The 72,089-nt window shown below is 43.1% G+C and overlaps 1 protein-coding gene across 3 annotated transcripts; it reads right to left on the minus strand.

Annotated features, from left to right (window-relative positions):
* Positions 1-13,555: 13,555 nt before the first annotated feature.
* Positions 13,556-28,924, minus strand: LMO4 (LIM domain only 4). Of its 3 annotated transcripts, XR_009755065.1 has the most exons (6): positions 28,334-28,924; positions 24,986-25,227; positions 19,472-19,568; positions 18,264-18,452; positions 14,239-14,339; positions 13,556-14,201 (listed from the first exon to the last, which is right to left on the minus strand). XR_009755065.1 is itself a non-coding variant. In XM_061550606.1 (5 exons), exons 2-5 carry the CDS (start codon positions 25,204-25,206, stop codon positions 14,331-14,333), a joined length of 516 nt encoding a protein of 171 aa, XP_061406590.1. In that variant the 5' UTR covers positions 25,207-25,224; positions 28,334-28,924; the 3' UTR covers positions 13,556-14,330. The 3 variants fall into 3 exon arrangements, 2 of the variants coding, with proteins under 2 accessions (XP_061406590.1, XP_061406589.1); XM_061550606.1 differs by having other exon boundaries at positions 13,556-14,339; positions 24,986-25,224; XM_061550605.1 differs by having other exon boundaries at positions 13,556-14,339.
* Positions 28,925-72,089: the final 43,165 nt, after the last annotated feature.

Genomic DNA, 72,089 nt, shown 5'->3' on the forward strand with positions numbered 1-72,089 from the left:
CGATTAATCGGTGGGATTAGCTATCAAAATATATTTACTCATAGCAGACTGGGTTTGCTGTGTCAGGTTGTGCCTGCAGCATTGTGCTATTTATGTATAGAATGGAATGTTGTTTCAGGTTATAACTCAAAAACCGAAAGCAAATTTTCGAATGAACAATTAACCAAGAAAAACCACCACCCCCCTCTCAAAAAAAATCCCGTTCCAAAATGCAAGATTGTTTTTTGAGAGTACATAACCTGATGTGGAAATGGGGGGGGGGGGCATTAAATGGGATGATTGTTTGACTTTAAATGCTCACGAGAGACACCTCCTGAAGGATGGACGAATGGCAATAACTTTTAAATCTTCTTGGTTCTTTCGGTAGTCACGTAGAAGGGAAGTAATAAAATAATAAAAATAAAACATAATAAAAATTACCGAAAGAACCAAAAAGATGAATCCCTGCAGTCACGAAAGCTTTAAATCGAAAAATAACTTTTAAATCATCATTCTCTCACTGCCACCCGCGAACCTCCTTCCCTCGTTCCAGTTACCCTCCATCCCTTTACCTTGTTCGTTCATCTTCCCTCGTCTGCCCCTCCCTGTATGTATACAAATCAATTTCCCCCGCTCTCGGTCCTCAAATCAGAGTGGGGCAATGAGCCCAATTGTTTTGCCCCTCCTCTTACACACAGGAGCACGAAGTTCTAGGCCAGGGGTCGGGAACCTTTTTGACTGGGAGAGCCATAAAAGCCAAATATTTATAAATATATTGCATTGAGAGCCATATAGTATTTTTAACGTATAATAAATTAAATATGTATTACTTTTAATGCGACTTCTGGTGCTGCATGGTTTTGCTGATGGCCTTGTAGTCTGGTTCGTACGTGGTGAGGTTGAGCTTCATGCAGGCGTTGAGGCCCCGTGACCCGTGAAATTTATCTTCAAAACTAATTTCTGTTTACTTTAAAATGACACAGTATTATTAAGCAATATCACAAGTATTTTAAAATCAGTTCCAAACTGATTTTTGTATTTTTTTTTCAACTCAAAATTGTCTGGGAGCCATATGCCGTCACCAGAAGAGCCATATATGGCTCGCGAGCAATAGGTTCCCGACCGCTGTTCTAGGCCCTAGAACTGAAAGGCAACAGCAGAAGTCACACTGATTTGCAGTAAGTATTCATTATTATGTTTTTGTTTTGGTGTGAAAATCATGTTTTGCTGGTTTTGTTCTTTGAACACAGTGATGTTGATGCACGGTTCATTTTGTGCACCAGTAAAACATATACCTATGTTTTGAATTTGAAAAAATCATATTTTATTTTTCCAATTAAGAAGGGTTCGGTGAATGCGCATATGAAACTGGTGGTATTCAGTACCTCCAACAAGGTGAAGAACCACTGTTCTAGGGCGTCGTCCACGTGGCGTATATCTCTGTTCCCACACATATTCTTTGGTTGTTTCGGTAAAGTTACATAGGTAGAAAATACAATAATTATGTTATTTAATATAATTATATTATGTATAATTATATTAAATAATCAATTACTAGTTATGTATATTAAATAATTATATTATTTGACATAATTATCAATAATATAATGATAAATAATATAATTGCTTTTTTATCTACGTGACTTTACCGATATAATTAATATAATTATAATTTATAATAATATTATTAAGCATTCTATATGTATTTATTTTCATTTTCTATCTATGTGACTTTACCGAAAGAACCAAAGAATATGAATTCCTGCAGTCACGAAAGTTTTAAGTCAAAATGTTCCCACACACCCTCACCCATCTCTATTTTCACTGCAATTTATGTTCTCTACTGGGCCCGTGCTGAGCTTTAACAACGACAACAAAATACAAAATCATCATACCGCTTTTTATTGAAAGGCGCTTACTTGTTTTCCATGATTCTGCTTTTAAATTGAAAATGAAAGTAGCACAATGATGACACACACGATCGCCGTCTCTTTACAACGCTATTACGTTTTTACTCTTGTCATAAGTTAACGATTTGGTTTACGTCCAGGCCGGTTGCCTGTCCGCCGCATTTTGTAGCCTCGCCACTTGTTGTTTACAAGCCAAGCCGCGTAGATGAAACCGCCTGTACGTTCCAACCATGCTGCCCCCCTCACTCACCCAGTAACCTCACAAACCTCGCTGTAGCATTGCAACGTGGACCACAGTTTATGGTTGGCAAATTAGAGCTTTTTGTTTTATTACCCGTCTAATTATTTTCCATATTTAAGCACGTAAATATATTAGTTGTGTTGAAAAGTGCTATCTTAGTAGGTTTTGGGTCGTAAAATATATTCTTCGGAACGCATCTTCGGAAACACGTTTCAATATACTATTTTTCACTTTGGGTTCAGCTTTGTAAGAATACAACCCAAACGTATATCAAGGTACGATCATACATGGCAACATCTTCTATCGTGCCCACACGTCCCTACAATAGTGCCATCATTATTATTTAAAACCGCAGTGGGAAGCACATTGAGGTTGAATTGGAACAAATTGCTTCCAGAGAATTTTTTCAAAAATATCGTGTTTTCATTGGAAAACAATTCCACCTCTCCCCCACCCCAGAGACAAAAACAAAGATCCCCCCCCCTATAGCCTTAACATACATTTTAAGGCAAGTGCTGTTTGCGAGCACCTATGAAGGCTGGAACGGCACACAAGGGGGATGAATGGCCAATACCACCTGGCCACCTTTTCTCTCTCGAGCAGTGACGTTCACACATCGCACCGGGTGCTCATCTGAGGCTGAGTCGACCTAGGGGAGACCCATAACTGGTTCATATAATCATCACTGGTGAGCGGTTGTTTTGTAAATGGTAGAGTGGATATGTGCCGGGAATGATGAGCTCCAGTTATTTGAATTATTGGGTCAAACGTATTTTTTTGTCAGAATGGGTGACCTTGTTCACATCAGCTACATGTCACAAGTTGTCTAATGACTTCTCATTTATTTAAATTGGTGGAGCTGTCTAAGAGGAGCTCTCTCTCTCGAGAGAGAGAGAGAGGCATATATACGTGCAGATTAGCCACTTATTTTGTAGATGTGGTAAATTGATTGCAAACCCAGTTTGGCGATACAATCCCTACACACCACCAGCTGTTGAGGTTAAACAAACACATACCATGCAACTATTACACGTTCAGTACAACTAATGTGAACATTTCATTTTTCATTCAAACGTCGTTGAAATAAAATACAACGTACCAATGTGGTGAACCGAGTTACAGCGGTAAGCATTATAACAAATACTATCTCAATTCAATGGTACCCATTGTGGAATGAGCTCCAGTTTCAGTTCCCTGTCTTATCAACTAACCACAGCAAAACATTTCGATTTAAAGCTGGGATTCATATTCTTGGTTCTTTCGGTAAAGTCACGTAGAAAGGAAATAATAAAATTATAAAAATATAAGACAAAAAAAATTCTCACGACGTTTCGACTGCAACACAAGCAATCATCATCAGGTGTGGATTTCACACCTGATGATTTCACACCTGATGATGATGATTGCTTATGTTGCAGTCGAAACGTCGTGACAATTTTTATTGTTTTATATTTTTATTATTTTATTATTTCCCTTCTACTGTGACTTTACCGAAAGAACCAATAATATAACCACAGCAACTTAAAAAGAAAATAATTGGCCAAAAGCTATTTGATACCAAAATGATTGGGGATAAGGGTCATTTTTGTGAGACCTGGCTGCATGCCTCGAAGGCCCATTTTTACTAAGTCCTACTGCCAGAACTCAAATGTAGTTGTCCAAACCTTAAAAGCCTGCCTAACAAGCCCATGATATGTGTCGTTACGGAGCTTCATTAAAACACCGGAAAAGGCACATCCTTTTTCTTCTTTGGTTCTTTCGGTTAAGTCACGTCTAAAGATAAAATAATAAATTAAATAATAGCATATTACGACGTTTCGATTGCAACACAAGCAATCATCATCAGGCATAAAAGAAATAGCAACAAAAATCTAACTGTCTATAGTTTTATAGTTAGATTTTTGTTGCTATTTCTTTTATGCCTGATGATGATTGCTTGTGTTGCAATCGAAACGTCGTAATATGCTATTATTTAATTTATTATTTTATCTTTAGACGTGACTTAACCGAAAGAACCAAAGAATAATTCCTGCAGTCACAAAAGCTCCAAAATTAATCCTTTTTCTTTCTCGCTCGTAGTGCTCATAAAGTCATGGCAGAGAATGCCAATGATGATGGTTCCAATGAACAAGTCGGAAGATGTAACTTAAATGAACAGTTGAATATCATACCTCCCAACACCACCTGCAATATTTTAGGAATCCTAAACAGACATAATACAACGCCCAACTGTAAGCCATTTATTTTCTGGCTCGTGAAAACTGGGAAGGTATTTTTTTTAAATTATATATTCTATACAAAATGTACTCGTAAAAAAAACTTCTAAATACAGTAACAATAAATGTCGTGATGGTACTTTGTACGTGTGCTGCACTCATTTGGATCGCATTGTAGCAGCTTGCATACTGGAGCTATAATCACAAGTGACCCAGATTCATTCTCCCTCACACTCGTTTAAAACCACTTCAATTGGCATCTAATTGGCTTATCCAGTAATTGGCTTCTATATCCTCTTGATGGCCTCCTCCAGGTCAACGTGGCCTCAAATCAGATGAGTACCTGGTGTGGCATTGGCATTTGGGGGAAAAGCCTGCCTAGTGAAAGATATTCACAGTCATTTAGGTAACATTTCAAAACGTGCAGTGGTTATAGTAGCACCATGAAATGTCATTTAAACCATTTGCAAGAATTTCACAATCCTATGGCTTGGCTGGGTTGCACATTATGAATAAACCGGATGAAAACGTAAGTAAATTAAATGAAGAATCCTGCCTAATACAGCACCGTACCATGCGATTAACCTCACCACCTACTTCCCTCTAAACACAGGAATGAAATTAAATTATGACAGAAAAGCTCTGAACTTGTTTTTCCTGCAGCTTTTCCGTGACCTTTTCAGTAACATGGATTGTTAGCAAGTTCTCAAGTTCACCAATTAGCCTTGGTCTATCTGTGTTGCACCCGTGCCTGCACAGAATTGGACAATATTCCAAATTAATGATCTCACACCTGCTTCATTACACGAGCCCTTCAATTTCCACACAGAAATAACAAGTGAGACTTGGACCGTTCCCTCTCCTTATACCGCCGCGAGATAAATCATAATCAGCCGCAGTAGATCAGAACAAATTAGCAGTGGAGTTATTAGCCCAAAGGCTATATAATGGATATGCAAACACCGTTTGTGTTGTGGGGATAAATGATGAACAGGTGGTCATAGAGAATATGATAAAGGGCAGAATTTTGAAAGTGTCAGGTTTTATTCAGCACATTGGTATCCTCACCAGCCATGGTCTATACACCGCTGGATGAATGCCTCTCCAAGCCATTCCCATCCCTCACAGGTAGGTAATGCCACAGCAATCTGTCAAGGTCCCACACACGAGCTGATCCTATCTATGGTTTGATCTCCGTGATGGAATCGTGTAGATCATTGGGCCCTATAGTCTCATGTCACCAAATAAGCCACATTCTGCTGGGTGGAGAGATGGACAGTGGATGGAAAAGCGTGGCAGGAAAGGGTCTTCGGCTGGTGGTAGAATCTTGTCGCATTGTTGGAGGCATTGGTGACAGACTCAGAATCTGTATCAGAATAGGCATTTATCCCAGAGGAATCCGATGAGCAATGAAGCTTGTTGTTTTCACAGATGTCCGGTAGTATTCACGACTGGCATACCCGACAATTTCACAATGAACGTTCGCTCTGCAATACCTGCATGAGACATGGCAACGCGACTGTTGGGATAAATAGAATGCCTTGCTAGGAAGGCGACGCCAAGCTTTGTAACCCAATAGACTGTGTCATTGCTATCAATTAGACTAATTAAACAGGCAGACAATACACCTTCACATAGCTGTCCCTCCACGTAGAATACAAATATTTGTGTACACATCCCATCAACCGCATGGCCTTCTGGGAGTGCATCATTTCAGCAGCATTGGTGGAACACAAGCAAACTCTCGACTGGCTTTGACAATCAGTCTCGTCAGCAGAGCCAGGCTTGTTTAAATCAATGCTGGTCAACTGTCATTTGTCTATCGGCTAGGAGGACCCTCTCTGTTACATGGGCAAATTCACCTTTGGTATCGATCCTGTGCATTATGACCCGCAGTGTAATTGGCAACAGATCTGTGCTGATGATGTGTTACTTTGAATGAAATTTGGTTACACTACACGATGGCCCGGATGTATTGTGACCCCCATTTTTGTATACCAATGGGTGTGAGAACTGAAATGAATAAGCAAAGGGGAAAAAAATGTTATGGGTGATAATTCTAGATTTGAAGCTTTCGTGACTGCAAGGATTCATATTCTTAGGTTTTTTCGGTAAAGTCACGTAGGTAAAAAAGTTAAAATTAATAAAAGTAAAATAAAAATAAAAATCACGACGTTTCGGAGGCAACACAAGCTTCCGTCTTCAGGTGGAACCGTCACATACAGCTGTCGGGCTGTGACGGTTCTACCTGAAGACGGAAGCTTGTGTTGCCTCCGAAACGTCGTGATTTTTATTTTATTTTTTATTTTTATTTTACTTTTATTAATTTAATTTTTTACCTACGTGACTTTACCGAAAAAACCTAAGAATATGTTATGGGTGAATTAATTGGGGGCCACGAGACATCTGGAGCACCCTCTACATTGTTTTTTTTTGCCTGCGAAATGTAAGAATGATTGCAATATTGGAGGCCGATTGTTCTTTTAAGTGTATGCTTTGCGTGCAATGGTGGCAAAGTGGGTAAAGACATTGCTGAGCCGTGGAGGTGGGGACTGGCAGAGGAAAGGGTGGAGGGTGTGTGCTCTACGCATCTCATTTAATTATTTTAGTTCGTATATACATGAACTGGCACGGGTGTGTGCAAGCAGGGCACAGTTGGTCAAGGCGTTCAAGCAGGTGAGTCCCTTCATGGGGCAGAAAAAAACCGAAATCAAGTGCATGCGTGAGTATCCATATCTGCCGCATCAGTTTTGATGGCAGTGTAAATCGCTTCACAGGACTTTGCAAGTTAGGCCGGTCCCATAGCAGCAATCTTGCACGACAGCTCGTACTTATTAGATACCGGGGATTTAGTTTAGGTCTCAGCGAAAGTGTGCTTTATTTTGTGTAAAACATTAAACGATATGTGCAAGGAAGTATTCTTTTTATTTGTTCTAGTGTGGTCAGGACCCAACCAGCACAAAATGACATACCGCCACTGTTTGTGTGACGTTGCCTATGGCCACTTGGCAAGACGGCTGAATTAATTACTAATTATTAAAATAAAGCATTGACTTGTGTGAGCTTAATGAATATAAATGCGTTTGACTAATCATACCGGGATGGTATTGGCCAAACATCCCAATGTAGGACCCTGCTGTAAAAACGTCTTCAGACTAGGTGAGGTTATTCCTAAAGCAAGTGCATTTCAAGACATCGGGGTTTTACTTCGTAAAAGTGTAAAAATAAATAATTTATATATGACCTAATTATTTCATGTTTGCAAAAGAAGTGTTTTATTGAGTGGTTTAATGGTTGATTTCTATTAGAGGTATTTGTCATGAGCCCAATTTAGCGCAAATTTGAGGTGCATCTTCGCAGGTAATTGGAAGGTTACGTGGCATATTGCAGGTGCATAATTTGGCCGTGACATGTTGGGCACACAATATGCCTAACTATTAAGAATACCGTAAGAGCTTTAGCATTCCCCAACCGGCAAGTAGCATGATATCTCTTTTGAAGGGCACTGCTCTTTATTGCAATGCAATTTCTGCCTTCTGTAGCTATCTAACTTTGCGGAGCCAGAGAACGGAGCTCTAAACACAGGGAACCTTGGACTCAGAAGTGAACACGTGTTCCCTTCTGCATTGTTTACTGGCCCGTTTTAATGTCATCTAAAGTGAATGTCCCGAGGCTCGGTAAATCAGACGCAGAGGTCAATGGACTGTTGTAAAAACAATGGTAAAAACAACGCTTTGGGAGCATCTGATTTATGCAGTTGTCCAGACTCGCGAACACAAATAGTCTTACTGCTTGAATCGCTTCCTGCACAACGAACGAGGCTTCAAACGAAACTCCGTGCACCGTTCATGGGTGGCACGATTTAGGAGTTTGAGGGCAGCCTCGTTCTGTAACAACATCACATTTGCCTACTAATTAAGCGTATTTGTCAGTGTGCTGGAGACATCTTGATGAAGGCTAAATTGTAAATTGATTGGTGCCACATTAATAAAGTAGAAGTCTGGGTGGACTAAACAACATAATTAAACAACAAATCCCATTAGGTCCTCAATTGATTAATATTGCTATAAGTTTATCTGTAGAAGTTATTTGTATGTTCAATATGTTAAAAGATGGCAATAAAAAAGTTAGAACCAGCTGTCATAACTAAACATACATGACCCCATTTAATACTCCTGCCAAAATTCAATGTTCTCGATAGATTATTAGTGTACCCTCTTAAGAATGCACCCGACAGCTTCACCTATGGTTTTTTTCATTAGCATATGCAACATTGGCAGTAGAGCGGTGGCACAGTGGTTAGCGCACTGTGCTAGAAACATGACGAATATGAATTGTGAACCGGTTCTAGCCACCGCCGTCCCAACAAGCACCCGTCGCCCCCTAATCCCCGTGGCCAACGCAGTGTGAGACGCCTTCATCCAGCAGTGGATTGACAAAGGGCTGACAATGATGATTATTAGTATTCGACATAGCTACTGCAGCACATTTGGCATGCATATTGTGCCAAGACCCCACGCTGTGTCATGCTTTCAGATCGTGCATCCAACGTGGGGCACACTTTGGTGACAGACACACAAAAAAACGTGCTTTGCTGTTTTTGGTGTGCAGCCTAAGTCATTTTATTTCATTACTTATACATTTCTAACCGGCATTTGTCTGAAGCGGACACACCACAGGACATGTGCGGGCAATATAGGTGTCACAATTCCAGTCTCGCACTGAGATTTTGACATTGGAATATCTACCCGGACCTGTTTATTGAAAGAGGTAACATTTTCCTCATTAAAGCAGGGGCTCCAATGTCAGCTCGATTGTTTGAATTCGAGTTGGGCCATAAGATGATGGATTCATTAATGAGTATACCAATTATACGTTCCATTACTCGGATAATATAATCAGTCACAGTAAAATTACGTACGTGGAAAAATAGAGGTCTCACCTCTCTTGCTGATGTGTGCCGCTGTACGGGAAGTGATGGGCAGGGCTTAGAAACGTCATTGGCATCATCATCTGCGCTACGCTGGGCGTGGCTTGTATGGGGTTTCCCACCTTCAGGAGGTTCGGATGATAACGTGGCCCACCACCTTTCAAATGAGCCCACGTAATAAACCACAAAACGTAGTTTATTACAACAATCAATCGGATAAATGGGCAAATCGCACGCTACAGTAATTTGACTGGAGCAGTTACACCTGATGACGGAGGCTTGTGTTGCTTCCGAAACGTCGTCATTTAATTGAGTTATTTTCGATTATTATTTTATTTTACCTACGTGACTTTACCGAAGAACCTAAGAGTATGAATCCTTGCAGTCTTGAAAGCTTCAAATCTAGAATTAAATCGAATATAGTTCATGAATAAAACTAATAACTCTATTGGAAACAATGCAAGAGGCACATCAGGAGTTATGCTACTGAACAGTGATGCATATATATGGAGCATAGTAGGAAAAATCCCCCCGGTAAAAAAAAAGAATATTCAGGCACATTGGTTTGTTGCTTTTCGCTATGAAGTTTCAATTCCAAAACCACCACTCCAAACTGCTTCTTATCTACCTCTTTATGTCATCAATTTGATGCCGTTCCTCCGTCACTTACTGCCCAAGGAATACGCACACGCTGTGCCGTGTTCCGTCAGAGTATGTGTTTCTGCTTTTTTTTACGATTTCAACAAATAATTGGAACTTGCATAAATGGGATTTGAACTGGTCATAAGTTACATAAATTGTGTCATAAATAAGCGTACAACTTTTTTAATCGAAATTTTAATTTTTGAATACACGTATTTGTTCTTTATTACAAATGACTGTTTATATGGCGAACACAATAATTAAATTTTAGGGCATGCTTAAATGCACTGTGATGTATAACATATTTCATACAGCGTGGAAACATTTAACGTCGACCTATTTTTTTCCTGCAATTCGTCTCCGATTGATACACGACTGTCGATCCGCATTTTCAACTATGTAGAAGGCGCACATACGATTAGAATTCATCGAGGGTCACGAGCAAACGACTGCCAAACAACTGAAACATACAAGGTGGTTACAATAAGCCGTCTCGGGCAAATGTCCCTTCTTCATCACAGAGCAAGCGCGTGAATGACACGATGGCAAAGTATGTTCATGGCCTGCTCACAAATGTATGCTGTTATTTGATATACATCTCCGCCTTTGTTTGTCTTATGAATAAAGCAGACACGCAAGCGGTGCATAGAAACAGATTACCATTGCACACAGCACCTGCACACACACACACTTTTTTTAATTTCTCGCAAGCTAATACGTTTTGTGTACACTTACATGCGGTGCGCACAACCTCATTTAATGAGTTGGCGTCACACCAGTTCATTTAAAACCCTTTAAGCTCCACAAGTTATTAGTGAGGACGCCAGGCATTGCCACGGTCACACCGCCAATCAGAAGCGGCGACTACACCTGCACCAATATTGGCTTAAGATGATTTTTCATTTGTTAAAACATTATAAAAGCGTACGGCCCAGTTTTATTTTAATTAATTTCCAATGAGCACCATTACAGTTGTGCAGTGAATGTCTTCACATACGACAGGTTGGTCGTTGTGCCTTTTTACATCATTACAAATAATATTGGCTCTTGCTAGAGGTCTAAAGGTTTTCCAGTCCTTAATAATCACTTTAAAATGAAGTACGTTATCATTGCCAATGTATGACATTCGAGATGAATGCAATCGAATTGCAATTTATTAAAACAAATGCAATAAATGAATGCAATAGCATAATGCACACTTAATAATTTTAGTGCATGCCAGATAACTAGGACACAAAATACAATTCCGTCGCGCACAATTCATCCCTTTATTACCTTTATTAATATTGCCAATGCTAAAGGTGTAATGTGGACAAAAAGCAAATGGAAATATCCATGCCATTATCGTTCCATAGCATCAACCTCGCGCGTGATTCGTTTACGCAAAAAAAACCCCATCTATTTTGTGTTTACCGGTTGAGTGTTTGGAACCAGAATATGGATATCGGGCATTGTAGGGATTGGTGGCGGGTGGGTGGGGGGGAAGAGGCAGGGGATATGGGCGAGTGAAGGTGCGTAATTAGCAGCGTGCGTGGTGGAGGCGCGACCAGCACGACAGCGCTGCACGTGGGCGAGTGGAGACAGCTCACAGCAGCAGAGAGCTCTACCTGGCCTTGAACTGCATCAAGGCCCTCCGCATGCCGTATCGCTTATAGGGGTTGTTTGACCATTCTTGCTCAGCGTAGGTCGATAAAAAATTACTCAGAAGCGGTTCAGTTATCTCTCGCCACTGATAAACTATGAACATGCATTTCTGGGATGTGAAGGAGTTCCTTTGAAAATGTATGCTATTGTTGAAATATTAATATCCTAGGAGGCCAAAGGCATAAACAGTTGTGTGATTGTAGATATTAATGCCTCTCTTGTCAGGTGATTTACTGACATTCAAATAGCAAATTGTGAAAACTTGGGAGAGATGTAGCTGACATTCGAGAAGTCCAGCATAACTGAAAAACAACCGGCAGTCGCACCTTCATTTTAATTGATATCTTGGCACTGGGAGGTTCCTCTAAGTGCTGATTCCCAACTGCAATTCTAATTTACAAATGGAGAACACTTACCTAAATTGAAATATAATCATAAGCTTAAGAGTGCTACAAAATAGATGGCTTGGTCTATGGGTGCACCTGCAAAAGAATGCACTGAAAAGACATCACCGCATCGACCTTTTATTTGAACATAAAATGAAAAATGCCACTTCCATATAAAATGTTTATCACATGCTTTACTTTTTGAAATATGTAGCAAAATAGAAATATTTTTTTCATTTGGCTTGACCTTTAAGGTCTGTGGTGGTATCTGTATTTAATTACATGGCTTGCAACAAACCAACATTTCCTGCATCTGTAATAGGCAATTTATCTTAACATGTTTCTAATTACGTTATGTCAATTTTACGTAATGCATATTGAATATCTATCCGAACGTGTCCATCTTATCTGCAGTGACACATGACCTTATGTTGACACCAGGACCGCACAGTAAATTAAGTATCACATCTCAGTTGTGCATCTGAGTGGAATAATTTAAAGGCCCACAGATTGCGCATAATTTTTGAAGGGCAAGAAATATTTTTAGCAATATTTCGTTGTTTTTGGCATTGATGTGCAATTAAAACACATACAATCTTGCACAGTACGCCAGTCTAAATACAGAAATGAATGTTGTATTGCAGTACAGTATTTGGAACAACTATTACCAGCAATGCTGCCAAGATTCAATCCGAATTGAGGAAGCAGAGAGGACAATTCCCCAAAGGCAGAGAAGCCGTAAATGCCCTCATCAGCCCCGTAACGGTCCCTTTACAAGGTTTAAAACCGCTAGGAACAAGACACGGCTAAAGGCCCACAAGGAGGTCAAGATACCGATGATGTCTAACCTTGCAATCATGAATCTGGAATTCTGCTAAATCTCACGAGGCGAGAATTGCCACACAAAAACCCACACGCCGTTGTGCAACAGCAGGTGATCTAAACCTCAACAAGTCCGCTGGGCTCCGGCGTGATGATATTACCGATTTAATGAATTGATGCTGCAAATGGCTGTTGGAATTGAAATGTGAAGCTTAGTCACGTTGTTAAACACACCAACACATCAAAGCGCGAGCACAGCGGATATGCGTTTCCTTTTCTGTCACTAACACGATGGATTATTAGGTATGAAAGCAAGTATGAAATGTCAATTTGTGTGCGTGGGTGTATGGTATTTTTTTTTCCCTTTGTATCTGTTGCAATGATTTAATTATATTGTCAGGCCTTAAGCATGCTTATTTTTTGGCTGTAATATATTGAAAAAACATTTTTTTTTTAAAATCTAGAGCACAACATGATGCCAAACTTTTAACATATTAGCATATAGCCTTTGTGTTGTGACGATGTAGCCAAATTATTAACCATCACCTGCCGACAGGCTATAAAGCACTCAATTTTAATTATGGCAATTGCGTTATGCAACACCTGCTTAAGATATACTGCGACACGTTTTAAGTGCTTCCAAGTATGCGAGCGATGACAATGTTCTAAAACAAAGACAGCAACGCGTGTTTAATATAATACAAATCCCTTTATTTCATTGTTATCTAAACAATTCCAAATAAGATTCTGTACATAACAAAAAAAAGCAATGTACAATTAAGGAAACTGACAGGGCAACCACAACAGGGTTTCTTTTTTTCTCTGTGCCAGTCAACGTGCGATAGATACACCCAATGGACCCAAACCAATGCCAGGGGGCTTTCTAAGGCTAGGGTTTAAACGATGGCACAGCAACGGAAAAAAGGTTACTTAATATTTACAGATAAAATTACCAAAACGGGCATAATCACAGACCCATCACATTCCGTGGAAAATAAAGACTTGATCATTAAAAAGCAAAGTATGCGCAGCTGGACTAGGAAGATAATAGTGCAGAAGTGTGAAAATTAATAAGGCTTATTGTACCCAGTAATGTCAAATGCATTATGTGGTTATTATGATATATTCTCCGCCTACTGTATCTTAATGAACTAATTATGCCATAGATGCAAGGATAGATAATTACTCTGATAAACTTTTGATTAGCATGGAGTCACGGATGAAGAATAGTCATTAGGTGTGTTAATTAACATTCACTCTGCTAATTAGCAAATTAACATTCAAGCGGCTAATTAGCTCTGGATACAGGACATTGGGTGGATTGGCTGCGGGGCCTCATTAAGCGGTTACCCCAGCCCTGTCCCTCCCCGACAATGGAAACATTCAGGCATGGGTAATTAGCAGGCAGTAATGGGAAACCCACACAGGACAAACAACTCTGCCCCCCTTTCCCCCCCCCACCATCCCCAACAACTCTGTACAACTGCGGCGTCGGGGCGTGTGATAGGTTCAGCCATCTGCAGGCAAAATCAAGGCACCGAGTCTCAGGCTCCCATCTCTTCAACACACCTGAAACAAGATGGTTTGATACAAAAAAACGAATAAGTGCAAAGAAAACCATTTGCCAGGCATTCTGTACAAAGAAAAAAAAACACAAGCACAATTTCTCCTTCACGATTTGCTTTGTGGGGCACAAGCCACATGCATGCAGGCACGCACTGCGATGTTTAGGTTTTTAGTCAATGTAGCGTTTCTTTTATTTATTTCCCTTTCTTTTTTTTGTTCTAAACCCTCTTTTAAATCTCAAAAGCCTGCTTGCATCATATTGGTTTAGCTGTAACCACTTAAGCAACCAGCACATTTGCCTTTGGCGACTCGCTTATTTTCCACGGGATTTATCCAATCCCAACCCAAATGGAGCAATATGCATCCAAAGAAAGGGGTTTACTGTTTTCCCCCAATTGAATGTTTTGTTCATTAAAGCACAGGGGGTTGAACAGTGGGGTCTGTGTGCATGCATCTGCCAGATGTTGGGGCTGAATTGCCCTCTGTTTAGCTCCACACAAAAGCAATGCTTCCTACACTGTGCACCCTGCGAGGCGAAGCACCTATCACTTAAATAATTCTTCTATCCGGTCTCCCAACTCGTTTAAAGCCATACGAGAAGTTAACTTTTTTGTTGTTTCAACTTTTAGATTACAAAAAAATAGACCCCACCACTCACACATGCTGCAATCGCTTTTTACAGAACTCTTGTCATTTGCAGAAAACTCCAATAAGGCACGTGCAAACTACAACTTCTAAGCGTCGCTACGGCATGTGGTTCAGATTTCTATGCATTTACTTTTAAAAGTGTTTCTTTAAAACATCGATTTACGTCAGACATGAAGCCAAATATTTTTTTTTCTCCCAAATCTGTCTCAAAGGTTAAATGCAAACATTACAACATTCTCAAAATGTGACCGTGTTTAATAAGTATCTATGACGTGTTTCTCAACTTTAAAAAACTTTCCTGCTTCAGTTACATGGAAATATTACACCACACTTGAAATTTTTATTCGTGGAGGGGTAAAAAGAGAAGATTGTGGAGAATTAAAAAATAAATTGTCACTACACATGTACCTGCCTCAATGTAGAGAACGCTGCCAGTATACACGTTGCATTGCTCAATAGTGTATAATGAATCAATAAATACACCTAACACTTCCATGGGTTGCTTATGCAGATTGATGTGATATAAATGACTATGCTTTGATTGACCAATAAAACCTAATTTATTGCACTATAAAAAAATATCATAGCAATGATACACCATAACTACAATGCGCATTTAATATTTATTTTCTTTAGATTTTTTTTTTTTAATTTGCAAAACGCCACAAACCCCCATATCTGCATTGTGCGGCTGAGCCAATGTTTAGTTTAAAAACTTGCCCCTGGTAAACTCATCAATTATGTACAATGGGCTGAAACAGTAGAGAGCTTAACCACATGTGGGTCACAACATCAAAGAGAGCAAAAAAGCCTTCTCAAATCGTAACAGGCTCGGTCACATGTGTATCTTAAAGATATCCTGGGGTTTTTTCCCCCGTTTGGAGTTTGTTGACAAATGCGACCTTATGGTTCCTCCAAACTGACACTTGTGGAGATATGATCAATCCAGCCAAAGTTAAAGAAATATTACCTCGCGCGCAGTATCTGCAGACATATCTTGGCACTCAGTTTTGATGTGTGGGATCGCTGTTAGTTCTAAGGGTTCTAACAATGTGAAGTTTCAGATGCCTATTTTCGGTTATATGTAAATTGGCTGATACACTATGCATATAATCAGAGACTTTGGGAATTGTATTTTAACGTCTCGGGATTTACTAGCTCAAGGTGTTGTCACAGAAGTAAAATATAATGTTCAACCACAGGGGATGTATGGCGCACCACACTGAAATTTCAAGCATGAAATTATTTCGAAAGCTCACAATGATTGGTTCCGTAATAACTTAAGCACGCTGATGAAGTCGTACGTTTACGTCTGCTCCGTTAATATATTTGAATCAATTATCACGTGAACAATCGTCTCATCAGCCTGTCTGCGCAAAAACCCACACACGCTACCTGAGCGGTTGTATTAATTACTATAAATGTGCGTGAACAATTCGCAACACTAAATCACTTTTTAACTCACACCCACGGTAGGCATAGATGACACGCTACAAATCAAAACTCGCCAACGCACAGACCTAATTATCCCACTCAAGAGTTTCATAACTACACACTGCAAACCAAGAAGCCATCGAGTAGTGAGTAATGCGGCCCTTGACTTTGCGAGGCACTATCCTTAATATGGATTCGCAAAGATGCTTTCAGGTAGGGGATGTTACCAAGCTTTCAAAAGTCATGTGAAATAGGACAAAATTACAAGGTTGGATTAGGAGCAATGCTTATGATAATGCAGATGTCCGACTGTCAACCGATGATGGATGTTGAGGTCAGTGTTTGCGGCATAACGGAAGTGGGGGGTACTACGCTTGGAAAATTGCTTGTCCTGACGATAATAAAAAGGTAGTAAAAAAAAAAGTGGGACTTATGAAACCATGTTAATCAGAGCGGCTACAATGCAGCTACACGTTAGTGCTGGACAGCTTCATTTAAAATGGGGCGAAGTTGGCACCAAGAGATCGTGCAGAGCATGTAGACATTGTTTACCCAATTGCTGAAATTAAAACCCCATGATGCATGGCTGTGACAATGACATGTGCTGTGAAATGCAAAGGAGAGGGTGCAAATGTAAAACAAGAGACTCCTTTTATGCTGTCAAGAAATATACAATTTTACTTTTTTTACAGCAAGTCGCCAAGCAGCCGTTTTCATAAAATCCGACTCAAATATTTTCTAAGACGTTTTTAGTTGATCAACACAATGCCCACGCCTAAGGATTTATGATAATGTCTTCCTCTTACTCTAAATGGTCTCGCAACACAATATTCCCACGCTAAAGTATGTGCAACAGTTGAATGAGTCCTGCAAATACTATTGGGTGGCAAATAAATTCAATATGCCCATTAAATTTTAATTAGCCCTATGCAAATTGCTTAAGAGTTTGATTTAGTGCTTTGCTGCAGGCCACAAATTTACGCAAGGATAAACTCCAGGCTCTATTCGTGTCATTGGAAATTTCCCATTCCATTTTAACTCTTACCATTCGCCTATCTTTGCACACAGCAGTGAGATATACGTGTATAAACCTCAATGATGTATTATGTAGCAAGTGCTAAATTGACTAGACCGCCGAAGACAGATTATGTTTGTAATACATAGGGAATTGGTGTTTGGGGCCGACTAGGATTTACATTGCACACATATATATGGACAAATACCATAGCCCACTTGTGTATCCACCGATTAAAGCTTTACTTGCCAAAAAAGTACACATTAGTGGTATAATCTCCATGGGAAACTAATGAAGCTCCAGACCATGACCTTTAAAGTCACACACAGAAACTCTTAAATCCACCGCTATTGATTTTCTTTGGATAAAAACTTTCAACCAATTTTCTCTGGAAAACACTCCAATGTCCTTTTTACGTGCTGCTACAGGTCAGGTTCAGAGCCAGATTCTTGTTTGGCAGACGAAAAAATGAGCTTAAAAAAAGTGTGTTTTTTCTAATTTTCTCGACCACTGTAAAAATCATATCATCGTGTCATGGGGTTTTACGACATCCCAGAATGATACAAGGGCACTGTGTGTATATAACCTTCTTGTTATAAAACTGCTGAACTGAGGGGGGGGGGCGCATTCTCCAATTTAAAAAGGGCATAGGTTACGGTTAAATGTAGGCGAAGACATTGTCAGCTGTCCAAATTAAGGTGAGGAAGCACAGGTAGTAAATGAGGGGATGAGAACCTCACCTTTTGAGGGTTAAGCCCATGGGGTTAATCATGAGGGTAAGGGGGGCATCAGTGTCTTAAGTGGCAGTGGTGGGAGGGGGGGTGGCTCACCTTTTGATCCGCAAGCGTGTGTGGTGCCAGTGGGTGGCTGGGCAGGCTGCCATCACCCAGGGTGCCCCTGTGGGCGGTGAGTGGGCCTGGGCCCACCGGTCGGTCATGCTCGCAGAACAAGCTGCCGTTAACATAGTGGAACCGATCGCCCGGAACCAGCCGGGTCCGGCACGTGGCACAGGCAAAACACTGCGCAGGAGAAAAAACAAAAACACCATCGCACAAGCACACACACACAGAAGGGGAGGAATTTAGGCAACAGGAAATGTGTCCGTCAACAACATCGGTTTTTAAAACACCCTCCTCCACCACATTGCACTCCCAACAAACACCACAAAACTGCACTCTACCACCCATGTGGACCTTTCATGACCCCGATCCCCTCTGCTCCCCACACCCCACAACCTCACCACTTCACTCCGCAGGCTTGTCGATTGACACGATGGAAAAATCGCAGTGATGATCCAAACCGCTGTCTTTAACCACGAGGTTACATCTAACGTTAAAAAAGCTACGAGGATGACCAGCAAGAGAATTTAACATTTAAGTATTATGTGGAAGTAAAAAAACGCTACAACAATGATTTTATATTGCAATGTTTATTTGCTATGTTAAGTTTAGCAGTCCAAGCCAACAGACTTTGCCAAGACCCCGTGGAGATTGATCTAATTTTTCAATTTAAAATGTCCTGTTTGTAAAGCGTACGGCTCGGGGATGAATAGCAATCCGGCACTAAATTATCCGCAAAACGTGGAAAGCTTTTCATAGAATTTAAATTGCCATATTGCCTCGTTATAACCGTTTTACTCTGCCACAAGATGCGCTTTAAACATGTGTATGCCTCCACCCGTGTTGCCGAGCAACTGCCAAGCATCCGGAGGTCAGTGCCAATATGAGAAAATGTGATTACGACTTCATTGTTAAATTCTCATTACCTCCACTTCCTATCTGGTCCAAAGAAAATGTATTACGGTAATAAAGTACATGAAATGTAATGAACCATTTCAGACTGTTGAAGCTATTTGCAGCTACAAACGTGCCAGTAGTATAAGATGGCTGGAGTACACAATGCGTGGGCACACTAACAAGGAATGACATAAGCCGATTCTCGTCCCCCTACCTCACCTCGCTCCTACTCCCCTCCCCTGCCCGAGCGCACTGGCAATAGAATGAAATCACTGGAATTGATATCCGACGGCGGTGCTCACCTTGAGATGGTAGACGTTGCCCTGCGTCTTCATGACCAGCTCGCTGGCTGGGATAGACTGGCCACAAGCGTTGCAGGCTCCACTGCTTCCAAACATCCTGAAAAACAGCGATTTTGAACAGGGTCACCAACGGCACAACTTGCTTGTGTGTGCAAAGTCACGTTTCAAATTAATAAATAATTTACATCCCTCTTGTAATCCACTGCTAGATGGAGGCCTTGCGAAGCAAAACGACGTGTCACGAGAACCCCAAGCTGCAACCCAAACACTCGTGTTTTGTGCGAGCACCTGGCATGCTTTTAAAAGTATGCGTGCCAAAATCTAAAATAGCGCACGCGTGTAATTGCGAGCAAACGGTTTAACCCACAAGGAGAGTCCAACTTGTATTCTACCAATTTTATTGCTCATTTCGATGCCAACAAATAATCAAGCGCATCGTATTGACAATGTCTAAACGTCAACCTTTAAAATAAATAAAGCAGATACACAAACACGTATTTGGTGAACGAGAATTAAGGCATTTGTAAAGCAGGAAGATTTCTCAAACAATATCATGCTTGTGTGCATTTTGCCTTGCCGCGTTGTTTTATATATATTTTTAATGCAAGATGCGCTTCCGCGTTAAACGAGTCCACTCCGAAATATAAACACACGTCCAAATTGCACTTTAATAAGTGACCTGAAATTGCGAGCATTAGTTAGCAATGTATGCAGTTTAAATTTTTAAAAGGGGGAGCTGCGGGGTGATTAATGTGCATTACATTTAAAAAAAAATTCTAGTTAATTTTGCCTGAAATTGTAAATCAACGAACATGGATCATTTACCTTGAATTGAAAGCTGCATTCAAGATATATATCAGTTCCTTCTTGGGTTTTATTTAACTGAGAATGAATTATAAAAAAAACACCCCCAGGGCTTTCTTTGTCCACATTTCCCATGAACCGCCAATCAGAGCGAAATGGCATTATCTTATCGGCATAACACCATGTAACTTAATTACCTTTCGCCATAAGAAGGCACATGTATACATGCCGTTATCCCACTACAGCTGTTTATCTTTAGGTTTAAATTCATGTGCTGCAAACTTAACCATCTTACGTTTAAAATACTAACTCCGTTTACACGTTTCACATTGCGGCGTTGAATACGCAAGATGCCATAGTTTTTAGAAACTATAATTAATTTCAAAAAAATGAGCAAGCATATATGTTTTACCAATTAAAATAATAAGAGCAAATATAACGCCGTTTTTCGTTTGCATTGACTTTAGTATATCAGGTAAACAGGCCCGTTTGGCTGCAGGCGCATTTTTAGCAATTACTTTTAATAAGCAGTGGCGAGACAACAGAATTTATCAACCGCCACACAGACAGACCACACATTGTTATGTAAATAAATAGTGGGAACACTTCCCCCCCCCCTCCCACCATTCTAGCCACTTCATACTAATTATCGACGGACAAAGATTCAGCTGGTGGTTTATTTTATTCTGTGCCACGAGACAATTCGAAAAATGACCGTTCCACAGAACTGTTTTTAATGTTTTTATCATGCACTTCATTCAATCATCTCTTTACAACTAGATGCATCCATCTAGATGGGGATCAGACTTAATCCAGCCAGGATTCGGAAAAGAATTACGGGCACAGGGGTGAAGGACACGCTTATCGCAGCCGCTACGCACCGGTGCATTCACGCTCCCTCCCTGCCCCGTCACAGTGTTCTGTTGGCTATAGATTTCTGCGACTGTGTGTGGAATATCGGCGACAGATTTTCACTCAAAACACCCGAACAACCAACCGCGCAATGCCAAAGTAAGGCTCGCAAAGCGACACACGGACAGGACGCAAATGGCATCAAACGATCTCCAAATTGACGCCTTTTGACCTCGGGGTGTTTAAAATTACAGGAGATTTCAGATGTCCAGAGAAGAATAATAATCATAATAATGTTCAATGACAAAAGGGCTACCTGAGTATAGGCCATAGTAAAAACCTATAAAAGGATATTAAATAATAATGCTGTAAATTGATGTACTTGACATACAATATTATACACATTGGCATATTTTATTTAAATATTCATTACTTTTTAATTAGCTAAGGGCTAAATGCAAACCCGCTTTAATATTTTCTTCCGAAAGCCATTACAGTCGCCAGCTGTGTGCGCTCATGATAAAGTTGCTTTATTACTCGGAGTGGCTGCCTATTGTACTTTATATTGCACAAGGCCTAGTGGGCCCCGTCCTTCCTATTTATCTCTGGCTCCAGACTGCCCGTGTGGCTGGGCACTCCCCTACCCCCCCCACACCCCCTCAAGGCATGGGGCTGATCTTATCTGCCTAGACGCTTCACTGCTTATTACATCATAAATCACTTACCTGTAAACAGGCCACTTGTCGCCTCGAGCCTAATTTTTCAATTATACCACTGCTGACTTTGCGGTGACTACTGATTTATTAACTCCGCACAAGGGATACCACATACGGTGGCGGTTCATTGCTTTGGCGGTCCATTGCCCTCAATCCCCGCTCACCCCACCACCGCGTCCCTCCTCCACTTCCAATACTGTACATGTCCTACGCGAACACAATTAATTTTCGTAAACATTTTTTTATTTGCTATTAATCAAATGAAAAATAACACCACTAAATAGCAACCGTGCCTATTAGTCCAATATGCCTTCTTGGTGATCTGTTTTTTTCAGGCACACGGTTATACCAGACTTAATAACATGCCAATTCAAGTCAGTCATGCGTGGATTAAATGAATAAAAGAAACCCAGATTTTGCGAGTCACGTGAACGGCTTAATAACGTTCTAAAATTAAAATGAATGTTTTCCATAAAATGGCATTAAATTTTGTACCATAAATTAAGCACCCTGTACTGGTGGATGAAAATAATGTCTCCTATCGCAGCCTAACATTTAATGCAATTCCACTAGCGCAAGATAACAATGAGATTAAAAGATGCAAGGGCTTCGTAATTAATTTAGCAAATCATTATAGGCTTTACATACAACACGAACCGATTACTTTACGAGAGATTAGGCTGCATTTTGAATGGCTGTACACCTGCTCAGCATAATGCCTTGAAATGCCTTGACCTGATGGTTAACAAAACACTGGTGATGGACGATAGATATGTGGATACAAGTCCCCTCTCTCGGACGATCCATCAACCTCAGCCACTGTATATCCAGAGCAGGTGAGCCGTGCTCCTACTTCATCTGATGGGATCTTTATTTTTTCATTACGTAATCCCAAGAGTAAAGCCTTTGGCTCAATTTTACCATGTCCGTTTATCAGTGTGGTCATCTCCTATTCTAAATTTCCCATTAAAACCCAAAGGCACCACGGAGTTGGATTACTGCTTGTGGTTTTATATCTCAATGATTGAATTACCCCTAAACAAAGCCCAACGAGAAACTTTGAGCTACCCTACTGCTCCATTTCCATTTAATATTGAAATTGCTTGACCACCTGCATCAAGAGATTCCAGTGCCTACAAAAAAAATTCATTACCAGTTCAACAATTATCAAACGAGTGAATTGGAGCACTATATATGTGCTTCGGCAATAGTCAAAACGTATGTATTTTTCCAGGTTGCTATGGCCAGAAGGCTTATGACTGAAAACTTTAATATATATTGGACCCTGATGCAGGTGTGCTGGCAACGCGCTAAGAAGTTTACAAATGACTGTACAGTAGTTGGCAGCAGTCACACTCACACATTTTTATTTTTGTTAACTTCCTGCCACCAGTTTTATTAAACTCCGCTGCATATAGCCAGTGTCATTCAAAGTTACAATATAGGGAAATTATTTACAGGACTGTTAAACACCTTTTCCCAAGATGTCGTGTGTCGAATGTTTCAGTAATATCTTAAGTGGTAAAATACGGCTAAGTTTCTACACAAACTCTTGTTGTACATTGTGCATCTTGTGCACATAAGCCAGCAAAATGTACCAATGTTTAGCTTTTGCAGCTGCCTTGGTCCAAATCAATCCCTATAATAAATGGAAGTATTATACAATTATTAAAATTAATGTTTATTATTAAATACATCAGTCGACAACTATTTACATAACAATCTTAATTGCATACAGAGTATGCAAAAAATGTTTAATTCCAATTCCAGATTGAGTGTATTTTGTTTGTCCACCTCCGATTAGCACGGTTGGCTACATTCCGTGCGAAAGTTCAACATATATATATCAACATACAATACACACATACAGACCAGGATGCGTCGTATGTAAGAGTGACCTGGGGCATTAGTCTGCCGGTGATTGCCATGTATAATCTCAATTGAATAATTGGCGGCTAACATTCAAAGGAGGCGAATTTGGACCCTGATGCCAGCACACAATGGCCTACTCTTGCGACGGACGTCAGGAAAGCCTTAATGTTCACTGTGAAGCAGAGGGCACGTAAATGTATGGTTAATGCACACCACCAGCAATAATAAGGGCGGCTGCTTGATTCGAACCGTGAACCTCTGCAAAAAGCAGCGAATGTGCTACTGCTGGGCCATGTCCAAGTCTACGTACTTCTCGATAATAATGTTTTTGTTATATATACGCAGCTTATACTTAAAGTACACAAACTGATTTCTTGCCGAAACCTCACTTTGAAAGGAGGAATATGTACAAGTGCAGTAGTATAAATGTAACATTTCCACCCTGAGAAAATACATTTTTTTAATATCTGCCTTACCATACACCGAGAATTAGGTTTGCCTCTAATGTACGAGGGATCAATTAAAGATACAATAAATTGTTCCTTGATTGCTTTACTACACCAGGAGAGTGCAGACTCTCCAGGTCATAAGTATTACTACCTTTAGCCAACATTTTATGGACTAGAAGCCTGACTACAAAAAAATACTGTGCATTAGAATACTTCATCACGGTATTTGTTTGCAACTGCAAGAACGCAAAAGGCTTATCATGTATGTTCTTTACATTGTGTTAGTGTCACTGCTGGCAAGACGGCCTCGGCAACTTGACTGCAAACACTTAGTCCACTCAGTGTTGTTCAGGGTGGTATACCCACACCTCAAACCAATCAACAATTAACCTACACAACTGCATGTTACCCATGCTTTGCAGATGGAGAATCCAGTAAACATTGAAAAGAAAGAAAAGTTGCTAGAAGATTACAAACTGGATTTAAGTAATGTGGCTTATGGGCCCACAAGTTCAGAATGTTTGGCCTCTACAAAACCACATTGGCTGTGCAAGGTGCACTTCATAAATATATTGCCCAATAAACTTTTCGTGTGGCCTTATCTCATCAGAAAAACTGACTTTGGCTCTGAGCCGCAGGCATTTTCCAGACTTAAGAATGTGAGTGTGTGTGTGCTTGCGAGAGATGGACCTAAGCGGCAGCAAAACAATGTTGAGTTGAATGTTTTATTAAAGGTGCACATTTAAGTGGCACGTATGACATCCCATTGTAAACACGGAGCGACAGCTCTCCTGCGCGCGGGTTATAAACCACCAACCAACCTGATGTAGTCGTCGCGACACAGGATCATGCCCTGACGGGTGTAGCACGACGTGCCCAGGTCTCCAAGCTGCGCCTGGCAGCAAGAGCACTTGAGGCAACGGCTGTGCCAGTAACAATCCATTGAGTAGAGCAGGAACCGGTCAGCAATTTTCCCACCGCAGCCGGCACACCGCTTGGGGGGCCCGGTGGCCTGCGGCTCGGGGCACTGGCTGTTCACCATCCCGAGAAGGAGTGGACACTTCTGGAGGAGTCCACCACCATGCAAACACACACACACATGGGACGACAACAGAGCAGGATGATGGGCGCGGGAAGGAGTTTATGTGGGGTGGGTGTTGGTGGGAGTGAAGGTGGATGGAAGAGTGGGCGGTTGAGTGGTTCAATGGGCAGGAAGGAGGAGAGGGGGTTGGAGAAGATGATAGGGGAGTTGGGGAAGAGTGGAGAGGTGTGTGTGGTCAGGGATGGGTGGAGGTAAAGTTGCGATGGTGGAATTTGGTGGATCCAAGTATATATATTTTTTATTTCACCAGCTAAGGCCCACAATGAGCTGTATAGTTCTTTTTCAGAAGCGACCTGGCCAAAAATGATACCTCAACGAAGTGGCTTATCATGTAGAAATGTACATCAGCCAAATACTCCAAAATATGTTTCTAAATGTGGAGGGGAAAACCGGAGGACCCACATAAAAATATACGCGACCACGGGAAGAACATGCTAACGACAAATATACAGGCGTCAGGGTCGGGATCGAACCCACGACCTCCTGCGTACCAGGCGAGGTAGTTAACGTCTCGCCACCGAGGGAAATTAAACAGAGACATTCAAGGGAGCGCGTGGGTTTGAGTGAATGACACTGCTAAATTTCAAGCGCATGACACACAATACTGTTTACATAACACCGCGTGTATTTACGCACAATATATATGTATATACGCGAACGTACTACAAAATCCATCATGGATTCGCAAACAGGTGTCAACCCATTGAGATGTAATTGGGGGGAAAAAAATCTTTCGCAAGTTGACACCTTGAACAAAATTATATTCTGGTGCAAGAGCGCTGTAGGCACCGCACGTTCCGCACACCGACGCGAACGCGAGATTCAGCCCAAACACAACAGCTGTCATTCACGCCTAAATCAATGGGTATTCAATGACGCCAACATCAAACTCTCCAACTACAAAGGTGAACACATGCAGAGAAGACTCCCCTCCCCCCCACTAAGCTAAACTAGCGCACGCAGTCGCCCACAAGCACGCTGCTGCTCCAACGACAGTACCAGCAGCACACACACACACAGCATTGCCACCTATTCAATGTAGGGGGTGTCCTTTAATTACTTTGGTAATTACTATACACCAAGGCCACATTCCTACTCTATTCACAAAGTAGGAGGAGTCTTTCCTGTACACTTACACACGAAGACCACGTTACCACTGTTCCCAACGAACGTGTTTACTGTTATACCACACATTACGACTATTCAGTCTTCACTACTGTACAGTCACACATTAAGTAGATCACATCTCCATCCTAGTGAACGTAGGGTGTGGGGGGAGGGTCTGTTAATAACTATACAATTCTACTTTTTAGACAGCCCTGGAAGAGCAGCCTCACACTCAAACCCAAACAGCCTCCACCAAATCCCAAACCCAAAAGCCAAGCATACCAGCAGCATTTAATTGCAATCCATTAATGATTGCTTGCTGGTTGGAACAAAAGTTCCCCCGTACAGCAATGAACAGACTGTTGGGGGCAGGTGCTGTTTAGAGCGAGGCACCTTGGAACACACAAGGACGGCCCTTATAGCATTGAAGAGAACGTTTGGGGGGCAAATATTGTTAGTAGTCCGCCACCACACACAACAGCTCTCACCAGTACCCAACCACAACAGACACACACTAGCCAACTAGTACTACCCCAACACAACAGACACACACTAGCCAACTAGTACCACTCCACCACAACACACACGACTCCCAACCAGCGCCCCACCACACACACACACGCACTAGCCAACTAGTACTACCCCACCAGAACAGACACACCGCAACGAGTACCCCACCATAACACACTAGCCCCAACCAGAACCACAGCACAGAGACACACACAACCAGCACCACACCACAACACACAGTAGCCCCAACCAGCGTTCCACCACAACAGACACAACACAAACCAGCACCACTCCACAACAGAGACACAACCAGCACCACACCACAACAGAGACACACACAACCAGCACCACACCACAACAGAGACACACACAACCAGCACCACACCACAACAGAGACACACACAACCAGCACCACAACACAAACTAGCCCCAACCAGCACCACACCACCACAACAGAGACAACACAAACCACACCACACCACTGACATACACTAGCACCCCAAACCAACCAGGCAGCACGTCTCAAGCACAACAACAAAAACACGTTTGGGCCCCTCACCCCACTCCACCCACCCACCCCATCCTTCCTTCCTTACTCAAGAGATGACTAACAACCCCGAGCAGCCAGCAGCAGCAGCAAGTAGCACGGAGCCTTTAAAGACGTCAGCAATTAGTGCCGTTGTGTTGTGCGCACCTTTTAATGAGCGTCTGCCCGCCCGGCCCTCTCGCACCGCCGCCACAGAGCGTCGAGTAATCGCTCAGCCACGAGTAATTGGATGCACATTCCTAACAAATTGAAGCAATCAAATAAGCTCGCAAAAAAAAGGGGGGGGGGGGGGCGGGCCGGTGATTTATAGATTTAATTCTTCCGTGGAACTAAACAGATATATACACGGGTTGGTTCCCATAACCTACAAATACACCACCACCCACCACCCACATCTCCCACCACTGTTGATGGTTTTAAAAGTAGCAACACACGCGCACTATACATGGCAGACGACACTCTGCTGCTGTTACGATTCTGATATTTGGGGGAAAACATCTGATGTATATAAAGCCACGGTAGTGAGATTGTGGTCATTAAAACCCAAAGCACAGGGTAACTGTATGCAAGTTGTTGCTTGCGCACCTTCGACGGAGGAGGAGGAAGCAGAGCAAAAGTGCACGAACCATATCTCTCTTTCTCTCTCTCTGCCTAAGCACTCTCGTAATTGTTAGCAGCAAAGACCCTCTTCACCATTGACGTGTGGGAGTTCGTGAACATATCTCGTGGTTGCTGCTGCTGCTGCTATGATTGGTGTACCAACACACGACACGACAACGAGGAGCGGGAAAACGAAGGCGGCACACGTGAGGAGGGAGTAATGGAGAGAAGGTTATAAAGTTACAAGAGCCATGCACGCAACAATCCCGAAGGTGGATGGTGGGGGGAGTAAAAACAACTCACATGTTGGATCTGTGCTCCCGTAACTCTTAGACGATCGGCAGCAGCAGCAATCGGCAGCAGTTTCCTTTCAGTCGCCGCTTACGCAGTAGGAGACACGGGGCCACTGCTTCGTCGGACAAAACGCTTCGTGTTTTGCCAGTCGACTACAGCAGACGGCCAAAGGAAATCCAGATTTTGTGATAAATGGGTATTGTACCATCTATATAGATCTCGTCGCTCGCTCCCCTAAATCAAGATTCAACTGCTCGCGGCTACGCTATACCAACCCACACACACCACCCCACACACCCACCCCGTGAGGTACAGTCGTCGTAATTGCTATCGGCGATTCAATAGTTCCCTCTGCGGCGCTCTGAAAACTGACAAACCCCTCTCAAATCCGGGGGGGGGGGTGGTTGATAAGGGGAAGGGGGGTTAGGGTGCTAAATCGTAAGTTGTTTTCTTTCCACGTTTCTCCAATAACAACAGCAGCAAGGCTTTAAGCGACTATGAGGGAGGGCGAGCGCTTCGGAAAGACCGCGTGGTCGGCTAAAGCGCGGGTTGAGGAGGAGGAGGCTTGCACCGCACTGCTGCTGCTGCTGCCACTGCCGCACGCACCTTTCCCTTCCCGCGCTATTTAAGGCGTTACGTCATCGCCACGGCGGGTTGGGCGGGGCGAACCTGGCCACGCCCCCACACACACGTCCACCCGCCACCCGTCAAAGGGGGAGGGGGAGGGAGGCCGGCGGCCAATCGCATCGCGCGAACGGCGACGGGGGGGCGTGGTCTCAAGCTAAGAGCCAATCGGCTGCGTCCGTTCGACGCGGAGGCGGCGGAGTATCAACGCCCACCTCTGGGAAGTAGACTGAGGGGGGGGGGCGTGTGTGGGGGGGGGTGGCACCCCTCCTCCCTCCCCCCTCCCCCCCACCCTCCATTCATTCATTCACTCATTACAGGTGACAGCTCTCAAAATAAACAAGAACGGCCATAGGAGCGCGGAGACGAGATAACAGTTAATTAACTGTCAATGACTCTTTTCATTCGCCTGACGTTGACGCGGATATTAGGCGATTAAAACAACAAACATATTTTTTTCGAATGTTGAGCGTCGCACGTGTCGGCGGTAGGTTTTGTGTGCGAGATATTTATTCTGATTGAATCGACTGTATTTGGCGATGAGATTCATCGCTCGAGAAGCGATTGCACATTGCAGCTGGGCAAGAGCTTTGTCGGCGTGCACCTTGTGTCAAGTTGTTGGCGGCGGTGTGATAAGCCACGCAGTCTCCACGTGTCACCTACCAACGTTTGCAAAGTGCTGATGACTGCGGCAATACACGGCATACTAATTGCCCCCTTCGCGCAAGCGAACGGCGTGTATTGAATTCTAATATGCACGTATACGTTAACACGAAGTAATAACACGGCTTTATGGCCACACTATGGCTGTAAGTGGGATCCATAGACCGTAAACTAAAAAAAAGCGATCTCACTCGCCACGTGAAAGGGGAAGTTGCTGCTGCACTTTGTGGATGGACTGCTGCTGCTGCTGCTCACACAACAACCGCATGCCCTGGCTGGAGATGTTGGGACACCATCGCCCTCTAATGATGAAACCTACCATTGCATCTTCATTGTAGCTTCAACACGAAGAATAGTCATCACGACAACGATGAATGATGGAATTGTATTTTATCACCGTCATCGCCCCAGTGATTTGTAAAGGCCAAAGTGCAATGTAACATGTTTGTGATGCACATTTATTTTTTATTGATCTTGACGTCGCTTTATTAGTGATTCGTCTTGCATCAATGCAACAATCACAAGTAATGACATTCATTTTGCATTGTTGGGCGAAGATGCAATGGGGGAGAAGCCGAACACATCTGTTATTGCTTGAACGTGACTTTTTATTCTTGTGTCGATGGTTAGTTATAAATCATTTGTCACGCGTAACATTCCACTCCTTAATAATTAAATACGAAGATCATTGGGGACAATCACAGAAGTGAGCAGAGTTTCAGAACGCTTTCTCTACCAGTGACCACAGACATTATCATATTCTGAAAAAAATACCAATGCATTATAATTACTGACTTAAAACTTTCGTGACTGCAGGAATTCTTACTCTATGCTTCTTTCAGTAAAGTCACGTAGATAGAAAAAATAATAATACAAATAAAGAGATTAAAAATATCACGGCGTTTCAATCGAAACGTCGTGAGATTTTTAATATTTTTTATTTTTTTCTATCAACGCGACTTTACTGAAAGAACCATAGAGTATAGAATTAATTACTATTGTGCCTAGCAATGGTAAACTATGCGAAAACATGCGACTCAGTATAAACTGACAGTCATCCAAGCTCTCATAAACCAAGGCCCGAGTAAAAAAATATTTAGAAATAATAAAATACATTTACAAGTACGAAAACATCCCTTTAATACGTATGTACCAACATACGTATTAAAGGGGAGTCAGATAAGGTGACATGCTTTGTATGTATGATGAACTTCTTTCACACCGTAAGTGGCCAACCGTGCTAATCGGAGGTGCAGGGGAAGGACAACAAACTCAACACAAAAATAAGTTTTGAAGAAATTAGTTTTCAATTTAGATTTTAAAGTGCTTTCACCCAAAGTTATTAAAAGACTGAGCATGTTTTCAGAAAATTGGATTGGATCATTTTAAGGCATGAATACTAATGTGGCAAAACACTAATCATCTTACATTTGCTGACAACAATCATTATACCATCCATTGGGAATGAACTGCAAAGGAAATTGCAATAACGTTATATAAAAAGGCTGAACAGTTGAGCACATGGTAACTATGAACAGAACAAAGTTCAAACAAGTTCGCTACAAAATTGAAGATGTCTGTCAGAGGGATACTAAAAGCAAACACGACAGAGTATATGTACCTGGGACAGCTACTGACACCGCACTGGAATCAAACAAATGAAATAGATAAGTGGAGGAGAGCAGGTTGGAGTGCTTTGGAAAGCTGAACTTTATTATGAAAAGTAAGAGGGCAATGTGACGAGAGAAGACAGTTGTGATCAGTGTGTTCTATCTACGATGACATATTGTTCAGAAACACGATCATTAACTGAAAAAATATGGAACAAAACTGACAAATGTACAAAGAGAGCATGGAGAGATGCATGCTTGAAGTGATATTGAGAGACAGAAAGAACACGTGAGTCAGAGAACATGCGTTGCTTTAAAAAAAGTATCGTCCAAACTATTAAGTAAACAGGCTTTGGTATGAGATGTATCGAGATAGGATTATGGACGATGGTCGAGAATTGTAATGGAGTTGCAGCCAAATAATGGAATGCTTCCGAGATGGATGACCACCAGGGGAGATGGAGTGATGAAATCAGTTCCTGTGCAGGAGCTGGGTGGATTATTACATCGCGGGAGGTGGTGGCTTCTTATTGAGACCTCTTTCCAGCAGTGCATTGACCAAGGCTGATGATGATATAGCATTTTCAGTTTAGCAGCGCACATAAACGTGTTCATGGTAAAGGGACAGCCCTGCAAATGCATTCTCACGCGGCTGCTGGTAAAAGGGCTTCCACAAGAGGGAGCCCTCGAGTGGGTCGAGAGCACCACTCGAGGATATTTGGCCTACTCTTCCACCAAGGTCAGACGTAAGAGTACCCACACTTGACCCTGCTCCAACAACCTTCCAATCAACTAACTGTCCAGAACTAAGTAGCGTAAACCGCACAACTGTAATTGCAACCCAGTTCGTGTCTCACTGTTGCTTTAGTTTGGCAATACAAAGCTGATTTTTTTTCCAAAACAATCATTCGTACAAATCACAAGAATGGAGATTTGTTTTTTTTTAAGTATACCAGCACAAGCAGACCTGAACACAGGTGTTTATCTTTTACGCAAAATTTCACTTCGCTTACTGTACGCTTTAAGCCGTTGCATGCACGAGAGATTTCCCCCCCACCCCACACTCAAACAGATAATAGGTCTCTTGTCTGCCAGGCATCTCCTTTGGTGTCATGCAAAAGCACTTTGGGGATTAAAGTAGAGATAAAACACAACCCTCCTTCTTTTGCTCAGTGGGACGGGAGCGGAATTCCGGATGATGAGTGTAAATGGAACGAAATGGAACGGATGGATTGTGAGACGGGTTATCTGCATCTGGTCCGGGGTGACGGCTGGCATCACAAGCCACCGTGACAATGGTCTCTGTCGCAAGTCATGTAAGTGGCTCGCTTCTTTATGTGGTTATGTGAAGAGTTGACAGAGCTAGTAGAGGAGTGGGGGGGGGGGCTGGTGATCATTTTATATAGATTGACTGAGTGCATGACATCTGTTGATCTAAGCTCAATCACTGTTTTTTTCAATTGTCAACACGGATGCTCGGCTTATCATTGGTCACAAATTACAACCATGCCCCTGCTTACAGCACTCTTCCATTTACCCCTTTCACTGGTGCCTTAACTCATCAGATTTCTGCAAGCGCACATACGCTCGCTATAAATAGCATAAGCGGAGCATCCCTAATGTATGCTAACAGCCATAGTGTACACAACCAGGTTTAAAAGATCTGGCCCATCTCAGGGAGAAGATATCAAGTTCCGTTGGCAGGAGTGGGCCTGTTGCTCAATGCACGGTGGTGACTCATGGCTTGGAACAGCTTCGCCATGTGCTTGTGGTCATTTCAAGGGTGTTCTGTAACCCCCCCAGGTGTGTGAGGTGTACGTTACACGGGTCCCAGAGGTTGGCTTGGAGACTTTTGCTACAAAACTCTCTGTGTGTAAGATATATAGCCACCTTACTCCGAGTTTCCCTTTCATGTATTTAATTGTATACAGTCTGTGTAAGCTGGCGCATTGATAATTATAATAATTAATATTCATCATCTGTTCTGTATTCAGCTGAGTCCAGTAATACTGTGCCCGCCACGACAGATCGATATAATAATAATTATTAGCGTCTCTATTTTAGTGGCAGCTGAAAAGTTCATCAATGGCAAACGCGACTTTGATTCTTAATCTTCAGAGGGCTCATATAGTAACACAAACCCAACATTAACTGAACAACGAAGCTTCATTTGAAGACTAAGAGCAATGCTGCGTTCGTTTGGGTTTAGCATATTGCCACCACCTGCTCTCATTGCGTAGTGAGCCTTCCCCTGTAAAAACACAAGGAAAAGCAGCTGAGCAGCTGTAGAAACACCACCCCCAAGGCGGTTAAATGTGACACTGACAGTTAATGGGCCCCAGAGGGACGGTCTCTGGAAGCCTGGCTGGATAGCGGTAACTGGAGAAAAGGCCAGGGCATTAACAACCATATATTAAACTCGTGATGCTGACTCGTGTGTGTGCCTTTTCCATCAAGCTTTTCATTTGTTTCTTCCATTAAGAAGTTTAACTCATGTCAGCAATTACTTTTCATAAGATTGCATGTTATATGCTTCCTGTTCATTAGGTTTTCAGCAGAGCCGATGTGTCCTATACAGTGTGCACTAATTTAGACTGCCTGCTCATTAAAGCTGCAGTGAATAGGCTGCGTTTGATTGGCCGAAGGACGCAAAGAATGTGCTGTTAAATATTTGCACATGTTTAAGCTATCACAGCACACGGGCTTTAGGAAGGCTGCCAGCTTGAGGGCTTCTGGTTTAAAACCTTTCATCAGATTTTAATGCACTTATTGATTCAATATAATTCAGAGAAATGCTGTAAAATGCAATTGCAGCGCTCAGTTTAAAGGTCTCTTTTTGATAGCAGGAGATCTGCTACTTATAGAAGCAGGTAAATTTTGCAAAGACAAGATATTCAATTACCTGCTCGTGCAAAACATGTCATGAGATCTTTACTATTCACCGGGCGGATATCATTGTCATCTTCAAATTTACTCGAACCATTGCAAGTCCAATAATGATCCCACCACGAAGATTGCAGTGACCACATTCAAGCTGAGAAGCAGGAAACTGTAAACTGAGGTAGAACATTGATGGAAATCTGACATTGTCAGGCTATTACTAGTGCTAATGTAACCCGTGGCATTGCACCAGTACTTTTGTCTTGGGATATGTATACCAAGGCAGTTGTCTGAAGATGCAAAGATCAAACGACATGTGACAACTGACAAGAGGAATGGTTGGTGTCAGCCAAAGGCAACACATCTTTAGGCCATTGCGGAAAAAAACCCCATCATTCTTGCAAGCAATTACGATTGCTCAGGCGTGAAACCTTACTTGCCTGTCTGATTGGTTGCTTAAGATATTCATAGAACTTGTTATATTCGCAGTCAATTGGAGTTTACCTTTCTCTTCTCTTCCTTGAAAAAAGAATAATACTCACAAAAAAGAAAATCGATGGTAGTGGTATAACAAACGGCGAGCGTGATCTCCAGCACTGCATAATCTTTCTCAGGAGCGCGTTGTGTTAAACGAAGTGCGTGCTCTTTGCTCGTCACCATACCCTGATTGCTAATCCCATATTGAGTCCCATTGTGATGAGTCTCTAAGGGGGGGAAGGGGGAGTAGTTGGGAGGGAAAGGTGAACGTGGGTCGATCCAGAATAAAGAGGCTGCACTTTTCAAGCGTGACCTATCTCCAGTCAACAAGCTGAAAATGAATTGAAAATCCCTTGATAACATCATTACACGTTGAGTAGGGGACGAGGATGGGGTTCAGCCAATTAAATAAATTGAGGGGTATAATCCACCTTCCATCATTTTTTGTGCGTAAGTGAAAGAGGGCCAAATGAAGATGTATGTGCTGCTGTAAGCAGAATGTTTAATCAAAAGCAGAACTTTCCTGGAGGAAACGTGACAGCATTTGTGGCCAAATATTCATGATTCATGGATAAATTCAAGCAAAGTTTAAAAGCAGATGTTCAGTCTTTCAGCACCACTTGAATGTTATGTTTTCTGCAGGTGTGCCAAGGTATGTGACACTTAACAGATTGTTACGTGGAAAACCTGAATGTCACGTGATATAATGCCCAATTTCTGATTACCTCTGATCATAAATACGTGGTTTAATTGCTTTACGGGAAACCGATGCAAGAAAATGCCAATTCCCTCTCGTGGAAATGAATTGTGTTTAAATTGAAGTAAGATTCAAGAGAATGTTCGACTAGAATTACGAGGCAGAGTGATTCTTTGTTCCTGTTCACGGTGACTAGGCACACTGTATTCACAAGCTGAAGAACTCACATTGGCCCCGCGATCTCTAATTCTTAACATGAAGAGTGCACGTATTAAACACGTACTAATTGCTATTCCTTTCTCTATCTACCGCTGCATGAAGGCTTCCCCACCTTGCATCGGCCGTGGAGGTTGTTTGGCCACACATCACAACACTGGTCAGTGCAGGACGGTATGGAGCAGTTGAAGGGGACAGGGGTGGGGGGGACCGATACAGATATCGCTCGCCACTGATGTCAGCCGTGATCGGGACTCAAACTCGGGTTGCTGGGTTCGTGGCGCGGTGTGCTAATCGCTGCGCTACTACTCCACCCATACGAATGTCGGTGTGTACAGAAATACGGCACATTGCATATCTACGTTGGTATGTCTGTGTACTGCGTACATTTTACTTTTTTAAAAAAACCTCAACAAGATATCTCTCTCGTTTGAACAAGAAAACACCGAGCTCATCATTCTTTGGCCAAAAATGTCATATAAGGTTTTCGGTACGTGGCTTTTTTTCCCCCTGCTGCTCAACTTTAACTTGCACATTATTTGTTGAGCCAACAAGATTTGGTCCTTTTTGTAATGCGGCCATTATGCGCCGTGTTGATAGCCTGCTGTCACTAGCACCAGACAGCCTGTTTGTTATACAAAAGATGGCAACATCAAGGCTGCATTAAGTGGCCACCTCCCGATGCTCCAGGCTACTACCTCTGAGATTTCACGGAGCCGGGTTGTAACCTCAATCTTTGATATAGATAAACCTGCTCGTCCCATGCCATTTATTACGTGCCCACTGTTCGCATATGACTTTACAGCTCTATTATTTTTGAATCAAGTAAAAAATATATATAATGCATTTTTATTCCATGGTCTATTTCCTGGTGAGATTTATGCCGGTATATACATCATGGCCATGCCTTGAACCTTGCAATGTTTATTCATTTCCACCTGTTCTATGGTGGTAGAAGGAGAGCTCTTCATGGAAGAAAAAATTACATTACAGTACCTGGCAATTCAAACGAAAATATGTAAGCACGATGGTTTAACAGATTCGTACCCGAGATTGGCAAAGTTCAGCTTTAACAGTGTGACCATAAACATTCAAGAAGAACATGATACATTTTCTAGCTGACTTTTATACGCAGTAGTTTTATGAAAAATATCTCACGCACATTGTATGTTGTATGTGTATGTATAGCATATGGTCAGTTTGCACGCAAATACCGTATTGAATGTACATATTATATTTCCACTTTCATTTGCCCTCAGCACAGATGAAATCTAATTTGGAAAAGAATAATTTCGTTGCACAATAATACAATTGATGAGAACAGAATCACACACACACACACACCATGGCTTTATTCTGTGTATGAAATACATACCACTTTGTTTTAAGGGGCAGTGCTCATTTTACTTCTGCCCTAAGCCAGGACCCTGCCACGGGCACATTCTCCCAATTCAAAAGGCTTCCCCTTTACTGCCCACGATTTATAGCTACTCACTCAGTGCAGTGGGTGTATCCGTGGGTTTATAAAGCATAGTGGCAAACAGGAGTGCTGTGTGAGATTCATTTGCTGGGAACGAAACAGCAGCAAAATTAGGAGCATCTCGTATAGATAATGTTTCCCCATATGTTTCTTTAGGCACACTATGACCATAACACAACCCATCTGTGATAGCACAGTGCACACATGATGGCACATTGTAATTTTAATAGACCCGATAACCATAATATGTGATGACCTACGAGTGAATCTTAGATCGCTGTAATTAAGTGACACTTCTGAACTGCAATTAATAAAAAAAAATTTAAGTAACACTTTTAAATATATTTGATCAAGACAACAAATATATATTACAAATCAGTTGTAGATTTACGAGTAACAGTAGAAACATAAATATGTATGTTATTTATATGAAACATAAAGACACACACAACCCAGGCCGAAATTGTAAAGAAAGTATTAGTCGAAACTTGGTATGTGTCCAATAATATTGTTTTATTATTAGTCGTCTTTGCAAAGAAAATCACAGTGACTGCTACCGGGGTAATACAATCTGGTTCAAAGGGAGACTGTCTCACAAACACAGTGAAATGTGGTAAATTAACTTGTTATCACCCCATTTCCTACACCTGTATGAGACCATGGAAAATTGTTTATTCAATAGGAGCATAACATTTCACTTGTGCCTAATTAAATATACTACATCTTGTATAAACAAATTTGGCTAATGGGAGGTGACATGCAACTAATTACATTCATGCATAGTTTTTTTTGTCTCTGAATGGAACCATTCTTGGTGACTTACAAATAATCTGCTGCATTGAAATTGATCCGTTAGATTGAACGTTTCGTTTTTTTTATATTTACTTTAATTATTTGTGTTATTCAGGAACGTATTATAGCGTTTTAATTGGAGCCAGCTTTGTCCATCGGGAACAATGACTCTCATCTGGTCAATTTCATGACTCTTCACGGATGCAAGGATACGGCAAAAATACAGAAATTGCCTAAGAAAAGCCAACTCCATCCATCAGATGCCCTTTCAGCAGCATTTTTTGCCTGGCAGCTTGGTCCACACTCGCCAGGAGATAAAAAGGCAGACTTTTTTTGGTGCAGTCATCAGAAAGCTATTATTATTTCTTTTGTAGCATGTCACAGGCAGGATATTTCACTTGTGGAGCCCTTGGGGGGCAGGGTGGGGGTCGGGGAGGCATAGGGTGGAAGGAAAGGCGGTGTAAATTCAAACCAGATTCCGGGTTTAGGAATTGTTCGCAGATGATATTTTTATTTTGATCTCCTGGGATAAGAAAAAAAAGGTGCATTGACAGTTTTTGAATGTGAGACCTATAGTGATGCATGATCCAGAAATGTTTAATGATGTATACATTGTAATGGGGAGAGATGACCTCTCACCACCTTGCACTTTATTGCACTGCTGCGGCGCTATATGCACAGGGAATAACAGCCATATGAAATGCCTCTATTACTGTTATACAATGGCATGTCAGGATTGAAAACACACATTTAAAAAATTTAGCCACAAATTATTACAACGCCTGCATTGCTTTTCTTTTGATTGCTTGTAACGTTTTTATTACTTTTGGGGGGGGTTATTATAGTTTCATATAAAAACATGATTTTGAGCAGAATAATATTTAAAACTGGCTCTTTTGTATCCGGGTAAGATTTAATTTTAAAAAAATGTAAAGACAGAAGAAGAAAAAAAACCTCCAAATGAATAGTTAACATCTTGCCACGGTGGTGAGATATTAACTACTTCGCCTGGTATACAGGAGGTCGTGGGTTCGATCCTGACCCTGACGCTTGTATATTTGGAGTTTGCACGTTCTCCCCGTGGTCACGTGGATTTTTCTCGGGATACTACAGTTTTCCCCTCCACATTTAAAAACATGCGTTTAAAATATTTTGCTGCTATAAATTTCCACGTGAAATGCCACTTCATTGGGTTATAATTGCTGGCCAGGTCACTTCTCAAAAAGAGCCTATATAGATCAATGAGCCTTAACTGGCAGAATAAAAAAACTAGTTTCGTTCAGTTTTTAGTTAATTGTTTGAAAAAAATGCCGACGGCATTCGGGTAGTAGTTTTTTTTTATGCCAACTATTGTACTTCAAATATGCCAAACACTATAGCTGCATAGCCTCTTGCTACGCTACAACGTTGAGCATATGCACATGTAACTTGTTTACAATAAATTGTGCAGAGCGAAAAGGAGAATACTAAGAGAGTTAGTGTTTTTGTCGTTGACACTTTTATTCAAATTAAAACAAACTTAGTCGCTTTTGTCAGCCACGTAAATGAATTTGTCGGGGTGGACCTACTGAAACACATTTTCCCGAGCGTCACGTTATACATCATTTAAAGCACAATGCTGTCAGGGCCACAAAGAGGGCGTTCGCTTTCCCACACGTTCGCGTATGTCGGCCTACTGCACGGTAAATTTGCCAGTTTTCATCTCGAGCTGAATGGGACCCGCAGTTTTCTTTCGTGCCAAAGCATTTGCTCAATGTGGTTTCCTCCGCTCGCCGCTGCACACGAGATGGCAAAGTCGGGTGACAATGTGCGGAGACGAGGGCTCACTGGCGGGAGGGAGAGAAGCTTCAGTGTCACGGATCAAAGCGTGCAAGACGCGGGTTCAGTGGAATAAACTCACTGCACGCACGCTGCTCTCCCATATGCAAATGAAGTGTTAACGGTTCTAAAGCACGTCTCTTAAGGCCCCTGCATTGACAACTTTTGCTTTCGATTTAAAATAAAAAAGAATAGTTTTGTCATGATAAAAAAATCGAGGACCCCATTGATGTACGGCGTGTTGTATTTGCAAAGATGACCCTGGGAATCATACAAATATCCATGCATTATATTTGCATTCATAATTTCCACTTTGGTTCATTTTAAAATTTTCGACCTGCCTATGAACATTTGACACACAATGATGCTCATTAAATTTCATGAAAAAAATTGTAATAAATACAAATACATAGCGAACATATTTTACATTATTTCCACATATTAGAGCCACAGGTGTTGATTATACGTTAGATCTATTTTAATAGACCAGCCTGAGAAAAATTTACACAACACACACAAGCAATATACTGCATATTTCAGGCTCAAAAAATATAAACACATGGGAAACGTATAATTCAATCAGTTACCAAGAAACACAGGTCTATATCACATCTTTGTGTGTGTACTGTACTCTGGGTAGGTTATTGTACGTACACATTCGCATATTAGTTATCAATGCGAGGAATTGCTTTAATACGTAGAAATGTGTAGAGATGCATAATTAAATGTCCTTATGCATGTTGTGTCTGTTTAATTATTGCATCAATAGATGTTTGCATGTCTATGTTGTACATCATCAATATATCACAGTATAGGACAATACATCATATTGTATCGTACCATATACTCATAAATGTAGTGTGTTGTTATTAAACATTAATTGAAGCTTAAATAGAAATGCACACTCGCCACCACATACGTGTTTCTATAATACATTTAGCGCGGGGCATTACCTGACTGCCCAAGTCCCATTTCCTGCCACAGCTAACATCAGTGGTAAGTTATATCTGAATCAGGCCTACGCGCCTACCTCCCCCGGCCCCAACTTCACCAACCCCAACGCCCTGACCAGCGAGGTGAAGTATAGCCAGACAATCCCTATGCTCGATGCGGGGCGTGGCGAGTCCTTTATCCGGCAGTGGATTGGCAAAGGGCAATGAATATACTCTTAGTTCTTTCGGTAAAGTCACGTAGGTAAAAAATTAAATAAAAATTAATAAAAAAATAAAACAATAAGATCACGACGTTTCGGAGGCAACACAAGTCTCCGTCATCAGGTGGGACCGTCACAGTCATCTGGCTATGACGGTCCCACCTGATGACGGAGACTTGTGTTCCCTCTGAAACGTCGTGATCTTATTGTTTTATTTTTTATTAATTTTAATTTCATTTTTACCTCTGTGACTTTACCGAAAGAACTAAGAGTATGAATCATTGCAGTCACGAAAGCTTCAAATCTAGAGGCAATGAATATAATAACAAAGTATAATAGATTAACAATGAGCTCTGGTAACAAATGCTGATTGCGGGGGGGTGGGGATGTGCTAGGGTAGGGTCATGGGTCTCAATGATGTCGGTGGAGGGGTTAATGGCAGAGGTCACAACTCCCCCAGTGTCCTGCCTCCATCGAATCAAGTGACTGGCAGAGTGCACAGGGCTTTTACCTCCACTTCTTCCTTTGTAATATAAAGAGAATGGTAATTAAAACAATATATTTTCTTTAATAAACAGAATAAAAATTCTACATTTTGACAGTGCCGAATCAAAATAGTGGTGTCAATAATTTAGGTGTGGGTGAGTCCACGTTCCAAGTTTAGAGTCAAAATAAAACAAAGTTACTGTTGCCTCTCGCTAAAATAACCTCGGATAGGTGCTCATCTTCAGTTTATAGTCCGAAGCCAGCGGTGTAAATTCACATTCCTCTGGTGGGTGCAGGTAACTTCAAAGGACAAAGTGCTATTAAATTTACCAACCCCAGAAAGATAATGCGATGCGACAATCCCCAACCAGAATTCTTACTTGCAGCCTCCATATTTCGAGCTGCATGATAACACCACTGAGCCGCATTTGATTCAAAGTGTCCCGAAACAAATAACAATCTATCTAGATAACCCAAGCAATTGTAGTGTAAGGTTCCCCCACTGGGACCTTTCGTAGCTGTATATTGCTTTTCTTAAAGGTTTCCACGTATAAATGATTTCTATACCGTGGATATATTTTCTACATAACTCTTTGTACGTACACAGCGAGGCTGTACAACATGTTTTTTTACAGCTGGAAATTCCAGGTTATCCTTTACCTGATAAACTGGCGAGTAAATGATCACTCAACCGGCAACACGTAACCCTGATGTTACCCATACATTTAGATGTTGCACGAATCCAACTTTTATTGCGAGATATAAAGTACTGTATATGCAATAATATGGACATAAATGTGCACGTAACAAAGGAGCCATTCTATACACTATATATCGCAGCCCTCGCAAGATTGTCATCGTTTACCCCTTGCGGTGGCAACATCAGCATGGAATGGACCTCATTGCTAACTTGGACCACTGCCTGAACCCTGCGGCTTTTGCACTTCCAACGGTTTCCCTGTTGATGTCTGGCCGAATAGGCAGGCATTACTCGTGTTCCCCACTGCATGGATCCCAGATGTTTCTGGGGGTGTTGAGGTCTGGCCGTAACCTAACATTAACACGCCCCGAAAGTGTCTCTCGGGGCTTTGAGACTGGGGCTCTCAGGCAAAGTGGCAGATGTTGCAAAAAAAGCGATCAGGGTGAGTTCATGGACAGCGGTTGTGTCACTCCTGTGTTCCAGATGCTAGGCGTTTGGTAATGGTGTGGATATGGGCATTATTCGATCACCGCATAGCCCACAAAAATGCAGCGGCCTACCCCACGATTATTGGCGAGTGTGTGCCACTACTGTCGAGTACGCTCAACGCAACGGGTTCTTTCAACGCACTCGCTTTTTCTACAATCCGTGGCAAAATGTAGTGTAAAAATACCAATGTTCTATAAAGAGTTAATGAGGTGCAGTCAAAATAACTTTGAAAAACTAGATCTCATGAATAATTTATCAGCCTCCTATTAAGTTTATTTTGAAGTTTCATCTTAATTCAGGAAACATGCAGTGCAATAGGTACTAACGCATTAAGGGTCATTATGCTGTATTGTCTAATTATGTGTTAGAAATGTGCGCGCGTGTACCTTTAATATCCCATTCTCAAAACATTCTCACGACAACGCATCACACATTTCAATTTGCATTACGTACAGAATGCAAATTGCGAACAAAAAAAAACACATCAATCCAAAGTTCAGAAAATGCATGAAGTGCGGTTCTAAGCTACAGCAACAAATCCCCGTACACGACTGCGAGTTTAAGAGACATTTATTGATTCATTAAAGTGTGAGCAGGTGACTAAAACCATGTATTAGAATATGGAAAGTAACCAGAGGTCGCAACCGGGTACCCGATACCCGTACCCTACCCGATACCCGGCTACCCGTACCCGGCCGGGTACGGGTAGCCGTTTGCGACCCTGGTGCGGCCGGGTACGGGTACGGGTAGACCGTGAGTCACTGGTGAGTAACTGTTTGTCACTCATTTCCCAACGTCTTGTCTCTTCTCACAATTCAAGTTCCTAGAATCAACCCACCCGCACCTGCAACATGGCTTCATCCCAGAGGTCGCAATCAGGTACCCGATACCCGTACCCTACCCGGGTAGGGTACGGGTACGGCCGGGTACGGGTACCCGTTTGCGACCCTGGTGCGGCCGGGTACGGGTAAGGAATCAAAACCCGTTTGCGACCTCTGGAAGTAACGTGTCAACATTAAACATATATATAGCGGCTGGCTGTTTGGCTAACTTAGTCCTGCCTCCTGGGTTGACATCGTCCTGTTTGCCCTGGGACTTGTTGGAGGGCAGTCCCAGCCTCACGGTGCAGGCCCGGCTTGCACGGCTGCCCCATGGGCCTCGTCGTTGTCGGTGCAGGGCCCTCCCTCTACCCCGGGCAGGGCCCTCCCTCTACCCCGGGCAGGGCCCTCCCTCTACTCCGGGCAGGGCCCTCCCTCTACCCCGGGCAGGGCCCTCCCTCTACCCCGGGCAGGGCCCTCCCTCTACCCCGGGCAGGGCCCTCCCTCTACCCCGGGCAGGTCCCTCCCTCTACCCCGGGCAGGGCCCTCCCTCTACCCCGGGCAGGGCCCTCCCTCTACTCCGGGCAGGGCCCTCCCTCTACCCCGGGCAGGGCCCTCCCTCTACCCCGGGCAGGGCCCTCCCTCTACCCCGGGCAGGGCCCTCCCTCTACCCCGGGCAGGGCCCTCTCTCTACCCCGGGCAGGGCCCTCCCTCTACCCCGGGCAGGGCCCTCCCTCTACCCCGGGCAGGGCCCTCCCTCTACCCCGGGCAGGGCCCTCTCTCTACCCCCGGGCAGGGCCCTCCCTCTACCCCGGGCAGGGCCCTCCCTCTACCCCCGGGCAGGGCCCTCCCTCTACCCCGGGCAGGGCCCTCTCTCTACCCCGGGCAGGGCCCTCCCTCTACCCCGGGCAGGGCCCTCTCTCTACCCCGGGCAGGGCCCTCCCTCTACCCCGGGCAGGGCCCTCCCTCTACCCCGGGCAGGGCCCTCCCTCTACCCCGGGCAGGGCCCTCCCTCTACCCCGGGCAGGGCCCTCCCTCTACCCCGGGCAGGGCCCTCTCTCTACCCCGGGCAGGGCCCTCTCTCTACCCCGGGCAGGGCCCTCCCTCTACCCCGGGCAGGGCCCTCCCTCTACCCCGGGCAGGGCCCTCCCTCTACCCCGGGCAGGGCCCTCCCTCTACCCCAGGCAGGGCCCTCTCTCTACCCCGGGCAGGGCCCTCCCTCTACCCCGGGCAGGGCCCTCTCTCTACCCCGGGCAGGGCCCTCCCTCTACCCCGGGCAGGGCCCTCCCTCTACCCCGGGCAGGGCCCTCCCTCTACCCCGGGCAGGGCCCTCCCTCTACCCCGGGCAGGGCCCTCCCTCTACCCCCGGGCAGGGCCCTCCCTCTACCCCGGGCAGGGCCCTCTCTCTACCCCGGGCAGGGCCCTCCCTCTACCCCGGGCAGGGCCCTCTCTCTACCCCGGGCAGGGCCCTCCCTCTACTCCGGGCAGGGCCCTCCCTCTACCCCGGGCAGGGCCCTCCCTCTACCCCGGGCAGGGCCCTCCCTCTACCCCCGGGCAGGGCCCTCCCTCTACCCCCGGGCAGGGCCCTCCCTCTACCCCGGGCAGGGCCCTCTCTCTACCCCCGGGCAGGGCCCTCCCTCTACCCCCGGGCAGGGCCCTCCCTCTACCCCGGGCAGGGGCTGCCGCAGTGTTGCTCCTCTCTCTCCTCTCTCTCCCACGTGGGTCCCAGCTCTGAGCACCCCCCACACCACCCCCGGAAATCCCCAACCCCCTTTTCTACCTCTTTTACCCTAATGTAAATGTATTTCCATTTTGCAACGTGTCTCAAGATGCGATTGTTTTTAGATGCTCTATAAATTGTTGTTGTTGTTGTTGCTCTGCTGAAAATGTAAAAAGAAAAACATTCCACGAAAAAAATTCCAATAAGCGTAAACCATCGTATGGGATTGTTACAATGAAAGGTAAATTAATGTTCAGGGGGCTGGTTTACAAATTTCGTATTTAAGTGCATACATTGTAATGTGGTCCCAGCGAATAAACAAATTCTGAAAACTTGACTTGAGCGGCTTTCTCTTTATAAGTTTACTGTAAATTACATGAAACTTATTTTACCTATTTCTAACCTATTGTTTTTACCAGGTAAGGCCCACTGAGCTCTATAGCTCTTTTTCAGAAGCAACTGGCCACAAGTGATAGCGAAACGAAGTGGCTTATCACGTGGAAATGTATAGCAGCCAAATACTCTAAACGCGTGATGTCGATTCTAAATGTGGAGGGGAACCCCAGACCACGGGGAGAGAGACTTCCAAACTCCTAACATACAGGCGTCAGGGCCGGGTTCAACCCCACGACCTCCTGCATACCAGGCGATGGAGTTAACATCTCGCAACGTACAGTAGCGTGCATGCATCCAACCCTGTATTTGTTCAACCTAACAATGTTCACGTTGCTTCAATCTAAATAACACTTCGGGTCCCCCTGCTTCTACTAAGTCGAAGTGGGCATCTCATGCTGCTCTGCAGCAGTGTTTTTTAACATGTACGGCTGCCCTCCCCAGAAATGCTTGACTGCAAACCCCAAACACCATTAGGCTGATGCTAATCAGGCTGATGGCGTTTGGTTTTTCTAGCTGTTAAAACACAAAGACAATCAGCGGTGTGTAAGTGATCCTGTTAAAACACTTGCCGTAATGGGCCTCTTTTCTGCACTGCAGCTCTGATCTCGTTCGTTCCCGAGTATTGCTGAAAGTTTATTCTCCGCGCGGGCGAGCGACCGACCGACCGATCGAGAGCGAGCACATGCTCAGACTTTGCTCCGCTAACACGTGACACCCAATGCGGAATATCTCAATGCCCGAGCAAAAATTAAAATTGCACGACACGCCGCGCGGTGCAGTGGTTACACGTGCAGGCATTAGGAGACGTGGGGGTAAACACAGCTGGGGGGGGAGTACAAAGTGGGGGGGGGGGGGCAAGCACTTAATTGAGGAGTTGCCATCACCGCGGTAACAAACCCACCAGGGTGTAGAAGCGAGCGCACTTAACTCACCATCCCGGAAAGCGCCGCCTTCGACTCTTAATCAACGCAGCTTAAAACCTCGAGCAGGATTCTCCGTTGCAAATTGTTACCTCTGTTTCACCCCACTGCCGTTCCGTTCTTGCGTATGGCAGAAATTACGTTCGGGAGCTAAATGCCAATGTCACAGAGGTCTGCAAGCCACGAACCAGAAAGCCTCAAGGAGAGAGTTCGTGTACTTATTGCATGGCCACAGTCGCAGTGTGGCTTGTCTTTAATTTACTTGTTCCAAGCCCACCTGTTACGTGTCTTCGTGTGACCTTAAATACAACCGATACCTCTTCTTGGTTCTTTCGGTAAAGTCACGTAGAAGGGAAGTAATAAAATAATAAAAATAAAACATAATAAAATAATATAATATGTATTTGTATTATTTTATTACTTCCCTTCTACGTGACTTTACCGAAAGAACCAAGAAGATGAATCCCTGCAGTCACGAAAGCTTTAAATCGAAAAATACAACCGATACCGTCATCCAAGCGAAATGGACTTCATTAATTTGAATGCAGATATGATCAGGAGAGTTAAACGTTCACCCGATTAATTCATTGCTTGAATTTCGGCGAGCTGTTTGGCGGTGATGTAAAATGTGTATGTATGCATGTGTAACTTCTTTCGCACCGTACATAGCTAACCGTGCTGTTCAGAGGTACATCTTAATTCTACGTTTTGGGCACACCTTGACGTTATTTTTCTATGCAGGCAAATTCTAGGTTGACTGTATTTGAGTTGGCTCTTCTGTAAGGGAGAATGATAAAAATGGAACACACAACTTTACCCCCCACCCCTACTCTTTCACCTGTGTGCTGCAATGTCACGTGCCAAATGTAAAAACAAATCCAAGAACTCGCTGGGCTAGATTCAACAACTTGACGAAATCACCAAAAACACGTAGTTTTGGCACATTTTTGGCACATTTTTGGCACATTTTCACCCAATATCAGACAAAAGGGAATTTGCCCATTGCAGCTTGCCACTGTGCGCAAGATTGATTGCACAACAGAACCACATTTTTTACATTACATAAGCATTTTACACGGTTGTGTTCGTATACAAACACTGCTAACTGTGTTCATATCCAAAACTGTTCGTGCCGTCCACAAAATGACCACAACCCAGTGCTGATGCTGTTGCCAAGTCGCGTGGCACACGCGCCTGTAATCCCGCACTTTGGAGGCAAGGAGTGGTGGATCACACAGATTTGTGAGATGGCCGATAGACGATGATGGGATCGTGAACCTGTCTGTGTGGATATATATGAGTGTTATCTCCTGGTACACATGAGTTACTTCCAGGCACTCTATTTTGCTCCCACACGACACTCCTTTAATGTCAGGAGCTTACTTAGAAAAGGGTCTTGAGACGTATTGATACTTTTTATTTATACAAATTTATATAAATCATGATGCATTCATTCTTACACGAACTGAGAAGAAAAATGCGAATTCATATTATTTTTCTTCTTGGTTCTTTCGGTAAAGTCACGTAGAATGGAAATAATAAAATAATAAAAATAAAACAATAAAATAGTGCTCACTTTTATTATGCAGTCACGAAAGCTTTAAATCGAAAAAAATCATATTATTTAGTTTCATAAAAAAAGTACCAAAATTAACAAGGTATTTGTTTCAGCACAGGATATTAGTTTAATGATTCCAGTAAGAGCAAAGGAAGAAAGTTTACTGCTACAACACGCAACCTCCGCTTCCCTCTCTCCACTCCCCCCTCAACCAGACAACCAGGACCCACATATGGAAGCGTAAAGTTGGTAAAGTTGGACATTATACCAAGCTCGCAGCGGCCTGGCAGGCTTACCTCACTCGAGCTATTAGTCCCAGAAGGATTATTACTCCACATAATGTGCGCTTAGGAAAAGCACGCGTGACCACAGGATACATACTTATGTGACTTACACGCGGCGCTTCACGGATTGCCAATATGCTTGGGATAATCCCGGGGTCTTTTGTTGCTCCACAGACACTTCTGCGGGGTCTAGTTCCAGTAAGTGGACACCAGGCTCGGTTACCCTCGACCTGCAGGCAAAAAGCACGCGGCGTGAAGTGAAGCTGGTGACTGGCAGGCGGCTTGACGAAAGGTGTATGGCTCGGTCAAAACAAATATACACTGATGAAAAAATAAAATCCACTGCGAGATAATTAGGAGGGCCGCAGGTTTTGATACGTGTCATGTTTGACTTGATGGATATTTATGTACACTGGAGGATTTTTTGTTGTCGCTTTTAACCGTATTGTAACTCTCTCCGATGCGTTTCATTTTTGAGAGCTCTAACCTCGTGTTGTTCGGCGCAATGTCCGAATTGAATTCTATTCCTGAGGAGCGAAACGTCGGACATCGTGCCGAATGACACGTGGTACAAGCCGGGAAAATACCCAATCGGAGAGCCGTACGGCACCACCACGCAAACCTACGCAGTCGTATTTAAATTCTCGATGTACTCTACCCTGTACATATGTACACTGGTAAGTACTACATATATAACCACTCTACTAAACAATTACTGTGAGAAGTAAAAAAAAAAGTTTTACTAGCTTCATAAATACCACGAAGAGACCACACAAATCCATAGCTGGAAAGATAATTTAACGTGAAAATAGTTTTGAGTGAGTGAAAACATATATTCTCCCGCAGATTTTAAAAACAAGCGTGGTTATACAAGTTTATATTCATAATTAGTCATTGTCACCAAAAAAAACGTGTCTAATTTAAAATCGCACTCGATTCTAGCGGTAACAAACGTGTTAATGATGATTAAATGTGCGTGGCACAGCACCGCAGGAATAACGAGGTTGTATTAGAAAAAAAAACACAAATGTATTTCCACATGATCGGGCAACTGTGAACTGCTCATTAGATTTGTTTCAAAGTGCATCCACTGTGTCATAGTTGGTGAGTAATTATTTAAGCATTGAGAAACAATAACATTTGTAATCACGCTAATTAGATTTCTTACACGAGTCTTGACACTGCAATATTTCCTGTTATGGAAGAAATTGCACACTCGCCGTGGAAAAAATTGGAACCACGTGGGCCCCATTCCGTTGCTGCTTTTTACGCACAAAGGCACACATTGTGGAATGCATTATGACCCCCCCCCCCAGCTCGCCTCCCTCCCTTCAGCCATTCGCTGTGTAAAGTAATTGCCACCAATAGATGTTTGCTGACAAATTAAAAGTTCTGCCGAGAGGAGTCACCACAATCTCGCCAGGGATTCATTTACATGCGGGAGTTGTGCCGATATGGGTTTAAAAAAAAAAACTAAGGAGTTTTAATGCCAATAACTCCTGGCTAATTTTCAAAAGAAATTATGCAATCCATCGTTTGCACATGTTGGTTTACAGCCGGTTCGGTTGAGATGCAGCGGTAACTGCAGTGCTGCTAACTCGATAAGCGATTAAATGATATGCGTAGCAGAGTTAACAAGAGACAAAGGTGCAGGCCTGCAATTGCTCGCTCACCTCCGCTGCTGGTAGAATGATCTGCGCTCGAGGGATCGCTGCCTGTCGGGTTTCCTCTCAGGGGTACAGTTTCCCCTCACTTTATGCGGTAGTAGATGCTTTCTTAAACAAAGCGAAACCGCTCGAGGAGGTATGCCGCGTGCCGAGTAGCGCACACAGTACACACAGTTCGCACACAGTACAGACAGTACACAATGTTGTACCACATCCCATCGCATAGCCGCATATGACTGAATTTAAACCGCATAGTATAGCGAATTTTAGGTACGAAAAGGTTAGCTGCATGTTCAGCATGAAATTGCACAAACCGAACCCGCATAAAGCGAGGGAAACATGCATTTGGACAAACTCCTTCGACGCTGACCCATAATTCAACTTGTGTGTTTTGTTGTGTGAATGTGTGCTCGTAGACATAGGTAGCAATAACTGGAATTTGAACATTGCGGTGATGTAAGAGAGTATGGTCACTCAAACGCGGAGTGCATATAAAGAGTTCGGATTCAAACATCATCAAGGATATTTAAACGTAAACAAAAACAATCAAGAGTAAATTGCTTGTCGAAGTTGTCGGGAACTTTCCTCATTTGCCCCAAAAATAGACTTTTACCAAAACGCGGAATAAAAACTGAAGGCATGCAGTCCCTCTTCAGGTCACCGCGGTGCACATTATATAACAATCACAAACTTTAGTGTTAAGACGTGACATGAACCACAGCATAAAGCAAATTCCTGACCAGATTAAGTTCAGCTTTTATAGCTTTTTAAAAACAGCAGGATGACAGCGACCATGATGGTTGTGTGCCTGTCTAAACAGCAGCACAGTGGGTATCTGTTAATGGCATCATTAGGCCAGGAAAGGTCCATTTCTCCAGAAATGCTCTATCATGTATCGCGCGCGTCTTAGCCAGGACAGAATCGGGGAAAGCTTTTAATGGGGCTTTTAAGGCACTTCCACGAGTAAACAGCCCAGAGGAAACCTTCTAGCCCTGCATGCACATTACAGGGCTGCTGCACAGCTCTCATCTCCTCCACTCTCTCCTCGCATGAACTTATCTGATTGTGCAACGCAAACATTGCGAAGGCATCTTGAGCACCTTTGTGCGATGACCACACCGTGGTCCGCTCTATTACATGAGCGCAAAACCTTCCATGTCAGTCTTACACTTGGCTATTAAAATATATTTTACCAGTGGAACATTTCCTGCATTCAGTTTTTTTTTCGTATCTACAAATCTAAAAATAAAGTGTCATGTGCGAGTTTAACAATTGATGTCCTTCAATATTCACGACAGATTTGTTTTTTATTAATTAGCTGATAATTATTTACAGTGCGTTGAAGAGATACTTAAGTTTACCCAACGTATGCATGTACTACAATGTGTCATTTGATAATAGGGGTTTCCCCCTTTTTTCTGGCAACAAAACAGGTGTTAAGATGTTAAAACACCAAACTGAAATCTTTTACAAGAAATTATGTCTGCATTAACCGCAACGTTTGAGACAAGGCTCAAAAGAAAGCTGTCTCTGGTGTGGACCAATCAGTTTCAAGGACAATGCATATATTACCAGTGTTTTTATGTTTGCATTCTGACCGCAAGCATTGTGGTTAATGCAGACATGATTCCTTGTAAAAAAAGTTTCAGTTTGGTGTTTTAACATCTTAACACTTATTTTGTTGCCAAAAAAGGGGAAAACCTATTCTCATATTCTGGTACTGGCAAAGGAGGTCTCAATGTGTCATTTGCCGAATACTTCCTCGTGGCTATTTGGGAGAAGCACTGTTCCTCATTCGGCCATTATTTGGGTATTCAACAATGATAATGATTCATCCGATAACGTAGTCATTGCAATATCATCTCCAGATCTCGTCTCTGAATCTGTCACACACAACGGCACGCAATGCCTTTGTGATATTTTCCCCGTGTGTGTTCTCACACACAGTGTACCCCATTCCGTAATGTCCCCCAAGGACTTGCGGTTGAAGAAACCGACCACTAGGCCATACTCGCGGTTAGGTGCAGGCGACATAGGTGGTCACCCAGGGGGCCAGGTATGATGTATGGGGCCAAAAATAACCCGCAGCCTCCACCAATTCACCAATTACAGGACGCGCGAGGGCATCATGGCTATGCACCTCGAGCGCGCGTAGAGTGAGCTTTGGCCCTGCCTGAAGACAGAGGTGAGCCATCGTTGATGCACGGGGCTCATGTACGTGCGGACGTTCCCAGACTGCATTGCAAACGTGTCATAGCCCCAGGCTGCTCTGAGAACTGTGCGCAGTCAGCACGTGTCAGTGAAGTGGTGTTTAGCGGTGTGCACGCAATTAATGATAATGGTGATTTACAATCCTTGTGTCAATCCATTGCTCGATGAATGTTTCCCCACGCTAGGTTGGTCACGTGGGGTTGTTTGACCATACCTCACCACGCTGGTCAGTGCGGGTTTGGTGAAGGCGAGGTCCATGTACGACTGCTCAGGTATTATCCGGGTTCACAGTGCAGTGCATGAACCACCTGCACCACATTTACAGACAGCGATGTTGACCAATACTTCCCGAAAACTTTTTTTTTATTTCTATAAATGTACAGCTTGTCCCACAGGGAGATATGAATGTATTCGGTCAGAGATCTAGTATATACGTGTCTCTATATTCCGATCTCCACAGGTAATAAAATATACATATAAATATATATAAAATTTCAAGGCTTACATTTGAACAGAATTTATTGAACTCTAGTTGTGACATAAAAAACTTGCGATTTTAAAACTCTTGAATTCGCAACAGCAAAAAAAAATGGGGGAGATTGCCACGTGGCAGTGCCCCATACACTGGTGGCACCCAGGAGGCCCTTCGTAATATTCGCGCGAGATGCATTGTGCAGAAAGCCAGCACGGGCACATGCTAAAACAAAAGTGCATGTATGTATGTCGAACTTGTTTCGCACCGTACGTATCAAAACGTTCTAATCGGAGGAAGAACAACAAGCTAAACATAAAAAAAACTGTTCTAAAGAAACGAATGACTATTGATGATACATAATGACCACTGCGTGCATAATAACTGCTGATAATTAAAGTAAACAACAAAAATGAATACCTTCATATTTACGCAATTTAACGGCTGTGGGTTTGCTAAATGAAACGTCCCACGCAGTGCTGTCCAGCTGCCTCGTTTACATCTTTGGATACCAGGCAACGACCGCCAAGTTTAAAAGGCAGGACCGCTGCATTAATGTTCATTAGTATAGTCTCATTCAAAGGTCCGCTATAATGAGTCACTGAGGTGGCGATGTGAGTGTGGGGTTTTTAAACTCGTTAGGCTTGCACTCAGTGCATCTTCTTCACTGCTACCCCGATTGCCTCATTCAGTGACCGATTCATATTCTCTCTGCACCAGTTGAGTGCAGACTCAATGGGAAGTTAAATTGCAATGTAGGAGCACATTTTGTGATCACGTTATGGCAGAACTTACTGAAAATGGCTGCAAAGTTGGGCCTCAACGTGAATGAGCACCAAATTTAGCTGGATAAAAATAATTAATTATCAGATGGACGCCACTGAAAACACTAAAGAAGATGTATATTATGGGCCACTAATGAAAGTGACATTTAATTTATGAAATGCAAACATTCTACTGTAATGTTCTGAAAGAAGAACTTTTTTAAAAATCAGATCATATGACCTGCTATGACACGGATCATGAACGTGAACAACTACAAAAGACGATGATGGAACAAAGGTTCAAAAGTACAAAAAAAAGTATCGGATGCACGTTCGAAATCGCAGCGAAAGACAGGAAGGGGTACACATGGATGAGGGAACGAACGCAACCGATACGTTCTACGCAGCACTTCGTGCCTTCTTTTAGCCCCGCCCCTCTCCCTCCCGATACGTTCCATTCATTGGCTACCACATTCTGATAAGCCCCCCCCCCTCTCCTCCCCCCCCAAATTGTATTTAAGGGCTTGCATCTTGAATCCTTGCCTCACTTGATGCAGCAAATCTGGCTGTGACGGTCCCACCTGATGACGGAGACTTGTGTTGCCTCTGAAACGTTGTGATTTTATTGTTTTATTTTTAATTTTTATTTCATTTCTTACCTACGTGACTTTACCGAAAGAACTAAGAGTATAGACATCACAGTGACTGTTCGGGAAATGAAAGTGGGCTTGGGCAGGATACATTGTTTGAAAGGATGATGGCTGATTAAGAATGGCAATAGAATGGCAGCCAAATTAGAGAATTCATCCGCGGTCATGGAGGAGTGAAATCGGCTCACGCGCAGAAGCGAGACACACATTGGCAGCACATGCCCATGAAAGATGGGGAGGTCTTTATCCAGCAGTGGATAGATCATGGCCGATGATTGTGGTTGCTTTATTATTATACATAGTATGTTTCGTCAAGTCATGGCAGTTTTGCTGACTAACCAAGTGGTTTACGACAGTAGCAATATTTGTGAGCCATGTGTTAATGAAGCTGAATAATAATTATTAGTAAAACAATTGGTGAAATGAGACAAAATGGAATTGAAATATGAACGACCAACTATATCTAGAGAAAGACCAAAATAAAACACTCCAATACATTTCTTAAAGTCACATTTGTAACAGTGTTTATTGAAAATGCATATAAGCACACCATCCACATGATATTGAATATCTCTAATAATTAATACGATTCATTATTTAGAACCCTTTCTTGGTCGACTGCTGAATGAAGTAATATCCAGTCGTGGGGGGTGTTTCACCATACTTCACCACGACGGTCAGATGAATACGCTGTCACAAATCAGCTCAAACTGCGTTGAGAAGGAATCAATTTTAGCTTTTTAGTTATCTTCAGTGAACTATAAATGCTGTGCTTCATACATGCGAAATAAATCATGTGGATGCCCAAAACAATAACACGTTTTATTTTCATGTAAAGAGCTGTAATTTGCAGAACCACCTGTATTATTAATGTGGAATAGCATGCCTAAGTTACACACTTTAATACCAGTTGAATTCATAATATATGCTGGTGTTTAATATTTTGTTATTATTTTGAACCCATGGGTATCACGTTCTTTGCTTTTTTACCAGAATAAATATTAAGATACAAATTACTGCATGTCAGAACATATAATGCACTGTTCACAAGTCATCCACACGTGGAGCGAGTATTTATTTTCCATAATTGACGTGGAACTGCAATAATAATAACAACAACATACGAGCGTGAGATTATTTATTTCATCATGTTTTTTAAACGTAAGTTTTCAGGAGGGATTTGGGTGCATTGACTGTTGCTAGGAATTGGGGAGGAGGGGGGAGGGGAGGGGTCGGGGGGAGGTAAGGTAAGGTAAAGCAATCAGGTCTGTGCATGAGTTCCCAGCTGAGTAAATAGTGGTGTGGGTGGCTTTAGGACCTAATGACCAAAACAGATCTTTTGGCACCAACACTGATTTATTGCAAGTCTACTGGGAAAGAAAGTCAGCGTGAACTGTTCGCTATTCAGTTAAACGGCTACCTTGGGAACAGGTTAGCCATTGCATGTAGGCTTACAAATGTGCACCTGAGCCACTGACAAATTTAGCAAATTTTCTTTTTGGGGTTAGAAATATGTGGGCATCCGTTTGATGTCGTGTGCGTGTGTTACGGCAATCCTTTGTATTGCCACGCTGTTTTCCTGTTTGAGCTGTACGTATGTATGTTTAACTTTTTTTGCACCGTACATCGCAAAGCGTGTTAATCAAAGTTGTGGCCCGGGGCCTACGTTTGTATCTGTGTGCAGTGGTGGGCTTTAGGTGTGCGGGGGGGGGGGCTGTAAGGCCATTTGGCCCAAAGGAAATGGACTCACAGTGGACTGCGTCAGCTTTTTTGTTTTCAGTTTGAGTCACTGTCTCAATTGCACCGCAAATGAGTTGTGGTCACTGTGTCAACGAGTGCCTCGGAGTCGTCATCGTCGTCATCGTGGACAAGAGATGTTACAGCATCCCCCCCAGGAGCGCTCGCTCATTTCACATTTCTGGAACTAATTTGTATCAGTGCAATGTGGCTGGCTGGCCACTGCAGAGTGTACACTCACATATTTCCAAATATAGCGAGTTATAGCAGCAGTACTCTTTCATGAAAAACTCACCACACACATTTCGGGGCAATGGCCCTTCTTAATAGTCCATGATGAAGGGTCAATGCCCAAAACGTCGTTGATTATATATATTTTTAAGGTAGTGTTGTTGACAAGTGTGGTGCATATTTGATGGCAGTACTTGTGCTTGTTATTGTGGAGGTGGTGGTGATGGTGATGGTAGTGTTGGTGGTGATGATGGTGATGATAGTGGTGTTGATGGTGATGATGGTAGTGTTGTGGTGATAGATGTGATGAGTTGTTTTTGTAACTCGTGCTTGTGCGCCACTGCCAACACAGCTTCAACAAATAATGTGTGCTATTACATGGTGCTGCTATCCTATAATATGTATACAAAATCACGTAAAGAATAATCTTTCATTTTCAATAGCGTCAGGATTTTAAAAAAATATGTTTTTAAGTAATGAAAAAGACTTTCAAAATAAACGTTTCACATTTGAGTCTTTGAAAACATAGCTTTTAGACAAGCCAACGTACATACGTACACAGTTATTTGTTTATGCATTGGCTTTGGGTATTTACAGTTCTCAAGGAATAATGGAAGCCAGTTCAGAATGAATTAAGCTCCTCTTTTATCTTTCAAGATCTTAACTTTTTTCAACACATACAAATTGTATGGGTGGGTTTTTATTATTATTTTTAATAAAGTGGTGTAACTGAGCACACGCCTAAAAGCTTTTTGCAGATATTTGTTCACTGATTTGTGCATTGAGTGTAGTTTGTGATCTGTGAAAACAAAGATTACATCTAATTCACATCGCTGCTTGACATTTGGCAAACATAGGAAATGTGCTGTACAATTCTGAGAAATGTCAAAACATATGAAAGAGAAATCGCATTAAATCGTGGAGCGCGTCAACCACCGAGGAGTCGATGACCCACGCACAACAAAAAACACAGCAAGCCCAGTCCCGCCGTTGCTCTAATAACCAATCAAAGGTGTGTAATATCAGAGCCGCTGACAGACGAGCAAACACCACGGGGCCGTACTTTAATTGAGTGGGGCAGGGGGTAGGTAGTAGGATGTGCGGCAGTGCACTCGTCACAGAGAGCCCCGAGGTTCATCGTTTTGTTAACCCAATGCCAAACGCCACCGCTTTGCTTTGCGCGATGAGTAACTGCGTCACTAAAACAAGGAGGGCTTTTAAGAGGGGGTGGTGTGTGGGGGGGACATTAAGCCAGACCCTTGCCTGTCCACTTGTGGGTTACTAAAAAACTCTCTTTGTACGCATCAAACATTGTAACCGGTCAAGGATGCATTAATCATTTTATGTAGTAGTATTATTATTGTACCGTGCGCACCAGCTTTCAGTTTTGTAGGGCCTGTGTTTATACTCGGCTCTCAAGAGTGTCCTTCATACCTACTGGATATACCGCGGGTCTTTGTAAACTTCTGTCGTTCAATGTGATCAAGGAAACAAAAACGTATGTTTGCCCTCAGTGCTGATAAGAGTTAATGGAGCTTAAAATAATGAATGATATTTGCAGTTACCTGATCCTGCTTGTGGGCAATCTACTCAGCACAGATTTGTAAATAAAATTGGAGCAAATGCAAACAGAACTAATTAAAAAAAGCGCCTTTTAATTATATGCCTCATAAAGGAAAGGCCTTCAGGCATTTTCTTCCTGTCTTTGTAGAAAAACCAGTTCAGCATTTGCACATGGGTTCATTTAATTAAAAAGGTTATAAAATCACAATAAGCGCTTGTGTTGCCTGCTATTTACCCCCCCCCCCCCCCCCTGTGTAAGTGATGGGTCGCACCTCATTATTCTCAACACTAATCCTAACATGGCTTGGACTAAGCAATTTTACTGGTAATTATTTCCAACTATTGTTGTGTGGATATAGTTGATGACATAATCAGAGGCAGCGTGAACCTGTTGATGGCAATGCAGGAACTGCTAATAAGTCCTGGAAAAAATGTCATTTATGAATTTATCTTACTGCTGGATCCATTCAATGTACGAGGTGTGTACTGCGCAATGGAATAATGCGCTTGTGATGGACAAAAAAACAGCTGAGATGCATTCATCCATTATTATACATGATAGGGTCGCACTCATTACAAATAAGCCACCATGCCTTGCTCATCTCGTCAAGGAGCATAAACTACCATCACGGGAACTCCTGTCATCCGCACAGCAGCGGCTTTTGGCTAACCATCGAACAAAGACGGCCACTGCATCGCACGCTTTCAGATGAGCTGCGGCCGTCTGGAACGCTCTCCCTTCCGATATCGGGAAGTGACTGGGAGCTATGTACTTTTAAATCTAGGTTGAACACGCATTTATTTAGAACCCCGTTTTGTGTTTAGTTTGTTGTCCTTCCCCCCCCCCGCACCTCCAATTAGCACGGCTGGCTACGTACGGCGCGAAATATGTTCAACATACATATCGTAGGATTTCACAAGCGCAAACTGAATGCATGCTGTACATGCTATCGCTTCGCACACGTGCTTACCGTCCGTAGCCATAATAATTTGAAGCCCTTTGCCAATCCACTCCTGGATGAAGGCCTCCCCGATGCTATGCCAGGCATAGGGGTCTGTTTGGTCATACTTCACCACTTTGGTTGGTGTGGGTTGGTGAGGGGGGTCGGGAGGTCGGACCAGTTCAGGCGTCACTCCCCACTGAACTTAGCGATGACTGGGTGCAAAATGCAATGCACAAACCGTGGCACCCACCACTCATTGCTTACCATCCTGTAGTCACTGTTAAAAAAGAACCATATGCGTGTATAGCTTCGGGGCAACTTTGTGTGCGTGTGTGTGATTATTGAACAACTTTACAAAGACTGAAATGATCACCTGGATATACACTAACCAGTGATTGACAATGTTCCCAAAGTCGGTGTGAAACGCGGTGCATTGACTTGCAATGCCTTCCCACCGTGGCACAAAGCACCAGACAGGCACAGTGCAGTATACACAGGGGGCGTCCATAAATGACGTCACGGACCTAGGGGGGGGGGGGGGTCAGACATTTGTGACGATGTGTGACGAGGAGGGGGGGGGGGGTGAAAAATGTGACGTCACATCAAAATGCGCAACTTTAAATAAATATAGACAACACGTTCTACTTAATTAAATATACTTTTAATACATGTTTTCTCCTACAACATTAAAGTGCAGCGCCACATTAAATACACACTACAATGACAATAGTTTAAAGCGATTTGAAGCATGTTTTATTTTATGTGGGGGGGGGGGGGGGTGGCAGAGCTTTATGACGTCATATTTGAGGGGGGGTCTGACTTTTTGTGACGCCGTGTGACGAGGGCGGGTGGGGGGTCAAAAATCGTCCAAAATCGCGTGACGTCATTTATGGACGGCCCTACAACGCTTTGCAATTCTGCGCAATGCTTTGCAGAGTTGCCACGCAACTGTGTCGAGTATTTGCTCTGTCGGAGGTGTCAATGGCGGGAAGATAAACCGATGGGTAATACCTTGGGGCACATTGTTCCATGATGTGGATGTTGTTTGCAATTAGGCTCGTCGAAATGGGCTCGTGGCGCAACGATTACCGTCGGTTTGCAACGTGGTGGCAACCTCAGAAGGGCCGTGGGAGCGTTCACCGCACCGATAACGTTCATCTCGGTGGTGAACTTGCAGTGGAAAAGCCTCGTGAAAGCTCGTTACCGAATAACCCGTACGACATTTCGTCCTCTTAAAGTAACAGGCAGATGAATTTAGAGGAGCCAAAGACAACTTGAATGCAAGTTCCGTGAATTGTAAATATGACTAAGAAATGACAGCTATTTTGTGTCTGCAGTACAATTACAGTTACTTCTCAACTTTAAGAATGATTACTGGGGGACTCTTTATTGCTGTTGCAAACGGCACTTGTTCATTTCTGTTCGACACGGCGAGCGGTTGCCATTTTCCTCGCGATACATTTATCTCATTACTTTACCGCGACAGACGAGGCCAGTTGAGTCGTGTTCGACTGTCTATCAGTGCCGCAATATTCAAGGCAAGCTTATCGCACGGAGGCGCGTAGCAAATCGCAGACAAGGGCTGCGCGAAGGGAATGGGTCCCAGAAGGTGGCAATTACACTGGAGGGAACCCCTTCAGGTGAGGTGTACATGGATAAATCTGCCAAAAGCCCACAGAGAAGGAACCTTCAATGTCTACCAGCTGTGCCCTGGGGGACCCACATCCAAATGTTTACTGCGAGGCACGATCCTTTAAGGGTGTCAGAGCGGCTTGAATAGATAATCGCAGAGTCTTGACTTAAAGCTTTCGTGACTGCAGGAATTCATATTTTTGGGGTATTTCGGTAAAGTCAAGTAGATAGGTTCAAAACAATTATTACAATTTTTTTTATTTTACCTATCTACGTGACTTTACCAAAAGGGCTGGGTTCACTGGGGGGCTCTTTGGGGTCTCATTTTCTTTTTTTTACCTATCTACGTAACTTTACCAAAAGACCCAAAGAATATGATCCCAGAGGGTCGATAGTTATCCTGGTACTGGCCAGAAACGCGGACGCGCAGGTTCAACAGCACGAGAGCCTCGGGTATTTCCTGACAATAGCAGCCCTGACAAGTGAATGCGGTACTGCTGTACCTGTGGAAGTTCGGCTTCATCCCGTCACCGACAACATTCTTGACAATGCGGGAATACAGCACTGAAACCTGAACACCGGCTAGTGGCACCATTATTACCTTTCAAAAATCACCGCCGAACACCTTCAAAATTGCACCATTGTCAGACTGTGTGTAAAGATCAAAAGGCATAACATTACGCGCATTTAATAACTCCCACTGCATGTCCCCTTTGTACGCAATCCCCTATTCATAGTGGCGTGTGGAGTCACAGGATACGAGGGGAGGGGCTGGGTTCACTGGGGAGTTCTTTGGGGTCTGTCCTAACCACGAGCTTAGCTTGTGACTTTATCCGTGAGCAGCTTGAACTAGCAGCAACATTTTCAACAAAGGGCACTCCTTTTAGAGCCCGGGGGATCATCACAGCGAGTGTCAATTTTATGAGACAGTAATAGAACAATTTGTATCCAGGGTAGGCACGCCCAAGCAATGGTCAAATGAACAAATGATGAAATAAAAACTGGGCCCCTCTTACTGAATTAATCTGAAGGGATGGATGGTAGAGTAACTCAACTAGAATTGTCTCGGTTGTGATGAATTACAAATTAAACACGTGCTCATTTCAGCATTGATTGTTTGAGAAAAGAAATATTATTGCAAGAAAGTTTATTTTAAAATTATGGTAATTAGTTGTCATGTATGGATTATAAGTGGCATATTTCACGAAATCATCATCATCATAAGTTACATAGCTCTATTTAGAATGTTTCTGCCATAAAAAAACAGCAATACTTTCGAAACTTTTAATGTCTCAGCACACAACCCGTCCAATATGGGCCTCTAAGAAATTGAACGTGCAATGTTTGTTTTTTTAATATCTAATTTGAGTTCAGTTGTGTGACGGACAGACGTTTATTGTGAATTCATGGTGACTTCGGATGGCCTAAAGCTTCATTTAATTAAATAGAGCAACATAAAGGACCAATTCCTGATGAGCTCACGGATATTTTAATAACATGTATCCCCTTAGTGGTCAGACCCGAGGAAGTCCGAAAGATGGGGCACTGTACAGCATTGCCGCTGGACCGTTTCATTTCAAGCCATCCCCAACACTTCACCTTTGGTGAAACTTTTCAAATTAGCACCTCGTACTGTGTTTCCTAGGGGAGTGGGGGCTACAGCCATCTAGGTATACTGCCGATCGCTCAATCACTCATGCTACACAGGTAAATTGTACAAGGCCAACAACTTCCAAATGCAGGCGTTGAGGGCTGTCGAAGTTGCAGAGGCAATGTCCTTCACCTGCAGGGACAACAATACATCGATGTGCACACTGACAGGGGATCGTGTCCGTGATGTTTACCGGGTGAAGACATAGGCCTGGCACACGCTGCTGCTTCGAACCAGAGGTCGCAAACGGGTTTTGATTCCTTACCCGTACCCGGCCGCACCAGGGTCGCAATCGGGTACCCGTACCCGTACCCGGCCGGGTATGGGTACCCATTCCCTACCCGTACCCGTACCCGAAATGAGTGACAAACGGTGACTCGCCAGTGACTCACGGCCTACCCGTACCCGTACCCGGCCGCACCAGGGTCACAAACGGGAACCCGTACCCGTACCTGGCCGGGTACGGGTAGCCGGGTATCGGGTAGGGTACGGGTATCGGGTACCCGGTTGCGACCTCTGCTTCGAACACAGCCAGAAGCCCCCCCCCACCCCCGCCCCCCTGGCCCTCACTCAAAATCTCAACTCGAATATCCACGCAAGAGGCGACTCCGGTATCTGTGGAGTTGGGGGGGGGTTACGTGACGCCCAGTGTGACGTCACAAGCAGGCCTGAATAATGAGGCCACTACAAAGACAGGGGTCGTTTAGCGCGCACGCCCATTAAATGGTGCTCGCTTTTAGGAGCCCTTGGCCCCAAGGGTCTCTTGCGGCTGCAGAGCTGAGGCGTTCATGGTTCCCAGGAGGGTGACCCACACGCAGCCCCCGCTGAGTCTATGAGAATTCCAGCATTGCGCGGTGCCATCGCCCCTGGGGAGACGCAATAAATCCGACGTGTGTCGCGTTTGTTGAGAATGGGGTCCCGAGCGCAATAGGAATTTACAGGAATATAAGGATTTAATTGGGGTGGCGCGTATTCTTTAGTTCTTTTGGAAAAGTCATGTACATAGAAAACAACAAAAGAAAAATACAAAAACCAAAAAACCCACGACGTTTCGATCGCAACACAAGCGGTCGTCATCAGGCGGAGAGAAAAGAAAACAGAAACAAGCGACTTCCCAGCCATGGCTAACATCATCTGGGCAAGTCTTGCCCCCTCCGCACTGCTTTCACCAACCATCTGTGACCAGCGTGGTGAAGTATGGTAAAGAAAAGCCCCATGACCAGCATGGCGTGAGGAGGCCTTCATCAACTGTTGAATTGAGAATGGCTGGAATAAAAACAAGTATCTTCTTGGTTATTTCAGTAAAGTCACGTAGAAGGGAAGTAATAAAATAATAAAAATAAAACATAATAGAATAAAAAACATAATAGAATAATTATTTTGTTTTATTATGTTTTATTTTTATTATTTTATTACTTCCCTTCTACGTGACTTTACCGAAAGAACCAAGAAGATGAATCCCTGCAGTCACGAAAGCTTTAAATCGAAAAAAAAACAAGCATTTGAGATCACGCAGGCTAAGGTGAGGTATGGTTTTATGCGAGATTTATTGGATGTCTGTTGCAGATGGCTTGAGGAAAGACATGATAGAATGGAAAGTATTAAACATTTCAATAAATAAATTGCATGTCGCCATTGTATTTTTAATTTGCAGTTCATCTGGGAAAATGTGTTCACTCAGCACACAGACGTGAATCTCATTGCGTATGAATCTTCTTGTAATATGGATAAGCAATTCAAATTGTGTTTGACTGTCCAGTAATCAGTAAGATTGTCTGAGCGTAAGCAAATAACTCAAAGTTGACGCAAGTATTTCCAAATTAAGATCAAGCGGAATGGATTTACAACTGTGTTCGTGTCCATTTCATTCAGTTACGTGCCAGCAAAGAGCACAACTCGAGAGGGACACGGCAATCGGGGGAATAGTCGTGCAGTGCTTCGCGCACTGCACTGTGAACCCACAGTGACATCAGTGGCGAGTGATTTCCATAGGGGTCCTGGGCCTCCATCCGCACTGGCTAGCGTAGTGAAGCATCATCGCAACAACTAAATGATTGATAAGGCATGGGGAGGCCTTCATCTAGCAGTGGATTAACAAAGGGCTGTAATTTAATGGATTCATTTTACCTGCAAGAGTATCAACACAACGTGACTGCCTATGAAACACGATACATTTCAGTCGGTGGTGCTTAGATGAGAACCACATATGGAGAAATGTACGACTGCCTGCATGGAAACAATTGTGAAGACTGCCGAAACGCAGTGCAACGCTCAATTCAATTTGCCAACTGCAGTTTATTCCAGAAACATGACATACCTCTTCGGATTGGCAGCAGATGCTCGGGAAAACTAAATCACATTTTTAGAGCCCCCCTTTCTGACTTGATTACAGCACAATTGGATGGAAACCGCGCTTCCTGCAGCCTCCCACTTGCTCGCCTTCCCACCAAGCTCACACATCTAAAAACATATTACACCGAGAAAAGCCATTTTGACATCCCAAGGCCACCAACGTATTTTCCACATGTTTATGGTTCTGACGATATGATAAAGAAGCTTTGGCAAAGAGCATGGGAAATGTTACGACGAATGGCAATTTCCTAAAAAAAATGCATTCATCATAAGCAAATGTTAGTCATTTTTAAAATACTGTATAGCCTTTACAAATGCCCAATGAATGATTGCCCCCGTGATAGTTTAATTATGAAAGCTTCAAAGTCAACATCGCCAATATTCTCACGTCAATAGCATAAAGGTCTTCGGCTTGTTTTACATAAAGGAGGTGACGTCACGCCCCCCCCTTTGGTCTCCTTCGCGGTGAGCTTAGAAAGCTTTTTGCCTATTATCTTGATGCAGCCACTTAATTAACCGAGTCGAGAGAGAGTCATTGTCTCGTCACGCTCTTTCAAGCTTCGGGCGGCAACTCTCTTCTCCCTCTGCCCCCCTTCTAAAGCCAGAGTTGAGAAGGTTTACATGTCTATAGCCGGTACCCGTTTCCTCCCCGACGGGCCAATTGCTGTACTCCTCACACCCCCCCCCCCCCCCCCCCCCAGTGTACTCCCCAGGCGATAATCGTTGTTTTTCACAACGTCAGAACGGTGGTGGAATTAGACAAAATCAAGCATACTTTAATATGTTTACTTAAATCGTAATGCATACTTTATTTCACATTTAATCATCCCCCCCCCCCCGCTTCCCGCCACCATGTTCTCCAGTGGTAAAACAATAATACATGTTATTTTATTGCGTTACTTATTGGGCGAATTGCTGAAACTTGAAGTTTTGAACCCAGTATTTATACGCCTCTTGAACGAGGGGTTTTTCGATACTGTGAGCTTCCTTGTGAACTGTCTTTGTTCTCAAGAAGGGAAACGTAAAAACGGGTCATTAGCTACATGAGCCACACTGGCAACCCTAGTGTTCCCAACATAATTATTTTGCATCCTTAAAACATGACCATATGCTTGAGAAACATATGACACTTTTGGGATCCTGGCTCGCATTGTGGGAACCATTAAAGCCATTTGTGTGAACACGAAGGCCAACTATCCTCGTCACAGAATGAGCGACTGAGCTCTTTGACATACTCACTGTAATTCTACAAGGTGATGTTCTTGCCCCTTATTCGATCATTATAATCTATGACTACGTCACGCGCACCTCAGACGAGAAGGTAAACTGACCATCCATAAAATGGGCACCTTTCAAAAAATGTCCCATCAAAGTTACTGAATCTGGATTTGGCCAACAATTTGGCGCCACCTTTGTCAACATTGAGCAGGTACGGAGACTTCTACACTGCTCTTGAAACCGCAGGTAAGAAAATCATATTTTGCAAGGGCAGATTGAAACCAAGTATCAAAGGCACGGTAATGAAGACCATCCTGTTTTGACAACTTCAGATTAAGTATTACCTTTCATGTATCTCAATGCCATGTGTCTCAAGTTCAAGAAAATATGTCAAAGTTTCATATCATCTTCACACATTTCGGAATTGTATTCGATCAACCATATGGCCCATTCCTCTGTATGAAACGGAGACCTGCACCATGGACAAGATGACAGAGAAATATCTGGATGGAGCTTACAACTGACTTCTCTGTATGGTGCTCAATGTACTGTGGAGAGATCACATGACTCATGAAGTCCTACATGGTGACCTACCGCCAGTTAGTTCTGGTTCTGCAGACTAAAATTTGCTATCTCGGTTAAAAAAAGAGGTTTAGAATGCTGGCCATAGACACAGAGCAGCATGGTTGGCTACGTACAGCGCGAAATGAGTTCACCATGCACGCATGCCTACAACAGGGAGATGCCTGCGCAGCGCGACTCACGACCTCCTCTTGATACCAAGATCCAGGATGGTCATCGTGTCTATGCGCCGCGTCTTGGTGGCAGCCCCAACAGTCTGGAACGATATCCCTCTGCACATTCGCAGCATCACCTCAATCGAGAGAGAATTAAAAACTTACCTCGACAATCATGCTTTCGAGCGACTCTGAGCTTGGCTCCGCGCCTCTGAGTTGCGGCCGTTACGTCCGCGAATTTGCGCGCGTTATGAATTGAATTATTATTAATGCTACTTTGCTGGGATATTGTGGATTGGGATGATTAGAGAATGGCGATTGACAATGTATCATCCACATTCTCTCAATGTTCTTTCTGCATGCAATGACGATGCTGATGACGACGTAGTATAATTTACTTACCAAATGTATGATCTGGTGTCTCAGCTCCATGCCAATATTAGTGTGACGCCAGTTAGCAGAGGCTGTACAATACACATTTAAGTGGAATGTTCTCTTAGTTTGTCATTTTAAAGCCCTGCGAGCTATGGGGTGAGGGACACTTTATACATTCGGCTACAAAATCAAGAACAAGATGCTGCCTGACTCCTATCCAAGTACCTTCAATTCTCTGTCCTGGTACATGCAATGTATTCGCTTCTTACCTATGTCCATGATACAGCACTCGTCTCCTCAACTTGTATCTTACAATTCGGGACAACGAACAAGATTACAAACAAGTCTGGATATATATATTTTGGGGGGGATGTGTGGGGTATAAATTATTGCTGACTTCGTTGAGTCCATCAAATATGCTACGCAGGAATTTGCTCTGTGATTTAATCTCGACACTTTGTCTTGGCAAGCACATTCTTAATGGTTGAAAACGTTAGTTATATGTATTGAAGGGATTTTTGTTGAACTCCCGAAGGATGACCCTGAGAGACAACGTGGGATGTTGGTGCTCTTAACTCAAACAGGCAATGCGCAACACATGGCCACCAGCTTTGTGAGCCAAATACTTCCCAACCTGTGGTTCGCGGGCCACTGGGGGTCCTTGAGGCTGTGGGAAGTGGCCCAGCGGAACGGTTACAGACACTACGATTTAGGGCCGTTTTAATTCTGGAGAACACATTATTGGTGCGAGGTGGTCCGTGGATATTTTTGATGGTTTGACGGTGGCCCTCAGGTCCAGAAAGGTAGCGAACGACGGCTCTAAGTCACCCTTTCACCCTGGAAACTTTAAACTTGACGTCGGGCACATTGTTGCGAGAGCAACGTCACGGTACGACAAGGGGCACAGCCTATTGAGCAAGGCCTTCACTGTTTGCTTGACGTTGGACACCAAGGCGACTGGCTCTTGACATTCAGTGGCATATACACTAATAAAGGGCAGTGCTTCCATCTGATGTCACAGTGACTTTAGCTCTCAGGGACAGTCCTCCTGATAAAACACAGGGCCTCGGCGTTACTGTGGCAACAGTGACGGAAGGAAAAAAAAACTCCACTTACAACTTATTCATCAACAAGCCACTCAATTATGACCCTCGTGGAAATGGGCTCTTTTTGCATTTATTTTGCCCTATTGAGCTGCCTATTCAGATTTTCCGGAAGAAAAATAAGCAAAGGACATGCATGCTAATGTGCTTGCAGGTATTATACAGTTCCTAATCGACAATATTTCAAGGAAGAACATGTTTTTTTAAGGAATGTAAGGTCAGGGGTAATGAAGTAAATTGTGGAAGGGCAATACAATACATATTAAAAGCATGAATGCGATGTTTCGGGTGTACGTGCACCAAGCAAATTATTATTTCCTGAACGATGAGCTAAGTCGTACAATTTAAAGGTTACCTTTAATCATCCAGTCAAGAATAACAAATTAAACTTACAAAAAATGTATGAGCAGCAACTGTGTCTTTAGCTCTTGGCCAAATGACATTCCTTTCTTATGCTTAGGCACCTTGCGTGAATCTGTCAAACAATATACGGGGCACACAGTTTTATTTTTAGTAACAGCCAATAGAAGCCTTAATATTTTCCAACTTAGGTACTGTAGTGATACATTGTTGCCTCTGAGGTCATGTACATACAACTATCTATTCTGGCATTTGGCATGTTTTAATGCTGCTGGGATTATCTAAATGTACTCTGTATCAATAGGTGGGTCTGTGATTATCCAGTCAGAAAAGCTCAGGCCTTGAAATAAGATCTGGTTCTCTACACGTGCCCTGCAGTCAGACCAGTTTTTTCAGAGCAATAACGCCACATAATAGGCAATGCTGGACACATGCAAATGTAAAGGTCTTCCATTGCATTAAAGTGACTGCATTCAACTGTGATGATCCAATACAACATAGATCAGGCAACTAATGGAACTGACCGTATATATATCAGGCTCTGACTTATACTGCCATGATTGTCTAATCCGGCTGTCACAAATTCTTTGTGAAAATAAATGAAGGGTTGTATAAACCAGGAGGAATATTAGACCTATTTCACTCACGTATACATTGCCTTACGCAGAGTTATTGCCAGATTACTACTGCATATAGCTCTCTTTAATTGATGAATATATCAAATTATATCATGCTCTGAAGAGGAATGGCTGTGAAAGCTTAGGGGACTAAACCACCACATCAGACAACATAGCGTAGCACTTCTGGCTATCTTGGTTTGAGTCTGGCCAGAGAATAATTTATTTAACCTAATTCCACTTCAGTGTTTTTGTTTCCCAGACTAAGTATCATTCCGTGTCTTCTCCCTCTTGCAGTGGTATTTGGGGGTTTACAAAAGAGTCGGTCCAATATACAGCATTTAACAAATCTAACGTCCATGTGCTAAATGCTGACAATTTTAATTAATGACTCAAAACACAGCAATAGATCAGTGCATACCAGTGTTAATGAGAACGCTTTTCTCTTTACTGTTCTGAGAACTGATGTTTAAAAATATATATAATCATACGTAATAGCTTGACCAATATTAATGATTGATGGGGGTGTCTAACAAGTGACGTGTGTCGCTTTGATTTCTGGTAATTATACTCATGACCGAAAAGGACGCAAAGAGGCAAAGCTCTATTTTCGGCATTCATTCTAAACATTGATTACAAGTTACGTAACTTGTAACAATGATAACTGTTATCGAGATGGTAAGACTGGTTATCAGTATTGGTGGTTTTCTTAGATCTCACAACATTCTTTTACGTTATTTACTTCATATTTTTATGAAGTAGTAAAAATGAGTGAGTGGTGACAATTGACCAAGTGGCCATATTTCAAATTTAGTCCTGTCTTTGAGTCCCAGGTTGCTCCTAAATTTAATTGTCTTTATTCATTATAATTTCTAGGACACCATTGTGAATCCGACTTGTGTTTTTTCCTGTCGTCTTATTCGGTTGTTGTCCCATCTCACGGTGAAAACAAAAGGTTCGCCTACTACGCCCCCGGAGAGGTGGGCAAATGCCATACCACGTGAGATTGAGGCGCCACATCTGACATGACGGGCTGATTGGCAGCAATTCGGCCGGTCACAAAGCCACTCACTTGGGTGTGGTGCCCAATACCCATTTCCCTTGGGTATCCAACCATGACACAAGCACTCAAAGACAAATATCCCCGGTATAGCCTTTTAACAGGCTGTTAGGGCAAGTGTTGTTAGCGAGCACCTATTAAGGCCAGCACGGCACGAAAAAATGAACCTGTAAAAACAAAGTTTTTCACTATAAATCCTTTATATGCGTGGCGGCTAGATTCCTCTCGTCCTCTGGCTTGAGATGGCTGCCACCTATGGGTCAGATGATTGCCTGCCACCATTAAGCAATTGGTAATTAAATATAATTTTTTTTGTTCCTAAAATGTGTCAAATTTTGGAAAAAAAATTTCACGAAAATAAATTGTCACGCACAACGAGTCTGTGTGCAAAATGTCAGCTCGATTGGATCACGGGAAGTGGGTTAAAAAAACGACCGAAATATTTGCACGGTCGTAAACGCGCAAGCAAGCAAGCAAGTGAACTTAATATAAAGGATTTAAAAAGGGGTGGATGGTCAGCACCACACCCAGCCGCCTTTGTCTCCCTCGTGCTGATATTTTACACACCACACCAGGTACTCATTGAAGAATGAGTCGACCTAGGAGAGGCCCAGAACCGGTTCAGATATTCCTCACCGATGTTGGCTGTGAGCATGAATCGAACTCGGATTACCTGGTTTGTAGCGCAGCGTGCTAACCACTGCACAACCACTCCCCATCCACGCGCTCACCACAGCATTCACCACAGCACTCGCCAGCAACGGCACTTCAAACGCAACACGACTACCGAGTCCTTTATCCTTAATTATTCAAAATCTAAAGCCGTTGAGTGGTATTTTCCTCATTAAATTTTTTAAAATACATTTCTGTTATTTTAATCCATAAAGCACGTGTCATTACTCCTACATGCCATTGCTCATTACTCTGTCAAGCCTTCCAAAAATAGAGGAAAAAACATAATTGAAACGTACTATGAGCTGAAAGTGATCCAAGGAAATGATGCATTGGTATTAAAATTCAAACAAAAAATGTTCAGTAGAGAATTGAGGGAAATTAATAAACACGAGTGATGTGTTTGGGGCTTATTTCGCTGACACATTTTTAATTATTTCAAATGGTATGGAAAAGCTAATGGGCAGCATGCCCTCAAGAACGCTGGCTTGTGAAAGGTACATCTCAGCCTAAACGGTGCTGACTGAACCAGCAGATGTAGCGTGTAGATTAATTATGACTAAGGTATTTTTGTAGTTAAAATACAAAAAATAGGTGTTGAGGAACACAGTTTTCTTCTTCTTCTGAATGAGTCGACGGTTACGTAATGATCCTCATTCAATGTGGAGTGTGTACTTTCATTGCATATCGATTTACCACGTGAACTAATATCTATGAAGTTGCGTGATTGAACTCATTCGATCACGTTGTTCATGTAGAAATACATATGATAATAATGATCATCATCTGCCTTGGTATATCCACTGCCGAATGATGACATCCCCACATCATGTGCTGTCCCTCATGCTGAAATACCACAAATCCATCTCACTCCTGCGTTCGAGCTGGTCACAATCTCGGGCACGCTCTCTCCGTTGGCTACCATTCCATCACCAGTCTTTGTTCATCAACCATAATTATCCTTCCGAGCAATGTCCTGCCCAAGGCACCACTTAACTCTCTGCAAATAGGATGCCTCTGATCCATGTATTCCTCTTCCGTTTTTTCAATGTAAATTCACGAATGCACCTTCTTAGCATGCATCTTTACAGTGTTTCGTGTTTCTAATCCATATGTCCTAACAATGTGGAGCGATTTTTGATTTAAAGCTTTCGTGACTGCAGGGATTCATCTTCTTGGTTCTTTCGGTAAAGTCACGTAGAAGGGAAGTAATAAAATAATAAAAATAAAACATAATAAAATTATTCTCACGACGTTTCGAGGCGACAGAGTCTGAATGACTCTGTCGCCTCGACGGACCTGGTTTTCACCTGAGGACGGCTGCTTGCGTTGTAGCCGAAACGTCGTGAGAATAATTTTATTATGTTTTATTTTTATTATTTTATTACTTCCCTTCTACGTGACTTTACCGAAAGAACCAAGAAAATGTGGAGCGACTGAGAACGTCCTTGGTTAATTTTCATTAGCGAACTCAATGCTAGAAAAGCACCCCAATCCTGCTCTTGTTCGCTTCTTTATATTCTTAATTGTGATCACGTGATACATTTATAAAATACGCTAAGTGCAGTACTATACTGTTTTCCAGTTGTGTTCCTTCAACAATTGCTAACGTGTTGAACGTGATTATATATTTTTTGCTCATACCTATTTCGAGCCCGACTTTGCAGCCTTATTTGTTTAGTTCTTCAATAATTTCCTCCGCTTTAGTTAGTTTTCATCGGTGGTTATTTAAACTAAACATTAGTTTTAGAATGGCTATGATGAGCCATGTTTGCTATGATTATTAATAATGGTTCATCAGCATTCGTGGGCTATGGCTGACACTGCACATGAATACAACTATAAGTTCGCCTTTTAAAAGAGAAAAAAAATCAGTTGCAATAAGCGACTGTTGCAATAATTGATAACCAGGAACAAAACCATGAAGCTTTATTTTATCAAGTACCAATGTCACCTACGCCCTAAGGT

This window comes from Lethenteron reissneri, chromosome 12, assembly GCF_015708825.2.
Source record: "Lethenteron reissneri isolate LAM-NWPU_2019-01 chromosome 12, ASM1570882v1, whole genome shotgun sequence".
Classification (NCBI taxonomy): domain Eukaryota; kingdom Metazoa; phylum Chordata; class Hyperoartia; order Petromyzontiformes; family Petromyzontidae; genus Lethenteron; species Lethenteron reissneri.

Coding starts and splice junctions, on each gene's coding strand:
- LMO4 (XM_061550606.1), bottom strand. CDS start 25,206: ATGGTGAACAGCCAGTGCCCCGAGCCGCAGGCCACCGGGCCCCCCAAG. Junction 19,569..24,985: donor TGTCGCGACGACTACATCAG/GTTGGTTGGTGG, acceptor GCTGTTTTTCAG/GATGTTTGGAAGCAGTGGAG. Junction 18,453..19,471: donor GCAACGTCTACCATCTCAAG/GTGAGCACCGCC, acceptor TCTCCTGCGCAG/TGTTTTGCCTGTGCCACGTG.